Source organism: Triticum urartu, chromosome 1, assembly GCF_003073215.2.
Source record: "Triticum urartu cultivar G1812 chromosome 1, Tu2.1, whole genome shotgun sequence".
NCBI lineage: Eukaryota > Viridiplantae > Streptophyta > Magnoliopsida > Poales > Poaceae > Triticum > Triticum urartu.
Window position 1 is genome coordinate 82170931 of NC_053022.1, and position 71745 is coordinate 82242675.

The 71745-nt window shown below is 44.9% G+C and overlaps 2 protein-coding genes, 1 long non-coding RNA gene and 1 pseudogene across 7 annotated transcripts; 2 read left to right on the forward strand and 2 right to left on the reverse strand.

Annotated features, from left to right (window-relative positions):
* The first annotated feature begins 14121 nt into the window (after positions 1–14121).
* On the forward strand, positions 14122–16919 carry LOC125549319. Of its 3 annotated transcripts, none has more exons than XR_007301314.1 (4): positions 14122–14281; positions 14403–14504; positions 14570–14736; positions 15516–16919. It is a non-coding gene; the product is annotated as an uncharacterized LOC125549319 (long non-coding RNA). The 3 variants fall into 3 exon arrangements; XR_007301312.1 differs by having other exon boundaries at positions 14619–14736; XR_007301315.1 differs by having other exon boundaries at positions 14625–14736.
* A 2903-nt stretch (positions 16920–19822) lies between these two features.
* On the forward strand, positions 19823–27695 carry LOC125549334 (annotated as a pseudogene).
* A 17755-nt stretch (positions 27696–45450) lies between these two features.
* LOC125549342 lies at positions 45451–53685 on the reverse strand. 3 transcript variants are annotated; one of them, XM_048712795.1, is made up of 17 exons: positions 51025–53685; positions 50658–50785; positions 50060–50187; positions 49865–49928; positions 49598–49687; positions 49431–49502; positions 49290–49328; positions 49139–49186; positions 48900–49036; positions 48642–48794; positions 48414–48560; positions 48237–48272; positions 48000–48149; positions 47336–47758; positions 47146–47238; positions 46118–47038; positions 45451–46031 (listed from the first exon to the last, which is right to left on the reverse strand). In XM_048712795.1, exons 11-17 carry the CDS (start codon positions 48523–48525, stop codon positions 45451–45453), a joined length of 2316 nt encoding a protein of 771 aa, XP_048568752.1. In that variant the 5' UTR covers positions 48526–48560; positions 48642–48794; positions 48900–49036; positions 49139–49186; positions 49290–49328; positions 49431–49502; positions 49598–49687; positions 49865–49928; positions 50060–50187; positions 50658–50785; positions 51025–53685. The 3 variants fall into 3 exon arrangements, with proteins under 3 accessions (XP_048568752.1, XP_048568739.1, XP_048568746.1); XM_048712782.1 differs by having other exon boundaries at positions 48237–48344; XM_048712789.1 differs by lacking the exons at positions 49865–49928; positions 50060–50187 and having other exon boundaries at positions 48237–48344.
* A 188-nt stretch (positions 53686–53873) lies between these two features.
* On the reverse strand, positions 53874–56892 carry LOC125549367 (pyridoxal phosphate homeostasis protein-like). Its single transcript, XM_048712804.1, has 7 exons — positions 56543–56892; positions 55672–55738; positions 55126–55172; positions 54722–54809; positions 54353–54486; positions 54178–54276; positions 53874–54083 (listed from the first exon to the last, which is right to left on the reverse strand). The coding sequence occupies exons 1-7, from the start codon at positions 56762–56764 to the stop codon at positions 54009–54011; spliced, it is 732 nt and encodes a 243-aa protein (XP_048568761.1). The 5' UTR covers positions 56765–56892; the 3' UTR covers positions 53874–54008.
* Between the last annotated feature and the right edge of the window lie 14853 nt (positions 56893–71745).

Genomic DNA, 71745 nt, shown 5'->3' on the forward strand with positions numbered 1-71745 from the left:
ACATGCGCACTCGAGGTGAGTCATGAATTATGTCGCAAGGCAAAACTGCCTCTGCGCCGTACACCATAAAGAATGGTGTGTATCCGGTGGTGCGATTCAGCGTGGTCCGCAGGCCCCCAGAGTACGGAGTCGAGCTCCTCTACCCAGTGCGTGTTAGATTCCTTGAGGGACCGCACTAATCTGGGTTTGATGCCGCTCATGATAAGACCATTTGCACGTTCGACCTGGCCGTTAGTTTGTGGGTGATAGACGGAAGCATAATCGAGCTTGATGCCCATGTTTTTGCACCAGAGTTTTACCTCGTCGGCCGAAAGTTCGTGCCGTTATCAGTGATGATGCTGTGGGGGACGCCGTAACGGTGTACAACCCCGGATATAAAGTCTATCACCGGTCCGGATTCGGCCGTCTTAACAGGCTTGGCTTCTATCCATTTGGTGAACTTGTCCACCATGACCAGTAGGTATTTTTGCTTGTGGGTTCCGCCTTTAAGGGGTCCAACCATGTCAAGCCCCCAGACCGCGAAGGGCCAAGTGATGGGGATAGTTTGGAGGGCGGTGGGTGGCATATGGCTTTGGTTTGCAAAGAGCTAGCAACCGACACATCGTTGGACTAAGTCTTGGGCGTCTGCCCGGGCCATCGGCCAATAAAAGCCTGTACGGAAGGCCTTGCTTACAAGGGACCGAGCTGTAGTGTGATGACCACCGAGTTCGGCATGAATTTCAGCCAAGAGGTTCCGCCCTTCCTCTTCGGAGATGCACCTTTGAAGGACTCCGGTAGTGCTTTTCTTATAAAGCTCTCCCTCGTGGACTTTGTAGGCTTTAGATCGCCGCACTATGCAGCGTGCCTCGTTTTGGTCCTCGGGGAGTTCCTGCCTAGTAAGGTAGGCGAGGAATGGTTCTGTCCACAGGGCGATGACGGCCATTATTACATGGGCTAAAGGTGTTATTTCAATGGTAGAGTCTCCGATTGTGTCAGAATGTTCGGTGTCGGGCAGTGCGGCTGGGTCCGGGCTGTTATTGTTCGGCTCTCCTTCCCATACTATAGATGGCTTGAACAGCCTTTCCAAGAAGATGTTGGGGGGGACTACATCGCGTTTTGCACCGATGCGTGCCAGGACATCTGCCGCCTGATTATTTTCCCGAGCTATATGGTGAAATTCGAGCCCTTCGAACCGAGCTGACATTTTTAGGACGACGTTGCGGTAAGCTGCCATTTTTGGATCCTTGGCATCGAAGTCTCCATTTATTTGGGATATTGCGAGGTTCGAGTCCCCGCGCACCTCTAGGTGTTGAATGCCCATGGATACTGCCATCCGAAGACCATGCAAAAGGGCCTCATATTCGGCTGCATTATTGGAGTCAGTGTACATAATCTGGAGTATGTATTGAACTATGTCTCCTGTGGGGGACGTCAAAACGACGCCAGCCCCTAGTCCGGCCAACATCTTGGAGCCGTCGAAATGCATGATCCAATTTGAATATGTGTCGTACTCTTTAGGGAGTTCGGCCTCCGTCCATTCTGCGACAAAGTCGGCCAAAACTTGCGACTTGATGGCTCGCTGTGGCTTATAAGTTATGTCGAACGGGAGGAGCTCAATGGCCCATTTTGCAATCCGACCCATTGCGTCACAGTTTTTTATAATATTAAGAGGTACTTCTGAGGCTACTGTTATTGAACACTCTTGAAAGTAGTGTCGTAGCTTCCGGGATGCCATGAATACCGCGTACGCAATCTTTTGATAATGCAGGTACCGTGATTTGCACGGAGTGAGGACAGTGGACACATAATAGACCGGCTTTTGAAGGGGGAATTTGTGTCCGTCCGTTTCTCGTTCGACGACGAGCACTGCGCTTACAACCTGATGTGTTGCTGCAATGTATAATAGCATTGGTTCGCCAATGTTTGGCGCGGCCAGGACTGGGTTTGTTGCCAATATGGCTTTTATTTCGTCGAGTCCGGCCGTGGCTGCATCCGTCCATTCGAAGTGTTCGGTGCGCCGAAGGAGGCGGTAAAGGGGTAGTGCCTTTTCTCCCAAGCGGGAGATAAAGCGGCTTAGAGCCGCCACGCATCCGGTTAACTTTTGTATTTGTTTGAGGTCCTTTGGGATATCCAATTGTGACAGAGCTCGGATCTTGGCTGGATTTGCTTCAATTCCTCTACCGGATACAATGAAGCCCAAGAGCTTTCCGGCTGGAACGCCGAAAACGCATTTTTCCGGCTTGAGCTTGATGTCGTATGTTCGGAGGTTATCAAATGTGAGCCTCAAGTCGTCTACTAGAGATTCGACATGTCTTGTTTTTACGACCACATCATCTACATATGCCTCCAATGTTTTGCCGATCTGGTTTGCCAGACATGTCTGAATCATGCGCTGATATGTTGCGCCGGTGTTTTTGAGCCCGAAGGGCATTGTGTTGAAGCAGAATGGGCCGTATGGTGTGATAAATGTCGTTGCGGCTTGGTCTGATTCTGCCATCTTGATTTGATGGTAGCCGGAATATGCGTCGAGGAAACACAACGAATCATGTCCTGCGGTAGCGTCGATAATTTGATCGATGCGGGGGAGGGGGAAGGGATCCTTTGGGCAAGCCCTGTTAAGGTCTTTAAAATCAACGCACAGGCGCCAAGATTTGTCCTTCTTTGGTACCATCACCAGGTTTGCTAGCCAGTCCGGATGTTTTATATCTCTGATGAATCCGGCCTCCAATAGCTTTGCTAGCTCTTCTCCCATGGCCTGTCTCTTAGGTTCGGAAAAACGCCGAAGAGCTTGTTTGATAGGTTTGAATCCTTTTAGGATATTTAAGCTGTGCTCGGCCAGCCTGCGTGGGATTCCTGGCATGTCTGAAGGGTGTCAGGAGAAAATGTCCCAGTTCTCTCGTAGGAACTTTCGCAGTGCGGCGTCTACATCAGGGTTTAACTGTGCCCCGATGGAAGCTGTTTTATTGGGGTCCGTTGGATGGACCTGGAATTTGACTATTTCGTCCGCCGGTTTAAAGGAGGTGGACTTGGATCTTTTGTCGAGTACCACATCGTCCCTATTCACCGTGGAGCACAGCGCAGTCAGTTCCTCAGCCGCTAGGGCTTCGGATAGTGCCTCGAGGGCCAGTGCGGCTGTCTTGTTTTCGGCGCGGAGTGCTATGTCCAGATCACTAGTGAGAGTGATGATCCCGTTAGGCCCGGGCATCTTGAGCTTCATGTACCCGTAATGGGGTATTGCTTGGAAGATTGTAAACGCTTCCCTCCCTAGCAGACGTGATAACCGCTGCTGAACGGAGCCACATGGAACGTGACCTCTTCGGGCCTGTAATTATCCGGCGTGCCGAACACCACATCTAGTGTGATTTTTATTGTACAGCGCGCTTCCCGACTAGGGATTATTCCTCTAAAGGTTGTGCTGCTTCGCTCAATGCGGTTCCAGTATATTTCCATTTTTGAAGGGTTTCCTCGTAAATGAGGTTCAATCCGCTGCCGCCGTCCATGAGTACCTTGGTAAGACGAAAGCCGTCCACTATTGGACTGAGGACCAATGCGGCCGATGCTCGGGCTATTCGGAATTTAGGTTCATCACTGGCGTTGAAGGTAATAGGCGTGTCACTCCATGGGTTTATTGTTGCTACTTGGTAGACTTCGGCAAGGCTGCGGAGTGTCCTTTTTCGCATATTATTTGATGCGAAAGTCTCGAAGACTGCTAATACCGTATTAGTGTCTCTGGGGTGGCTTTTTGTGGCCTCCGGAATTAGGAGATCTTCGCCAATTTTGGCCACCTGCCGGAGTATCCAACATGCTCTAAGGCTGTGAGTTGGTGTGGCGTCCTCTGTACTGTGAATTTTACAGGGTCCATTAAGCCATCCTTCCAGTACGGTTCCATGCCCTGTAGAGGGTTTTTGCTTTTTGGTGTTTGACCCGAGTGTCTGGCGATGATGTACCCTTTTATTTCGGACTGGGTTTGTACTCATGGCCTGATCGTCCCAAAATTTTATTTCAGTTTTCGAGGCGCTTTCCATCGCACAGTACTTTCGTACAATGGACGCCAAGTCAGCAAAGCGTGTAATATCACGGCGACTTATGGCGTTGAGGATTCCCTTGTCCGTGCAATTATTGCAGAAGATTGAGATTGTGTCTTCCTCGCGGTAGTCCCTTATCCTGTTCCTAACCAGGAGGAATCTGGCCCAGTAATGATGTACTGTTTCTTCGGGCTCTTGCCTGATTTGGGATAGATCGCTTATGTTCGGGTGGGTGGGTGGAATTAAATCCGAAGCCTCACCCAATCTGAGGCTCAGAGGCTGAGGAATTTCCGAACTCAAAAATTTGGATTCCTGGATGTTGTCTAATGAATCCAGCCCGTCCCCTGACTCTAAGTTCAGGCCTTGAGTGATATCCTCCCCTCCGCGGGTATCCGGCTTGGAGGGATCGGGAATCCGGATGTAGCAAGTCCTTAAGATAGATGAGGGGTCGCGGTACTGTCCCTCTACCACAGCAACGTGATGGGTGACTTGAGGAGAGTTAATCTCTCTCAAATCGGGTTTAGGCCCAATCTGGTCGTAATCCGTAGCGACTCCCAGGGCGGCGATGCGATCCAAGAGCTCGTTTATGGAGGAGAGCTCCACTGGATCTAACTGCTCGGCGAGATCCAAGAGCTGAAGAGATCTGTTGGAAATATGCCCTAGAGGCAATAATAAAAGCATTATTATTATATTTCCTTGTTCATGATAATTGTCTTTATTCATGCTATAATTGTGTTATCCGGAAATCGTAATACATGTGTGAATAATAGACACCAACATGTCCCTAGTAAGCCTCTAGTTGACTAGCTCGATTGATCAACAGATAGTCATGGTTTCCTGACTATGGACATTGGATGTCATTGATAACGAGATCACATCATTAGGAGAATGATGTGATGGACAAGACCCAATCCTAAACATAGCACAAGATCGTATAGTTCGTTTGCTAGAGTTTTTCCAATGTCAAAGTATCTTTTCCTTAGACCATGAGATCGTGTAACTCCCGGATATCGTAGGAGTGCTTTGGGTATACCAAACGTCACAACGTAACTGGGTGACTATAAAGGTAGACTACGGGTATCTCCGAAAGTGTCTGTTGGGTTGACACGGATCAAGACTGGGATTTGTCACTCCGTATGACGGAGAGGTATCACTGGGCCCACTCGGTAATGCATCATCATAATGAGCTCAAAGTGACCAAGTGTCTGGTCACGGGATCATGCAGTACGGTACGAGTAAAGTGACTTGCCGGTAACGAGATTGAACGAGGTATTGGGATACCGACGATCGAATCTCGGGCAAGTAACATATCGATTGACAAAGGGAATTGTATACGGGGTTGCTTGAATCCTCGACATCGTGGTTCATCCGATGAGATCATCGTGGAGTATGCGGGAGCCAACATGGGTATCCAGATCCCGCTTTTGGTTATTGACCGGAGAGTCGTCTCGGTCATGTCTACATATCTCCCGAACCCGTAGGGTCTACACACTTAAGGTTCGGTGATGCTAGGGTTGTAGGGATATGTATATGCAGTAACCCGAATGTTGTTAGGAGTCCCGGATGAGATCCCGGACGTCACGAGGAGTTCCGGAATGGTCCGGAGGTAAAGATTTATATATGGGAAGTCCTGTTTCGGCCATCGGGACAAGTTTCGGGGTCATCGGTATTGTACCGGGACCACCGGAAGGGTCCCGGGGGTCCACCGGGTGGGGCCACCTGTCCTCGGGGGCCACATGGGATGTAGGGGGTGCGCCTTGGCCTACATGGGCCAAGGGCACCAGCCCCAAGAGGCCCATGCGCCTAGGGTTTCAAGGAGGAAGAGTCCTAGGAGGGGAAGGCACCTCCTAGGTGCCTTGGGGGGGAGGGAAACCTCCCTTGGCCGCCGCCCCCCTAGGAGATTGGATCTCCTAGGGCCGGCGCCCCCCCTAGGCCCTCCTATATATAGTGGGGGAAGGAGGGCTTTTCATCCATGCCTTTGGTTGCCTCCTTCTCCCTCTCCAACACCTCCTCCTCCTCCTCCATAGCGCTTGGCGAAGCCCTGACGGAGTACTGCAGCTCCATCACCACCATGCCGTCGTGCTGCTGCTGGAGCCATCTTCCTCAACCTCTCCTTCCCTCTTGCTGGATCAAGAAGAAGGAGACGTTACGCCGACCGTACGTGTGTTGAATGCGGAGGTGCCGTCCGTTCGGTGCTAGGATCTCCGGTGATTTGGATCACGTCGTGTTCGACTACCTCATCCCCGTTCTTTGAACGCTTCCGCTCGCGATCTACAAAGGTATGTAGATGCATCCGATCACTCGTTGCTAGATGAACTCATAGATGGATCTTGGTGAAACCGTAGGAAAATTTTGTTTTCTGCAACGTTCCCCAACAAGATCATCGTCGGCGTAGAAGCCGAACATGCGGTCATAAGAAAACCACCTAGCCGGAGGTTTGGCCGACAGCCAAAGCTCCCTTAGCAACGGTGCCGTCTTTAAAGACGGGGCGAGGCATCCTTCCTGATGGCGACGACACAGAGGAACTCTCAATGAAAGCACCAATGTCGGTGTCAAAACCGGCGGATCTCGGGTAGGGGGTCCCGAACTGTGCGTCTAGGCCGGATGGTAACAGGAGGCAAGGGACACGAAGTTTTACCCAGGTTCGGGCCCTCTTGATGGAGGTAAAACCCTACGTCCTGCTTGATTAATATTGATGATATGGGTAGTACAAGAGTAGATCTACCACGAGATCGGAGAGGCTAAACCCTAGAAGCTAGCCTATGGTATGATTGTTGTGTATGTTGTCCTACAGACTAAAACCCTTCGGTTTATATAGACACCGGAGAGGGTTAGGGTTACACAAAGTCGGTTACAATGGTAGGAGATCTACATATCCATATCGCCAACCTTGCCTTCCACGCCAAGGAAAGTCTCTCCCGGACACGGGACGAAGTCTTCAATCTTGTATCTTCATAGTCCTGGAGTCCGGCTGAAGGTATAGTCCGGCTATCCGGACACCCCCTAATCCAGGACTCCCTCACTCACCAACCAAGATAGATGGTGAGTGATGAAATAATTTTTGTACTTTGCAAAACAACTCAATTAATGCGCTTGTTTTCCTCAAACAATTGTGTTTACCAATACATTAATTGCAGTGCATGTATACATGAAGCACATGCATTGGTCAATTTTTTTTAATACTTGCATGTAATGATTTAATGCACCTTGAAATTTGAACATGTGATGGGAAACAACCAAATTGAGCCTTATAAAACGGAAAAACTAAAATTTTGAGATAAACCTTATAAACCGGAAAGAAGGGAGTAGACTAGTAACATAACACAATGTTACTAGTCTATGTTACTGCCCATTGTGGCTAGTCTAAGAGCGTAGCTATATGTGAATTCCTAGGTCAATACAATAAACATGAAAAAAAAATAGAGCGAAGATGAGAAAAAGTAGTACTTTTATAACCAACCATATAGTTAACCCTATTGTATTAGTGACTATAAGTGATGGCTATATATGATATGGCAACATCATGTAGCCAGCAGTTGGTTGTACTATTAACCGTGCTCTAATAAACTTGGATGAGGAGTACTCTTTTTGTGGTCACTATTCAGATTGTCCGCTACAAAAAACTACTAGTTCTATGAAGTTGTTTTTCAAAAAATTAGAATATATTTCAAAGCTTCTGAAAATTTCTACATGTTCATATGTATTTATTCTGTAAGTGTATAACGTTTCACAAGGAAATGCAGTAACATGCGGTCGACACAAAAAGGACAAATATGTGATTTTGAAAATGATGAACAGTGCACAGAAATGTCAAATTTGTGCTTTTTTGTAGTGAACAGTATGAGCATTGTTCATCTTTTTTAAAAATCACATTTATATATTTTTTAGATCTCACCTTCAGTCCTTTTTTGACACAAGATTTAAAAATTGTTATGTCAGCTTTGTGTCATCCTTGTATTAATTTTAATCAAGTCTTTAAATCAATTTAATTAGCTTGGTCGTGGGACCGGTACTACGCAAATTTGACAATTTTAACATGTGGATGAAATCATTTCACAAAATGAACTGCCTCTAAAAAAATCACCCAGCTGACCTTTTTTAGTGACGCCCGACACGAAGGCGCCACACTACACTGTGCAACGCCTCACAGATAGGCGCTACACGCCTGGCCAGCGTCGCACTCCGTGTGATCCGAAAACTACTAAGTTAGTGTGCAGCGCCCGAGAGCTAGGCGCCACACTATACAGTGTAGTGCCTAGCCTCTAGGGGTTGCACTAGTGGGTTGCGGTGTGAATGCTAGTCTTTCACATCTCGTTTTTGAGATACTAGGACACTGCATGATTTTTAGCTTTCACATCTCGTTTTTCATTTATATTTTCAAAACTTACTGATTTTCCTTTGCAGAAAGTGCCATGCAGACCTGGGTATACTTTGTACTCCAACAGATGTGAATGCTAGTCTTGTTACCGGCTTTCCGCTTAGTAAGTTACTGAACTGACAAAAACTCCCAGCACTATTAGTTGAATTTTATGATCCTAACATATTATATTCTCAGGTTTGGTTCATGCTTATCTAGCACTCCATAAGAAGCAATGAAGGTTATGGACCAGTCTGCAATGGATCTCAAGTTTGTCGACGTCTGCAAGGCAAGCTCTCTGCAAAGCACGTCTCTCATGATTTTATTTTGTATGTATTCCCTCAATAGTAGTGCCGTTTGTCAAGCTATTAATTTATTTTTCCTTATTTGCAGGCAAGTAAGCTGTATGAATCTGCCATTTGTCTTGAACCTGAAATTGTAAGAGCTGCATTGGCATTGGGTCATTGCCAGTTGGTGAATGCCAGAACAAGGATGCAATTTACTTGGAAGATATCTACCAAGATAATTTGCCACGCAGCAAATTAGCTCAACTATTTGCAGCAACAAAGCGAAGAAGCAATAAAAAGGCTTCCATTTCCAAAAAGAAGTGATTTCCAACTATCAGCCTGCCCTATGGTAATCGCTCTTTCCGTCTTGTTGATTTGAAACAGGAAAAGATTCTAGGAGAAAGTGTTAAAATAAAATTTAATGTTAGTTCCTGGAGTCAGGTCTGGGTATGATGTAAAAAATGAAAATTACTAAATCGCCAGAGATACTCATACTAAAATGCATATTATTTTGTACCAATGTAGGTTAGGAAATGACTGAAGAACAGAATGCGGAGATGAAGTTAGTGAAAGAATGCTGGGTCAAGGAATGGTACAACATTTTCTCACTTTATTCAAATGCGAGTTTACCTTGGATCGTGCATATAATATATTTGGTCACATTCTAGCCCTCACAGTTTCACTGCTTCGATGATATTTGGTGACCTAGATTGCTATTTTTCTCAGTATCTCCTAATCAAAACCCCAAGAGTTGAGTGAAGTAAGTTGGTGTCACTTAGATTGGTTTAGACTATTTTTTTGTCCCACCAGAGCCATACATAACAAAACTGAACCATCATTTGTGCAATCTAAATATTTGGTGAGCTTTGTTAACTCTGTATCCATCTAGTCAGAAGCTCTTGAAAGCCAGTCATTCTCCTTTCCTTCGATTGCTGCCCTCTCTGACACTTGTGACTGCAATTCGTACACTGCAATCTTGCATACTTTCCTTCGATTGCTGCCCTCTCTGACACTTCATCATTCACACTGCAATCCCGTGTTACTTATTTTCACCCTTGTGATGAGACAAAATGCAACACAAAGTGCGTCAGATGGAAACATCGTCTCTCGTCAATAATTTCGTTTCTACACTATCATGATTTCTGGCTGATCATAAATTATCACGAAGCTACTGATTGCCCTGCTTCATCTGTGTGACGCCCAGCATTTTGCCCAGGTTTTATGATCCTGTGAGGGCATCTCAAACATGGATGACCAAATTTTCGCCTCCAAATGTCCGCAGACATCCGGGCGCCGGCCATCCAATCCTGATCAATAAATGTCCCCCATTTCAAATGATGGAGCACAAAATACGTATCACTAAATTTCCAAGTGTGGCACATCACATGGAGTAAAAACCTGTCCTCTCGCCCTCGCTGTCCGCCCTGCGGGCGGCTCGGGCTGCGCCGCCACCCCCCATCCCTAGCCTCCTTTTTCTCCCTTCTCCCCGTCGCCGCCGGCCAGAGCCGCGGGGACAAAGCCCATGGTGGTGGCTGGCGGCGGGGGCTCCTTCCTCTTTCGCACGGTCGCGGGCGGCGCTGGGCGGCCTGCCCGTCGGAGGCTTCAGGCGTGCACGGGGCCTGGCGGCGCCGCGGTGGTAGCTCCGGCCGGCGGCGTGCGGGCGGCGGTGGCGTGGGGCTTGGCGGTGGCGTGGTTGGTTGTGTGGTTGCGGGACGTGCGCGTGGTGACGGGGGGAGTCTGCTCCGGATCTCTGTCCCGTTTCCCATGGGCGACGATGGCTGCGGCGGCGCGGGTCGTGGGCTGCTGCCCTTGCTATGGCCTACTGGTGGGGGTGGCGCGCAGCAGCGGTGGAGGTGGCGCGCGGTGATGGAGCGTGCCAGCCGGATCTGGCGCAGTTTCTCCGGCAGGCGGCGCGGGTTGGGGCACCGGCCCGGCATGGCTGCTGCTTCACGCTTGCGGTGCAGACACGCGGCCACCTCCTCCGCCTTGCGTCGCATGTTCTCGGCTTGGAGGAGGTTTGTGCGCTCGAACTCGGCTAGCCTGACGTGGGGGCGCTGGATGTTTAACTCGCGCTGGCGATGAGCACTAGCTCCAGTGTGATTTTTGACAGATCGAGGGCCCAAGCCTCTACGAGTGTGTCCGTGAGGACACAGGGTGGTGTCACCTGGGTCTTGGCGAATGACGCTGAGCGTTGTGCCCAGCACCGTCGGGGGCGGTGCGCCTCCGCCTCGATTTGGGACCATTATGTGGGGAAATACCCCCTTGGCTCTTGGGTGTATATACACCTGATATGAAAAAAGATAGTATCTTTTTTAGAAGAAAAGTCAAAAATTCCGAAACTTTGTTTAGATAAACTTGATCTTCTGCTGTACTCGTATAAAAGTTTCGCCAAGGAAATGCCAAACATCTTTGTACGAATACAACAAAAGGTTTATTCAAAAAAAAAGTTTCAGATTTTTTTATCTTTTCAATGAGCACTAATTTAGTACTCCCTCCGAGCACTTTATGTACCATATATGTTGAAGCTTTATTTTCTCTTGATGGTTTATTTTTGGGAAAAGCTTATGTTCACCCCACCGACCACGCGCGCCACGTCCGCCGGCTCCGCATCCGTTGGATCGTATGTTGATCGGACGGATGAGAGCCTTCCTGTTTGCGCGTCACGCATGTCCGTTTTCTAAAACATACCCGTTGTTTCAGAAAAACGACCCTGCAGCTGGAAGCTGTCATTCCCGCAGCAACGTGTGCTCATAGGGCTGGGAGGGCGACGACTATATCTGGGAGGGCAGCGGCGCGACCGGGGCTAACCCACTGCCGTGACAACGACGACGTCTTCGGGACCGGCGGCGGCCGGCGGCAACCCAAGCAGGTACCGAGATCTGTCCGCCGCGCACACTGGTGTGAGACGGGCCAAATCCCGGAGCCCGGCCACCGCTCTTCATGGATCCCTCGCCGAGATCCGTCCACTGCCCCAATGCACAAGTCGTTGTCGCCGAGCACCACTGCCTGTAAGCGCCACCACTTGTAGGTCGTCCTCGCCGAGCACCACCGCAGGTCGTCGTCACGAGCGCATCCATGCCGGATCTCCGCCGCCAAATGCCTCCCGGCAACCGGATCAATGGATCCGGCGAGATCCGCCACGCCGGCCTGGAGCACCATCAACCTCACCACCGTTCTGGCACCACCGGAACTAGCAGCAGCCACATCACGGCGATGTACGTTCACGTTCATTCCAAGTTTCTGCAACAACAACGTTGTTGCGGAATGACGACGACATGTTACTGCGCGGTGGCCGTAGTGTTGTTGCAATTTTTTGGTAACAAAGATGTGTTTCTAATTTTTGCAACAAGAGTTTTGTTGCAGAAAATTAGAGGTGAACAAGTTTTGCAACGAAGGACTTGTTGCAGGAAATTAGAAAAAAAAGGTTTGGCAGCGAAGGTCTGGAATTTTTACAACAAGAGTTTTGTTATAGAAAATTAGAAAAGAATAGGTTTTGCAACAAAGAACTTGTTGCAGGAAATTACAAGAAAAAAGGTTTCACAACAAAGGTCTTATTGCAGAAAAGTAGAGAATGATTAGTTTTGCAACAAAGGTATTGTTTCAGGAAATTAGAGAAGAGGGACCGGGAGCTCATATCACTTAATCAGACGGCTCGCGAGGCGGCGGATCTTTTGAAAAGATCCGCCGGCCGACGCCTAGCACTGCCCTCTTATTTTTTTTATCTCTTGCTATTAAGTACTAGTCTAAATAAACCACCTATTATCAACCTTTTGAATGGAATAATATATAATGATTTTTTATGTTGTGTTGTAGCTTATCTTGTTTGGAAAATGCCTTAGATCATTAAAAAAAATCATGTTATTTAGCTCGAACTAGGTCGAGACTGACTCAAGATCATTACAAGAGTCATTTTGTACAACTCATTTTCTATATCTTGATCTTGAGCTTTGCAGTTTAATCTTGCTTACATTTTAGTATAAGTTGAGCTATGTTGGTTCGACTCACTTGATCTTTATCTTGACTCCTTTGCAGCCATACACGCAGGTTCCCCTGTGCTTTTAACTCCACGTAGAAATTCTACGCAAAAAAAGAAAACCCTCCACGTAGAGATGCATTGATGCGATGCGAAGTGATAGGTCACGGCCTCAGCTGGAAAAGCCTATTTTTTCGCTCAAGAAAAAGGCTGGAAAAGGCTTTGCAGCGGTCGCCGCGCCGGGTCGGACGCCGGTGGCAGAGACGCTGCAGTATCCAGCGTGTTTCAGAGTTAACGCAGGCAGGCGGTGGGGGCCAAGCATTGACGCCTCCTCCTGGGTCCTCGCCGTCGTCGGCCTGGTCGCCGGTGGAGAACTTCTATATGCATCACCCCATCCGAGTGCGGGCTTATGGCGGCCGAGCACCAGGCAGGCCGGAATCATGGTCATTCGAATGGGCTTTGGGATCTGAAATCAGCCACGTCGTTGGCAGGTTGCTGTCAGCCTAGGCCCGCATATACGGTCCGGGATACAGCTAGTTGCAGCGTAGGCGTACATGTTTGGCCCATCGTTCTTCGTTCGAATCGGCATACGAAAGAGAATCTCATCCAAATCACTAATTAAGAAGTACCCGTTGCAAAGAACACTTCATTTTTTCAGGTCGTGACAAATGGTGCACATGCAGCGTGCCACTTATCGCAACCTAGGAGTTTTCCCTTTTTTCATAGATCTATTTATTCAAAACGTTTTATCTCTTAAATCATGCGTCCAAATCTCGAATCATTTTTACCATTTGATTCTTCGCGTCGAGATCTTCAAAACTAGATCACATGTTGATAGGTTTTGACGAACTTTTTTTTCACGAAAAAAACCGGGCGAAAAAACCGAACCGGGAGCACGGTTTTTTTCCCTTTCCGAAAGAGGCACGACCGTGCCTCTCGTGTAAGCAAAACCGTGACTCTCGTGTAAGTAAAAAAACAGAAAAAACGTTTTTTTCCGTTTCCGAGAGGCACGGCCGTGACTTTCACGTAAGCACAACCGTGCCTCTCGCGAAAAGCAAAACTGCGACTCTCATGAACGAAAAAAACAGAAAACGCATTTTGTTTTTCCCTTTCCGAGAGGCACGGCCGTGACTCTCGCGAAAGCAAAACCGTGACTCTCGCGAAAAAAAAAACAAAAAACGTGTTTTTTTCATTTCCGAGAGGCACGGCCGTGACTCTCGCAAAAGCACAACCGTAGCTCTCGCGGAAGAAAAACCGTGACTTTCACGAAAAAAAGAAAACGCGTTTTTTCGTGAAAAAAAATTCGAAATTTTTTATTGATCGAAAAGCTAAGAAAGACCGGGAAAAAACCAAAACGTCGAAAAAAACTGAACGCGTGCAGAAAAATAAAAAAACAAAATTCAAAGGGAGCGTCCAGAACGCGACACGTGCGAATGGCTGAAAACGCGCCAAGCTGATCATTGCGAGGCTCCCGAAGAAGCGCTCGTTAACTAGTTGCTCCCGAATCTCATCCTCCTCCCCCTGATGTTATCCTGAACCCCGTGGGAGAAGCGGCAGCCACAGAACAGCCCTGCCTCTCAACCCCATTCACTCTCCGCCGGACGACGGCGGCGCCGGTGCTGTGCCGCGAGATGTCCAACAATGGTGTTGACTGCAATGGGTATGTGTATTCCGCCGCCCCCCTTTTTCCTTCCGCCCCCCTCCTTTTCTTCAGGTCATGGCCTGCTTAATCCCCATGGCGGATTTGGATAGAGTTGACTGAGGAGCTCGATTTTGTACAGAATCCTTGGTGTTTACTGCTTCTCTCCAACCTGTGGAATCGCAGGACTCCATGAGTGTCGTCAATGGCCAGATGGGCGACGGCGGCGCGACCGCACATCCACGTATAGATCCTCGTCTCTTTCCATTGATCTGAGTTCGTTTTGCTGTGTCAAACCCTTTTCTGCAGGATGCGTGTTCATGCGGCGGTGCTGATTGGTGTTGTCCTACCGGTGAAGTCGCAGGATTCCATGGCATCTCAGATGACCAGATGGGCCGCGGTGGCGAGGGCATAGAGATGTATGGGAACACCGGCTTTGCGGCGTGATCAGAAGCTATAAGTGGCTGGACAAGGAGGTAATTATGGATTAAAAATTCTCTCATCTAGCACAGGAAATGGTTTAATTTTCGGGATAATGCTAGACTGTCATGGTTTTCTAGTCAAAGACGCTTCTTGTTCAAACCAGAAGCATCCGAATTTGCAAAACAGATAGCCTCTTTTGTGCCTTGAATTGCGAAGCTAACTGAGATTTCCTGGTTGTTTGTGTATAGCATACCTTTTTTTGGTCCTGAATTCTGAAGTCTGAACCTTACTGAATTTTAAGGTTGTGTGTTATGAGTGTAGTATACATTTTTGGCCTGATTTCTTAACCATATCCCGGTATTGATTTTCCACAATCAGTGATGCACTCATGGTCATGTGTATTTGTTTGTCTACGTTACTTAATAGATTTAGTTATTTTTATCTGTATGCACCCATCAGTTAGTTAACTGAAATTTGCTGACAGTGGTGCATTATGTTCTTTAACTGCTATACTGAAGCAGCGGATCGAAACATTTAAAAACAATCAGCTCATAAGTAATTAACTAGGACTTGGTGGTTATTTTATTATTATAGTATTACATTTTTGGGCCTGAATTATGAATGTGACTGAAATATCCTTGTTTTGTGTTATTAGTAGAATAGTTCCCCCCCCCCCCCCACTTCAACAAAAACCAGCACCCCCCCCCCCCCCCCCCCCCCTTAATTCTTAACCTAACTGAAATTTATTTGCTAGGGTCGGAAAAACACCTGTCGAGCATGAGTGGGGTTTCACTCTGATTTGGTATTGAACATTTCCTTTTCTTTTTTGCAGAGTGAAGTTTCATTGAGAGCTAACCTGCCAATCGAGAGGCATGCCAATAATGTTTACATCCGGGCGACTTTTGATCAATTTAGCTTAGTTATGTACATAGCTGGTGCATATGTGCTGGACGAACTAGAACTGAACATATGTTAGCATTTGGATTTTACAGTGTCCAATTGCTAGTAATGTACATATTTGCTGCAGGTTAATTAGTTGGTCTATAGTACGCGGTGGTAACTTGGTTATCTGCCGCTGACTAATTATCTGATTTGGTTAATTAGTTGGTCTATAGTTGGTCTATAGTGCATATCTATTTCTTTTCATCTGATTTGTTTCTATGCCCTTGGCACGACACTGAACATCTTTGGGGAGTAATTTGTTTAGTATGAGGGACACTTTAGACTGCAGATTGGTTTTTGGGGAGGCAGGCGATGATTAGCCAAACGAAGTGTGATTTGTGATGGTAGAATAAATTTTTGGGGAGACACTTGTGGTTTTGGGGATACAGTCAATGGCAATGGTGGACTGAACTTTCTGAACATATTGTTCACCAGGTTGTTATTCAATTTTCATTTAGTGTTAGTGTGATTTTAATCATGTCCCAAGGTGATACCAATTGGACTTTAGCGTAGTGCAGATGCGGAAGTTGCCATCTGGGAATGCAGATTACGAGATGAATGCTAGCCTGCATTTTGGTTTTGGGAGACAGTAAATAGTTAGCCAAACTAGTGTATTTTTCCTGTGATTTTAATTTGTCGTTTTGTCTCTCTTAAGACTGGAAATTCCCCTGTAACTTGATTAAGATCCATTGGAGGATATTTTGGGACTAGGGGATGAATTGACTTTTATATCTGTGGGAGAAAAATGTTAGCTTTGATGTGTACTGCTTAATATTAATTTGTTCAAACTGGGACACTTGGTCATGGATTTGCCTTTGCTAGGATCAGAATGTATGAGTATGACCCTTGTTGTAGGATCTGATGCATGCGATCTGGTGTTATTTAGGATTCCATATCTTGCAGCACGGTTATTTCCTTTCACTTGGATTCACACCATAGTTCTACAAATGTTGCAGGATTAGGATACGGAGGAGAGGGAGATCCCAACTGCTCTAGAGCATATCCAGAGAAGAGTGATGGGCCAGTTGTGGATCCCTGAATGTTGTTCTGTACTATTGTTGTGAACTGTCAATGGTGGTGTGTGTGGATTTGTCCTAGCTCAACAATCTCTGTCGTGTGGATTTGTTGTAGCTCAGCAAATGCTTGTTTGGTGGCTAATATAATTAGTTGCAGTCATTGTTTTCCATGTACGTAGATTGCGTGTTGTGACTCTTATTTGCATGGATTGTGTTTTATTTCTTTAGAACTTTTTTATTTTCTTAAACTTGAATTCAGAAGTGTTGCATTCCCATCAGTCTTGAATCTTGTGTGGACTTGTTGGTCCTCAACTTAATATATGCATTTGGCTTGATCTGAGTTGGCATGCGTGGAGTACTACAGTTTTGTTGTTGACAGATTTTCTTAGATTGATACCATAACTGTTGGTGTGTTTGCTTTACATGCACTGCATAGTTTGGTTTGCACAGTTTCGGGCGTGTAATGTGATGCCTAGGTTAGTGACGAGGTCTAGTGAAGTGACAGCAAATGCCCTGGAGCCTCCCCTGTGACGTGCAGGTGTTCCTGAATGATATGCAAGAAGCAGTGAGCGGCATGGGCTCAGGGAGTGCTCACGCAGTTCCCACCTTTGCAAATGTATCCCCACGGCATGGGCAAACGAGAAACTGATGAGTGGTCGGTTATGTTCTCCAGCAACAATTAATGATCATCTTGGAGGTGTGGTTGAATAATCTAACAATGATGGTTGGTTTGAGTACTTAGACAAAACACCAATACTACTGACCAGCGCTCGGCCGCGAGTAAAGCAAAACTGACTGTTGTAACGACGGTACAGTAATGTTAAACCCATGTTAATTATAGTACATATTGTCGTCTTTGAACTACTTTGTTTACGTACTTTATTATGGGCATTCACTAACATGAAGATTGGTGCATGTGAAACCTTCACTATGCATGCTGGTTAATTTGCTACTCCCTTTATCCTAAAATATAAGAACGTTTTTAACACTACACTAGTAGATAAAAAACGTTCTTATATATGGAGGGAGTAGTAATTTTAAAAACTTTGACTACGGCCGATCTCAATTTCATAAAGTGCACCGGCTTGCAATTCTGTTTTAACCGAGTGGTGTTGTTGTGCACTCGCGTAAACCGAAATGCACAACGTGCAATTAGCATGGTGCTGCCGCTGAGGCATCTTAAGTGCAAGCTACCATTTGTAAATACAAGTGTTTCTTCTGTAAACATGATTAGTTAGGCTCAAAAACACCGGTTGGCTGGATTTTCTATAGGCCTATAGCATGTCAAACTGAAAAAAAACTCATTAACAAATGAATCATAATCGTTTTAGCACAAAAAAATCTAACCATGACACGTTTTGTTAATAAAGAAGCATAGCTCACAACCATTTGGAGCTAAGTGAGGAGGGGGAGGTAGATGACAACAGGGGTGGGTGATGTGAAGGCGTAGTTAATTCCAAGACGTGACTTGAGTGTAGAAAGAGAACCACGCTGCACGGCAAAAAGCTGACACACGGCAGTGGGCGTCACGTGGAAAACCTAAACTCGCTGATGCTAATTAATGGTTAATATGCGTCAGCGTGCCAATATCGCGTGGTTGTGATGGACTTGACCTTGATGGGCCTAAACCAACACATGTTTCAGAATTATAAAAATTCTTAAGATAACAAATCACGTGCCAGTCTGGTGGTAGTGTATTGTAAACAAAGAAAAAGATGTTAATCATGTTGTAATCCATGGTGAAAGCTGGCAATAAAAACAACAATCGAAGAAGTTGAGCATGCTTAATCCTTGATAACTACTGCGAACCAACGTGCGTGTTCGCTGGACCTGGACGGGAGTGATCCACGTCGACACCTGTGAGAACTTGTGGTGGTCCCTGTGCAACGTCGCTCCACAGCATGCATGCACGACGTACAGGGCTCCGCCCGCAAGGTCCAAAGCGTCGGACGCCAGCAGCTGCTCGTACATGTCTGCTTCGAGTCAGAGCCCTATGGGCTTTTGCATGTGGGTGGGTCCTGACTGCTTCAATACGGACCTAGAAAAAATCAAATACGTGATATATACACTAAAAGCGCAGCTCCACATGAGGGTGTGACGGCCTGGATAGCGGCCTGCCTGGTGCGCGGCCGCTGTTTGCATTTTCCGCACCCCATCCTCTCTTCCCACAACTCAACGACACATCTCCGGCTCGCAACCGCAACCACCTTCGAAGACATCGCGTAGTCAGAGCATCTTTAGCCATTCAGCCCCTAGGGCGTCGAAAAAAAGCTGTCTGGGGCGAGCCGGCGCTAGATTGGCCCTTGGAGACGACCTAGCTTCCAGTCGTCGGTCCACAGGTCCGACGATGTCCGTACAAAATATATGAAAGCTCGGCATTTTTTGCACGAACTCGGCGAAACTTCATTAAAATTTGTAGCGCAGCTCGGAATGCCCCACCACTCACGCCGCCCGTCGGCGTTGTGGTGGCCCAGCAGGATGACGCCGTTGGTGGAGGCAATCTGCTCCTCGCGGCGGCGCTCGAAGTACATCGTCCAGAAGGCGTGGCTGTCGGCGGCATAGCGTGGCTCGTTCCGCTTTTCCTCCGTCAAGGAGGAGCGAATGCGGGCGATCGCGCCGTGCCGCCCCTTCGGGCACCGGTGGCACCGGGACACCGCCGGCGCTCAGCCTCCACGTCCCCGGCACACGCATGTCCGGAGGCGGCGGCCGAAGCCGTTCGCCGCCGCGCCGTCGCCTAAGTATCTCTCGGCCATCTTTCTTGTCGGCAAGAAGAGGGAAAAGTGTTGCTTTCTGCGCCGTAGAGGGGGAAAATGAAAGTTGTGGCGTCCACCGGCGGGGAGGTCGCCTTTTATAGCCGTAGCTGGGCGGCGTCGGGCTGCATGCCCGGCGACGCGTGGCTGGACGCGCCGCGATCACTGCGCCGTCTGTGAGGCATCAATGGAGGCTGAGCGACGCGGCAGCCTTCGCATTGATTCCCGCAGGAACCGAGATAATGAGGGCGACGAAGCGGCGTGTCGCTGACTCGACGGGCCCATCCGCTTTCGCGCCAAAACGTCTCGCCCCGGTGCCCCGGGTATCCCCAGCACGCCGGATTCTGCCTGGGTCGGCCAGCGATAATTTCGGCCCAAGCCGGCGAGGAGGTGCGACTGGCCGATTTTTACGCGCCGGCGCGGGAAAAACGTGTGGGCCCTAGTGGAGATGCTCCGAGCAACACAGCTCCGATGGAGGCGCTCCTGTCAGAGAGGGCGGCGCCGAGAAGCAAGAAAAGTAGCCAGCCAGCCTCCGCCGATGGAGTCCGCCGCCATCCGCGGGGTGCAATGGGTGGTGGGGAAGGCGCTGAGCCTGCTGTCCGACGGCCTGGTGGAGGCGTGGGCGGCCGCCACGGAGCTCGAGCCCAACATCGAGGCCCTCAAGACGGAGCTCCTCTACGCGCAGGCCATGCTCCACAACGCCCGGGGGAGGGAGATCCGCAACCCCGCGCTCGAGGAGCTGTTGCACAAGCTGCGCTGCCTAGCGTACGGCGCCGACGACGTGCTGGACGAGGTCGACTACTTCCGCATCCAGGACGAGTTGGAGGGCACCTTCGAGGCCATCGACGACGACCGTGGGTGCGCCCGCAACCTCGTCCGCGAGGACCGCGATGCTCGACATGCCGTCAGGCAGCTCTGGTGCGCCTCCTGCTTGTCGACTGATCGCGGTTCCGACGGCCGCGCGGACGAGGCGTCCTGCAAATGCGCGCGCCGGCTCGCTTCCCGTGCCCGCGCCACCGCTCACGCCGGCGGTGCCGCCGCCAAGCAGCTCTGTTGCGCCTCCTTCTTGTCGAATGCTCGTGGGTCCGAGTCCGACGACGAGAACTCCTGCAAGCACTGCGCGCGCCGGCTCGCTCCCCGTGCCCGTGCCACTGCTCACGCTGCCAAGCAGCTCGGTTGCGCCTCCTGCTCGTCCAGTGCCAGTGGGTCAGACGAGGAATCTGACAACGCGTCCTGTAAGTGCGTGCGCCGCCTAGCCTCCCGTGCTCGTACCACCACCCATGCCTTCGGTAAACGACTCCTCTGCTCTTCTTTTCTATCTGTTCGTGAAGATGATAGTGAGCATGCCCTAGTGAACCAAAGTTGAAATTTGATAGGGTAGACGTCTCTAGGAGAGTGAAATCTATCACAGACGAACTTAATCCCCTGTGTGCTAAGGTGTCCACCATTCTTGACATGGAACTGTCGGGCTCTGTCATTGCCGAGCTGCGGTTACTGGGTTCTGGCCGTGGCATTGGTAGTGTTACCTCTACAAGTAGGCCCATAACTACCTCGCAAGCTTTAGAGCCTACATTATATGGGAGGGAACCCCAGAAGAACACTATTGTCGAGCACATTACAAAGGAGGAATACATTCATAGTGATCTCGCCGTCATTCCTATAGTTGGCCCCGGTGGCATAGGAAAGACAACTCTCACTCAGTACATATACAACAGCCAAGAAGTGCAAGATCATTTCAAAATAAGAGTTTGGGTGTGTGTATCTACCGACTTTAGTGTGTATAAGTTGACACAAGAGATTGTGCGCTCCATCCCTAAAGCTCAAGACGAACAAAATGACATAGCAGGTAATGAGGCACAAAACTTGGACCAACTTCAGAAATTAATTGAAAAAAGACTGAAAAATAGAAGATTTTTACTTGTTTTGGATGATATATGGAAATGTGGCTGTGAAGATGAGTGGAAAAGATTTCTAGCTCCCTTTAGAAAGGAGCAAGGAAATGGTGACACAGTTCTAGTCACAACTCGATTCCTTGAAGTAGCTGAAATGGTAAAGAGAGGAAATAAATTGTTAGAACTAGAAGGTTTGGACCCAAAAGAATATTGGAGCCTTTTTTTAGCATCTGTGTTTGATGAAACTAATCAACAACGTAATGATAAAAACTTGCTTGGAATTGGGGTGAAAATAGTGGACAAATTGAAGGGTTCTCCTCTTGCAGCAAAAACCGTTGGTAAATTGCTGAGAAAAAACACATCTGTAGAACATTGGACAACAGTTCTTGAAAGCAAAGAATGGGATTCACAGACCAATGATCATGATATTATGCCCGCATTGAAGCTTAGCTATGATTACCTCCCTTTTCACCTGCAACAATGTTTTTCCTCTTGTGCATTATTTCCAGAAGATTACAAGTTTGACTGTGAGGAGTTAATTCACTTCTGGATAGGACTTGACATTCTACGCCCAGATCATAAAATCAAAAGAATTGAAGATATAGGGCGTAACAACTTGAATGACTTAGTTAATTGTGGTTTTTTCAAAAAAGAAACAGGTGATTCAGATAAACACTATGTTATGCATGACCTACTGCATGATTTAGCGTTGAAGGTTTCCTCGCAAGAATGTCTACATATAGCTTCGTCTAGTCCAAGAACTGTAGAAATCCCACCGTCTGTTTATCACTTGTCCATTAGTATGAGTGATCCGGCCAATAGTGAGGATGGAGTTGTCGAAGAAAATTTTATTAAAGAATTGAATAAAATAAGGAACATACTGAAAACTGAGAACCTGCGCACTTTGATGTTATTTGGAGATTACAATGCAAGCTTTGTTCGCATATTCAGTGATTTATTCAAAGATGCAAAATCTTTGGGTGTTGTCCATTTGTCAACCATGTTCTGCCCTGTGGAGTTTCTATTGCACAACTTCTCGAAACTTGTCCATCTTCGCTACCTACGGCTTGTGTCAGAGTATGGTAGTGAAGAACATGTACCAAAGTGTATACCAAGATTTTATCAGTTAAGGGTGCTAGACATAAGTGACTGGAAGGGTGCTCATGGTTCACTTGGAGATACCGCTAACCTTGTAAAATTGCGCCATTTCCTTGTCCCGTCTTATAAATTCCATTCGAATATTAGTAATGTGGGAAAACTACATAACTTACAAGAGCTACAGAGATTTGAAGTTAGAAAAGAACGTAATGGGTTTGAATTAATGGAGCTGGGGAAACTAGAAGAGATAGGAGGATCTCTTGACATTTGTAATCTTGAAAATGCACTAGTAAACGAAGCACATGAGGCAAAACTCTTGTGCAAAAACCGCTTGCAAAAATTAACACTAAGTTGGAACAAAGGCCAGTCTAATATGAGTCTTGAAGCAGAAGATCAATTACTTGAGAGCCTACGGCCACATAACAATCTTCATGAGCTATGCATTGATGGGCATGGAGGCTCTACTTGCCCTACATGGCTGGGTATAAATATGTCGACCAAAGGTCTGGAGGCTCTCCGCCTTCACAACGTAGCTTGGAAACTCCTTCCACCACTTGGAGAGTTATATCTGATCGGCGAGTCTGGAGAAAAGCATCTCAGTTGCATCACAGGCTCGTGCTTTCTTAACTTGAAAAGACTAGAATTCATTGGGTTGCCAAGATTTAGTAGATGGGTATCAAATGAAGGTTGCCCTCGGTACTTCTCACTTATGGAGGTACTCATTGTGAAGGATTGCCCTGAACTAACTGAGTTACCATTTTCATCTTATACTTGCTGCCCTTTGGAAAAAGATTTGAATATGACCTGGTTTCCTAGGCTAAGAGAGATTGAAATTGAGAATTGCCCAAATCTACTGTCACTGCCTCCTTTTCCTTATAGTCACACTTTGTGCTCTGTTACATTGAGACGTGCAGGAAGAGGTCTGAAGGAGTTACGTTATTCAAGCAAGTCAGACCACTCTTTGAGCATAGTAGGAAATGGTGCTCTGCATAGCCTAGATGAGATGGTCCTGGCCTTCCATAATTTAACCCAACTACAAGTATTGCGTATCCAAAATTGCCCACCTCTGTCTGAAAAACACCTTCAAATGCTAACCTCGTTGAAGACCCTTAAAATAAGGGACCATGTTAAAATTTGCCTAAAATAAGTGATTCAAGCATTATGTTTTTTTTTTCCGAAAAGGGGGCTCCCCGGCCTCTGCATCAGAGTGATGCATACGGCCATCTTATTAACCAAATAACAAAAGGTGTCAATATGGTTCCAAAGTGCCGTTAGCAAAAAGTGATGTGAAATGGCAGCTTCCGGTTAACCATCTTGAGATATGGAGATGGAGTGCTACCGGGAAGGAACTGACACGTCTACTCACTCATCTCCCTGAGCTTTCTAACTTGACTATCTGGAGCTGTCACAAGATAACAGAGTTGGGTGTGGAGGTCGAGCAGCAAGATACAGCATCATCGGTATCACTGCCAGCTTCTTCATCTGTCGAAGCTGTCGAACTGCAGGATACACATGGAACGGATCAACAGCAGGAACTAGTGCAGGAGGTGGAGGAAGAGATAGTATCAGAGGAGGTGGAAGAAGAAGAAGATGCTGCTGCTGCTGATAGGCGGCTGTTCTTACCGGCTCATCTCTGCGACTCTCTGCAGTTAGCTATCAAGTACTGTTCAGAGCTTATCCTGACTGCCCAGAATCGAGAGACAAGAGTAGGAGGTCTGCAAGCCATGGGCTTCCTCACGACAATAAACATAGATGAATGCCCCAAGTTCCTCTCCGCGCCCTTTCCCATCGTCCCTTCAATTCCTTATACTTGGAGGGTGCACGGAGGGCATGCACACGCTTGCAGGCCTCTCAAACCTCACCTCTCTCGAGACCTTACGCATTTGTGATTTTAATATGAAGCATGATCTTTTAAGGTGCGAGGGCCTGTTGCCTCTCCTTACCCAGGGCAAGCTCAAGTCATTACTCGTCCGCGACAGATCCAAATTCTTCGCCGGCCTGGTTCCCGCACAGGCGCTGCATGGTGGTGAACAAGAGCAGCTGCTCCTTTCCCATTCCTCCAAACTGCAGGACCTCTCGATGGACGACATCGCAGGAGTCCTTGCTGCGCCTGTCTGCCGCCTCCTCTCTTCCTCCCTCACCAAACTACGCATTGAATCCAACGACGAGGCCCTTTCCCTCATCGTTTCCGTCCAGGAGCTCGAAATTTTGTGTTGCGGCGAGCTGTGCTGCCTCCCAGCGTGTCTAAACAAGCTCACCAACCTCAGGAGATTAAGTTTCTGGAGAATAGGCATCCGGTCGATGCGCAATGATGTCCTCCCCAGTTCTCTGCAGTTGTTATCTCTCAGCGAGTGCATCAAGCTGCGGTGTCTCCCAGCAGGGCTGCACAAGCTTACCAACCTCAAGAGACTAGATATCATTTCGTGTCCAGCCATCCGGTCGCTGCCCAAGAATGGCTTCCCCAGCTCGCTGCAGGAGTTACATGTCAGACATTGCGAAAACGCCGAGCTAGCACAACAATGCAGACGGTTATTGGGTACCATCCCAATAATCAGACTATAGACCAATCCAAGGTAACAAGCACTTCCTTATTTTTTTTACCGTGTCTTCAATTCCCACCACAATCCATGCTTCTCCTTCACACAAGTCACTTCCTTTGTTATATTATATTTTGAACAGTGTGTGCTTCGATCTACTGTGCAGGGCTTCTTGGGGTTGTAAATTCTTCTAGCCTTGTAGGACTCTCTCCATCCATGCACTGTTTGCACGCAAGAGGGTCTCCTTTGTGGTGTCCTCTTCCAGTACATAAATCTGGTAAGTACGTTCAAAATGGAACTTTATCCCCCACAAAGAAATATTTGAGGAAATCATGTAATCCTCGGTTACTGGCATTGCAGAGTGTCTTTGTTTTGGTCATGTATTCACCATTTATTTTTCCTTTTGTGCAGGTGTTTTTATGCTTGTTCTCTTAGCCCTCTAAATACTTCATGTTTACACTTCTGTCGTGACTTCTGAAGACTTGGTGCTCTAGTTGGCAGGCTCGCATGCCGATTGCTGCTGATGTTACTGTGAGGTTCACACTCCTTAGTAAGTTCCTGAATCGACCCTAATTTTGAGATACTAGGACACAACATGGTCTTTAGCTATCACATCTCATTTTTCATTTACATTTTCAAATCGTACTGATTTTCCTAAAAAATGCCATGCAGACTGGGGTACACTTTTGTATTCCAACAGATGTGAATGCTAGTATTACCAACTTACCATTTGGTAAGTTACTGAACTCACCAAAACTTTCTGTAGTACTAGTTGACGTCACTGTTCATGATCCATTTTGAGCTATAAGTTCCATTTTTCTTCCTTCCCGTTTTGATACATATTTAGCAATTACCTTTATTAACTTTGGCATCCCCTTTCCCAGGTCCAGGAAACATTGTCAGAAATGTGTCTTGTTCCCAGTCCAAGAGGGTCATCTCCATTATCACACCTAATAAGGTTATTTCACAAATTTGCATTTCTTGTTCCCTATCGGCAAGCTCGCAATCAGAATTCACTTCTGCCTAGTCTTCTGTTTAGATGCTACCCAACTGCACGTGTGCAAACTTACCAAACTGCAATGCCTCCCAGCAGGGCTGCACAGGCATACCAACTTTGAGAGATTAAGGATCATGGGTATGTGTGGAGCCCATGTAGTCAGCTGCCCAAGGAGAGACATCCCCAGTTCACTGAAAGAGTTGTGGCAACAAGGAGTTCAAACAGCAATACAGAAAGTAAATGGAAGCCAATCTAAAGCCATATTATCGACTAATTCAAACCAAGGTAACATATACATCCTTGTTTGTTCTTGTCTCCAATACCCTTGCCATTGATTTTTCTCAACCCCATGGGAAGTCTTATGTCTTTCTTCAAGCTTCATGTTGTTTTGTTCCTTTCTGTATGTAGTAGTACTTGGTAAAGTCTAAGCATTAAGATTTTATCTGGTGTTTCCTTGTTTATATATTTCTTTAATTTTGCTTCTTTTCTGCAGTATATAGTTCATCTTCCCACTTTGCCGTGGTTGATCTAGTTACTTTTCTCCAGGTGTTCATCCTGATTTTTACGCTTTTTATCCAAGCCTGAAACCATCATGGGCAGGAGAGATGAATCTGTCAGGAACTTTGAGAAGGTAAATGAACTAGTATAGACTTGGAGCCTTGGAATTCCTGCCAAAGAAATGCATGCTAAAATCATTTGCTGCTTTGTAAATTGATCCTAACATAATATATTCTCAGGTTTGGTTCGTGCTTATCTAGCACTTCTCGGGCTGTGTGCATCAATTGACGCAGAGGCTGAGGGTACAACCTCCTTTTCGGAAAAAATCTAACACTTTTGCATTATTCCCTACTGCACACGAAGCAATGGAGATTATGGACCAGTCTGCAATGGATCTCAAATTTGTTGACATCTCGGTGATGTGCAAGGTAAGCTTTCTGCAAAGGAAGTCTCACTATTTATTTGGTATGCTTTCTACCAATACTAGCCCTTTGGAAGCTATAAATATATTTTCCTTCTTTGCAGGCAAGGAAGCTGTATGAATCTGCCATTTGTCTTGAACCTGAAATTCTCAGAGCTGCATTGCCATTGCGTGATTTGCGTGTTGGTGAATGCCCGATCAATGATGCAATTTTGCTACTTGAAAGATATCAGCACAATGGCCAAATGATTCTCAACGCAATGTGCTTCCCCCTTTGGTGCTTTGTATAACTAGATACTTCGTGAAGAGTCAATAGAAAGGCTTCCATTTCCCCCCCCCCCCCCCCAAAAAAAACTTTCCCACTCAATCTCCCCAAAGGTAATTGCTCTTTTCTAGTATCGTTTTTTTAGGAATATCTTGTTGATTTGAAACCAGAGGACTCTAGGATAAACTGTAAAAATAAATTTTAATGCTAGTTCCTGAAGTCAGAGTCAGGTCTGGGTATCATGTACAAAATGCAGATTACTAGATTGTCCGAGGCCCTCATACTAAAACATAAATTATGTTGTACCAACGCAGGTTACGAAATAACTGAAGACCAGAACGTGGACATGTAGTTGCTGAAAGGATGCTGGGGCAAGGAAAGTACAAAATTTTCTCGGTTTATGCAAATGCTAGTTTACCTTGGATCGTGCATATAATTTATTTGGTCACATTCTAGCCCTCACAGTTTTTTTTTTGAGAAAATGCAAAAGGCTTGCGTTTCTTTGTATTGAAAAGAAAGAGAGTTCGTTACAGCCTCCTAGGAGGAATCATTATAGGCATGAATCAGTGTACGTCCCAGGTTTGAGGGAGAATGGCATGCAGGCCACGGGCTCCAGCCGTTGCCCAGAGTTTGGCTTCGTCTTTGATCCGGGCGGTCAGGGTATTGGTCGACGGGGTTGCGCCGTTGAACACGCAGTCGTTGCGATGCTTCCAGGTCATCCAAGGGATCAGCAGGGTTGCGGTGGCAAGGCCTTTCTTCATGGGTTGCGGTGTGTTTCGCCGCGCCGAGCTCCACCATTCTGATAGAGATCCCTCGGTGGAGGGCACGCTGCATGTCAAGCGCAGCCAGGACAATATCTCTTGCCATACTTGCTTGGAGAAGGGGCATTCTAGCATTAGGCGTTGGATTGATTCAGGCGCTTGGTCGCGAAGCGGGCAGCGAGGGGGGTGCGGCAGTCCGCGACGAGCAAAGCGGTCGGCCGTCCAGCAACGTCCTAACTGGGCAAGCCAGTGGAAGAATCTCACACGCGGGAGCGCCCAGCTCTTCCAGGTAAGCTTCCAAGCAGGGCAAGAGGTCGAGCCATGGAAGGTGGCGAGGTAGGCGGACTGGGCTGTGTAGGTACCTGCCGCGCTCCACTTCTAGAGCAGGCGATCCGGCTCGGCAGTGAGAGTGGTGTGCTCGATCGCCTGCCAAGTGAGCAGGTATTGGCCAATCTCGTGGATGCCAAGGGTGCCCTGAATGTCCGAAGCCCATTGGTGTGCATGCAGTCCGTCCGCCACCGTCCTGCTCTTGCGGCGATGTTTGGGGATGAGGGCATGCAGCTGTGGCGCAAGCTCCGAGATGGCGCGCCTGTTGAGCCAACGGTCCTCCCAGAACAGCGCGCGCTGGCTGTCGCCGAGGAGCATGGTGGTGGATGCGAAGAAGAAGGTGGGCTCCACAGCAGTGAATTGGAGGTCGAGATCAGACCCATGCCCTGGTGTCGTCCGTGCGGGCGAACCACAGCCATCTAGTGCGCAAGGCCAAGCCCGTGCGCTCCAGGTCATGCACCCCGAGTCCTCCGAGCCGGGTCGGGCGGCAGACGCGCTGCCAGTTGACGTGACAGTTGCCGCCGTTCGCCTCGGCGCGGCCAGCCCAAAGGAATCCTCGCTGGATTTTTTCGAGGAGCTTGAGGATCTTTTTCGGCGGCGCGAGCACCAGAAGTTGGTGAATGGGGATCGCAATTTTTTCGAGGAGCTTGAGGATCTTTTTCGGCGGCGGCGTGCCATTTTTAACCTAGAGTTTGCATACTGCTCTCCATAAAGTTCTTTGAGAGATTTCATTTATGCCGCTCAGCATGCATTGAATACTCCCCACTGTCCTTATAAACAGAGCCATCCATCCAGATCTTGTCGGCAACTCTAAGAAAATACTTATTAAAAAGAGGAAAAAGGAGTATTGGCAATCTAGAGCCAAAAGAGAAAAAAGAAAAGGAAAAAAAGAGTGAGCTGGTAAGAAAAAAAAGGAGTGCTGACAATAAAATTTTAAGAGGTTCTGATATTTTGTTAAGTGGGAGGAGTCAACTAGCGCATACTTCCATATCCTTGCCCACTTCTCCTGATATATCCGTATCCAATAACGATGGGACATCACTATTTCTAGAGATCATCTTGTGCTGTGCCTCTCAGATAGGGATGAAAACAGAGTGGAAACGGACGGAACTGAGTGCTATCATATTTGTTTTCATATTTTTTTGTAGAAGTGGAAACGAATACAGAAACTCCGGAAATGAATACGAAAACAGATACTACCGGAAACGGACACGGAGCAAATACAAAGCGGATACGGAAACAGAAATAGGCATTGACCGGAACTTTAAAACCCCTTGAATCATAGAGAAATACACACAAAAACAAACAAATTTAATGAGTTGTTAACATGGCTACAAAATAATCTCATTATGTTAGCAACTTTGCGTAGTATTGTAGTAGTACCGAACAATTGTGTATAGGGTCAAGCTGAGTACATGTGTGGTAGTAGAAGTTGGGCCTTAGATCCATTCTACTAATTGTGTCATTGTGTTCTCTTTGGTGTTTGGGCTACAAAGCAGCTATAAGTTTACTAGTAGAGTGCCCGTGCGTTGCCACGGGCTCTTGAAATAGTTTATTAGAGTTACATGTTAAAATGCACACATACAAACAATATAACACAAACTGAAGTCCATTATTGCAATGTAACAAGCTGAGTGATGTTACAACTTAACATCTATTACAAAAAAAAATAATATCTAGATGATGCGCTTAAGAAATTCTTTCACAATATCAGGAAAGTTTCCTCTAGCTTCATTCCCGCGATGTTTTAGCAAGTATAATAAAAATTGTTTCCTCAATTCATACCCATCCTGCAGAAAAAATAAATGTAGTTAGTATGAAAAAATCACAGAGAAGGTCTTAAAAAATGTAACCCACAATACTCACCGCGCAAACCGGCTTGACCAATTCTTTACCATTCCACCAGAGCATAAAATGAAAAACAAAATAGCCAGACACATTCCTGGAAAACTTTCAATTAATATTATAAATAATATAATGATACGAAAAGTAAATATTCTTATTATGAATTCATTACCCGTCTATACTCGTTGGAACACCGGCCGGAAACAAACGATGCCATTTAGATATATCAGAATTCCACCCAGGCAGCTTTATTTCGAGTGCTTCTTTGAAATCTCTTGAAAAACTTTTTAATTTCAGTGAATGCCTCAAGTTTTTATCCTCTGACAATTGTGATGATTGAATAGGATCCATAATATGTAGACGACGTGCCTCTTTGTCGATGATGTACAGGATGTATCGGCCGATGGATGCATAGGGAAGATAAATCTACAAGTGGAGCTATTAGAAACAAAAACAAACCATGATAACAATGGTCAAAATATTTTATTTACCTTATTGCAAGATGAGATGTCGGTCTCCATCCCAGACCAGCTATCAAATAATGTTGCCAACGTCTGGATAGTTTCCTTCTCACAAAACTTCTGACCTCGTGTTGAATCTAGCAGCATGGACTAAGTAGAAGAAAAAAAATATTGTTTCAACATGTTGATACTAATGGCACCTAGAATGAAGAGTTATGGTAACTTACACAAAATCGTAGATCCATGTAGTGTATAGGAGGGTCTGTGAACAATACTCCCTCGTCACATGCCAGCATAAGCACGGCGGTGTTGAAGCAATCATTGTCCATGGGCTGCTCCATGTTAAGTATGCACTGAAGTTTCTTAAGACTTAAACTCATTGGATCGGGTGTGGAGCTCCGGACCCACACCTTCCTGTAATTTGGATGGTAAGAAGAACAATAATATACATCCGCATATTAAATATTGATACATGATACTTACTCCAAACATCCAGCATCATTGATCGACATGATGTAGCTACAGAGGCCGGCAAGTATTTCGCGTTGGTCCGTGGGAATGATAGTGATTGGGGCGGGACGTTTCTCTTCGACAACGTCAGATGGATTATCCAGGATCTCAAGATCAGAATTAGCATGGAGCAGACAAGTTTCTTCGTTAAGAGGTTGATGGTACACGGGACATCCTTTTAACTTATTAAGCTCTGAATCGAGCAAAATAATTGCTAATTTTTGTCGAAAATGTTTCATATCCTCCTACAAAAAAAATTTGAAAACAATTTATAAGATATTTTGATAAAACATTATGAGATAATGTATAAAACCTAAATACCTGCGTAAACTGGTCTGACAGTCCATGTGGTGTCCAGTATTCCATATAATTTAGCATAAACAATCCACATGATACGCTATAATATTATTATAAAATAATGCTTTAGAATATCACACAGATGAATCTAAAAACAAAGTATTGAAACAACTGCTTACCCATCGGTTTGTATTGCCTCCTGAATTTGCTCTACAACCGTCCATTTTGTAACATTGAGATCAGGCCACTTATGACCTTTGATAAACTCCGGACTATGCTCTGCAAGTTTCAGCCATTTCTCGAGCCCTAATAACTTTTATGTATATACGAGAAATGTTAAGGATAAAGTCAAACAAAATAAATGCTAAGATGAGAAAAGAAATAGATAGTTACCGTAGTAGAAAGGTCATTGCGTTTGACATTCTCATCAAGTGAGTCCAATACTTGGATCTCTCGTTGTTTGGCGTTGGCAACTGCTAGATACCAATGGTAGCCCGGCATGTTAATCGGAATGAACAACTGGTGTAAATAAGATACAAGTCACAGTCACAATTAGATATAGTTATTAATAAATCATTAAACATATGAACTAAATAAAAACAATCCATAATTATATGCATGGATTACGAGACAAAAACTAACCATATCTTGTTGTAGATAACTATTAACATGACGCACGATGCGACGATATTTTGATGGGTCTATGTCTCTTTCCCCGTCTTCTTTTATCTGGCCAGATACAAACGTGCTAATAATGTGTACCTTTTCACCCGCCCTGTCTTGTAAATTCTCATGAGCAAGCATGCAATATATGTAAGCATTTATCACCTGCAAACAATATTTAAATTATATTTATACATTATGATATTATATATAATCAACTAATTACAAAGATTGTGCAATTGGTCTTACACCATCATGTAAGAACATGTCATTTTTAATAAGGCATTCCAAATCGTCAGTTGCTAACATGGCATCTCCAATGTCCACAAACTGGGTACTCTTAGGGGCAGACTTGATTGATTCGATAACTGTAATATCTCTAGGGGTACAAACATAGTCTATGAAATTCATAAAAAAGTGAGCTAGCTTATTAAACAATAAAAGCCAAATTAGTTGAATACAAAAGACAATATCACAAATAAATGTTGATAATAATATAAAAAATACCTTGTGGGATAACATGTAAATTAGCATCCTTTTTTGGTTTATTATGAGATATAACCTCTTTAACGTGATTATGTTGTGAATTTCCGGCCCCTTGCAGCGACATTGCATCTGAACCCTCAATGGATTCTTTCCGTGCATCTCCAGAGTCCATATCCATGTATACTATATCCTGAAAAAACAAAAATATAAATACACCATTCATTTTATCGTATATAACATAGATACAGAGTAAGGTTAGCTATATGCACCTCTTCTCGCGGTGTTTCAGTGCGGTCTGTCATCGTTGCATCCGTGCGTATGTCGGAACCCATCAATTTATATCTATGCTAAAATATATTTAATATTTTTTACTACATCATAAAACTATATATAATATATAATACAAAACAACTGTTTTATCTGATAATAAGAAAAGCATTTGGTTATATTAGAAAAAAATGCTTGTTAAATCATTTTACAAGCAGAACAATTCGGGGAAAACAACAATCTATAATGTTCATATAAGTTAGTAGGCGTTTAAAATTGCTTAAACTATTTTAAATTAAATGATAGGCTATGGAAAATTGACAAACAGAAACTAAAACAAACAACCCAACATTAACAAAGTTTATTTGTTTCATCTATATTTTTTTGTGATACCCTTAATATATGTAACAAGCATAAAAATATTTATTTTCATGAACCAGGTTTATATATATAGAATTTTGTTTATTTACAAATCAATAATTACGATTTTTTGTTTAATATCATTTTGTGAGGTACAAAAAAAATTACAAACAAAATCATCCCAGCATTAATAACAAGAATACCATGATGAATTATATATGATGAAATATAAATGATATTTCCTACTGCATCATATTATTATATGTAGTATATAATAAACCATTTTGATATTATTATAATTATATGTAACACAACTTATTCGTATGCAAAAATGTTGTTTAAATAAATATTATGAGAAGCCAAATTTATTTTATATTATATTTCCTAATAAAAAATATTTGTAACACAACTTATTGGTATGCAAAAAATAAAACCAATTTCATATTATTAGAAATATATGTTGTTTAAATAGATGTCATACGCCATGTTCCTAATTTTTTTTTCATAGTTTTCAAAAAATGTTCATGATATTTGAAAAATATTTTTGCTTTTTACATAAATGTTCTTGATATTTTGATTATTCATAATGTTTTTTTCAAATTATGCAGGTGTTATTGTTTTTTAAATAAAACTGATGTATATTATCAAAAAATGTTAGGTATTTTCAAAAATTCTTCCTCAAATTCGAAAAAATTTAATTGCTTTTTAGAAATTTTTTATGGATTTACCTATAAAGGTTCTGACTTTTCAAAAATTGACTTGGATTTTTAAAAATAGTTATTTTTTATTGAAATTAGTTCTCAAATTCAATACAATGTTAATATCTTAAAAACTTGTTCACGTTTATGAAAATATTATGGACTTTTTAAAATGGTTACGATTTTCAAAGTTTGTTCTTAATATTCAAAAAATGTTTGTGCTTCTAAAGAACTGTTCACACTTCCGAAATTGTTCATTTTAAAAAATAAGGATGTCATTTTCCAATGTTTTTGAAATATTTATAAACTGTTTGTGGTCAAAAAACCTTTCAAATTTATAATTTTTTTTATTTGTTAAAAAGTTTTTTCTCAAAATTCATAAAAAAATAGGTTTGGAAAATTTGTTTGCTTTTTCATTTTTGCTATCTACTTTCAAAAGCATTCATGTTTTCCAGAGAGAAATAAGGTGATGAAGCAGAAAAGAAAGAAAAATAAAATAAAAAGGAAAATATTTTGGGCCGGCCGAGTCGGGACGAAGCCTTTGCGTGCCCAGCCGCCCGCCGCGCGACGGCCCACCTCCCCCGCTGCGGCCGCGCTTGGCGTTCCACCTACCCGCCCGTCGGCTCACCTCCCCGCCTCTCCACCTACCCCGCCGCCCACCTTATCCAATCCCTCCGCTCCACTCCCCTCCACTCGCTCCTCTCCCCTCCACTCACTCCCCCGTCGCCCCAGTTTCCCCTCCGCCGCCGCGTCGCCGCGTGCGTCCACGGGCTGGCATCCGCGCGGCTCCGCCTGGCGACCGCCGCATCAGGCCCTCTCCTCTCCAATCAGTGGCAACCTATCGCCCTCTCACCTCACCCCCGACGCATCACCGCGCACCTCGCCGAGAACGCAACCACCAAGACTCCGCCCGGCGACAGCTGCGTCTCCGGCGAGCCGTGTGTGGCTAAGGGGACGCACGCATAGAGCTTCATCGCGCATGCGCGGGTGCTGGATCCGGTGGCGGTCCGTTCAGATCCGCCACGTTGCTGGTCTCCGGCGATGTCAAGGTCGAACCGAGGCGGGGTGCATCGATCTGCAACGACATTAGCTACGGTACGCGCGTCCGAACCATTTCCTCCTCTACTTCTTCCATTTGTGGAATCCCTGGCCTGATCTCCTCCTCGCCTTCTGTTTCGAGGCGGCTCCCCGACGGCCAAGCCATGGCCAAAGTGGTGCATCCTGTCGTCTTCATCGCCGGCAAGAAGCAACACCACGAGGTGCAGTCACGGTGGTCTACCACTCCGCCGTCTTCCGCAACCCATCCCCACTTCCGTGGCAAGGTGAGACAAACGGCCCCTCCCCCATCCTCCGTCCCCACTAATGGCCGTAGGTCCGCGGTTTGTTGTAGTTTAGGGCTAGCTACGTGATCGTGTACTGCTAGAAAGTTAGCTTTAGGAGAAGAGAGAGGGATTTGAGACAACAGATCGAGCGTTGCCGTGTGGAGTGTTGGGTATCTTTTGCACTTGCTCCATCAGCATAGTGCTACTATTTCATATCATTGATTGATGATTTGTTTTTTCATAATTGAATTGGCGAATGATGAAAAGGTGTAATGTTCAGGGATTTTTGCTGGATGATTTGTTGATCCAGTTTAATTTTAGTAGGCATCTGGGTACTGTTTATGAATTGATAGTGCACCTTGCTTAAATCCTACAGTATTATTTATACTTTTCTGAAACAATCTTCTCTGGATTTCATACAAACAAGTGGATTGGTTCGAGTCCACAACAATGTGCCTTGCTTAAATCCTACAGTATTATTTATATATTGCTTTTGGTTTTAGTTAAGCTAACATCACCAATCTTTTAATGATAGCTGGGCTTGGGCTAGTGCACAAGTTATGGCCCAGTTTTTTTACTTAGTATTTTTGGTTTCTTAATGTTATTAGGAGACCCATTTATTCCAGCTGCACTTTATGGAAATATAATAAACTAAATAGCAGACAGTGCTATGATGTCAATAGTCATCTGGTTATGAAGCTGTCATTTTAATCATGAAATAGTCACTATTAGATCTTTCTTTCAATTACTGGAAAGAATTTTGTGTCTTACCACCCCATATTGAATTTGTGCTAACTATACACAAATTGGGCTGAACTGGGATCATGGTATTTAACCATGATAAGCTAAAGGTAGTTTAAACATGTTTAATAAAGTCACTTTTGCTTCTTCTTGTTGTGATATATTGTACTATTATATGGTCAGCTAGAATATGAAAACTATATTTGTTGGAGTTGAGCTTAAACTAATTTCTTCATGTTGTTGATGTTTTTTGTGGTTTCATGCACTTTTGTTCGTGAACTTGGAGACAACTTGGAGACTATGCTTATTGGACATGCTGCTTCTTGGCAGTGCAAAGTAAGCAGAACAACCCACACAACCAAGCAATCAAAGTAAGTAAAAGCAGCACAATATGTATGCATTTTATGTACATAGGTATGATACGCTCATTTACTCACATTGATTTTGACTAAACTTTATTGTGCAGTAGGAGTAGTTGCTAGAAGAAAACTTTGTTGAAAGCTCATCGATGTGCCAACTTTTGATAGTCAAGGTATTGTTTCTGAAAATAGTTTGCTTAGCTTCAGTGTTGTTGGATTCAATATATATTGAGCTATGTTTTTGGTGCTACAAGGAAATCCTGGACACTTACAATCAAGTTGGGCATACATGTCAACTCATTTTTGAGGAACCACATATATATATATCAATTATGTGAGGTGAGGGGATAGAGTTGTCAAGGCAAATTATAAGTAAAACTACTTGACCTAAAAACTTCTTATCTACTGCTTGCTATCAAAACTCAGTGTCTACTGTTTGCCATAAAAACTTCTTGTCTACTGCTTTGTCATGTTTCGTTTTTTAGTACATATGTACATGTGTGTGGTGAGCTTCATGTCTGAAATTTGCATTGTGCTTACAAGTCAATAAGGCATCTAATGCCAAATAATATTATTTATCTTCACTTGTACATTAGAGTCATCTAATAACAGAGGTCAATGATGTGACCATATCTTCATGAGTTAGAGACACTACAAGTTCTTAGAGTCATCTAATGACAATAATTATTTTGGTAATCTTTGCCAAAGGATGGGTTTTTCTGGTGGAAGTTTGCTTGGCTATGAAAATAGTTTGCTTGCCTATGCAGTCCAGAATATATGATGAATCTATTTTTCTTCAGTTGTAGCTCACCTAATAGGACATGATCATAATAAAATAACTATTATACTTTTTGAGAAGATACAGATCAAGAAATCTTCATACCTAGATGAACTCGCCTTCTTGATCCTCCTCTGGAATTTTTCCTCTAGGACTGGCTAATTTGATCTTTTGCTATCTGTGATGGGCGAAGGGAGAGAAAGGAGGGGGAGGAGGGATGGCATAGGTTAACATATATAGATAGGCCATGCGCCGGATAACTGGGTAGGAAATCATGGCTTGTTATAGTCCCACCATATATTACTGTATGGTGCAGATCTATTTCCTTTCGAGATCAAATGCCAACCTGTTAATATATTAGAAAAGATGTCAATAATTATAACTTTCTAAATAGGTAAATTGTTATTGTATTCATTAATTAATCAACTTATCATTGATTTGCATGCCAAGATTACCTTTAACTGGCCACACATTTTACATTGTATCTACTTAAATAATAACAAAATTAATATATATCCCTGCCAGTGGCATCAAAACATATAAATTCCCAATTTTCGTATGAGTAAAATAATATTGTAACATGTATATACCGTTGCAGGAAGTGTTTAAGCACTTTGGGGCTGGTGGCTAGTTAAATTCTGATAATGCATTCAAAGACGAGTAAGAAGTTAAACTACATCAGAGATTGGAAAAACTTTACTTATCCACTCGTGCTGCCAAAGTATGAGTAACACAATTTCATCGTCTCTTTTCTTTCTACATTGTTTCCTTTGGATTTAAAACATTGACATCTTTTGCCAGCATTTTTCAAAGGGAAGTTGTTCGGGGTGTGGAGGGCTACATAGTGACAGTACCTAAGCAAGTGGAAATAGGTATGTTGCTCCACTTGTATATTAGCTCCAATTTTACTTACCACATATGTCTATTCTGTTTAAATATAGTTCATACATAGAACACATTATATTTTGAATTATATCATATTCGAATGAGATGTGACTCCCTTAGGGTAACTTTATAATAATTTTCTTCCTCACCAAATATAATTGGAAAATGTTGGTAAAGAATAATAATTGTCGGAACATCCTGGGACAGACTTGTACTCTATGTATTCAATCCATAACAAAACTGTAGAAGAAATTTATTCGCGACATTTGATTATGCATCAGTACATAGTCAGTCGTCCAAAACCCTCAAGGATGATCTAATTGCAGCTATGATACTTCTGACGTCCATTGTTCCTACCTTGAACAACACGATTGACGTACGCACGTGTTTCATCAAGTGTCGTCAGACTGGCTTCATGGATATCTACGAAAACAATAAGTGTTATATATAGTGACATAGTATTACAGAAAAATTCTATTGAAAATAACTTAAAAATAGAACGCATACCCTACCTTGTAGATAATGATGATCATAATTAATGTTGGGAGAGAAGAAGAATGTGCTCTCCATCATAGTTTGCAAGCAACGATGCCTCTGATTTACCTGTATATAAGTTATAGCAAACTTCTCGAACAGGTTGTCAGTGCATTGCAAATGCCAGAAGTTAGGCCCAACGTGTTCTTCACGTACACGTAAGAAAATTATCTGTCGTCTGTAAACAAATACAAATGTGAGTATCATTGCAGAAATAGAATTGCATAAATAAGCACATGATAAACTCATATTATAATTGGCGCTTACTGAAAGTTCATGAGGCCAATCTCGAGAGAAGGGACGCGGCGCCTATATATTGCATCCCACTTAAATTCTATCTGACCAACATAGGCAAGGATAGCAACCACATCTGCAAAATTTAAATCACAATGAGACTCTGAGTTGTACGGACTAATATGCACAATCAACAAACTAAATGATGCACCCGTGATGGTTTTGTCCCGTAGCTCAAATATTTTTGCGAACTGTGGAAAGCACGGTGGGCAAATTGTCGACGTTATCTGCTGCGCCGACATCGTAACCTCGGTCGTAGAACTTAGCGTGGCGACAAAGTCCATGGCTAGGTACCAGAAATGACCATCTGGCATTTCTGTGGGGTTAAAACCGACGCGATTGAAATCATAGGTCCTACCGGTTTCTAGAACGATGTTGAAACGGATTGCCTGGTTGTTGTATGCAATCGCTTCCATCTTTGTTCCCTAGCATATTATCATGACACATAACAACAATGAGCAAATAAACATGTATATCAAAATTGTATTTACAATATATGGGCTATAAAGTATTCTTACATGCCGATCGAGTAGTATGCACTGAAGGTACAAGTTTCCCATTCCATTCTCTTTGATGTGAGCCTTCCACACGACCCTAGCTTGAATAATTCAGCAATTATGATAAATGTGTTCCATTTGGACGTGATGAAAATTGATGTTCCTGTGCGTATAAAAAAACAAAAGGATCAGGTAAAATGCATTTCCATGTGGATCACAAAATTTAGCAGACAAGCAGCATAACATTCTAGTGGCCAAACACTAATCATGTGAAATTTATATATATTATTCATGTTCTGTCCAGGTGCATTCTTTGCAATCAGTACTATTGCACATGGGATAAATATGGATTTGAAAACATGCAGTACCCAGTGGTTATAAGAAACAACCCCAATGAGATTACAGCCACACCATCAATCTAATAACTTATGGAACTATATAAATGAATGCTAATAAAATAGTAATATACTCAGGTGATTGTGTTATTGCTTGCTACATCTGGTTTTAACAAATATACAAGATGAAAACAAGCCGACAATAGATGTTTTGATGGCCAAGCCTATTAGTATGTTATAGTGTATCCCATGTGATCCATCTTTTTAGATAAAAGAACAAGTTGCAAAACAATGGTGATGATTTAAATAGAAAAAACTGTTATATAGTGATGGCAAATAGACGTACGAAAAGATTATTATATCTTGCCTGTTCATCGGAGGGGAGATGAGTGTACTGGTGACAGGAGCTGGCGCCGGCGCCACCACCCTCTTAGATGTGATCGATCCGTATGAGATCACCATGGTCGTCGTGGAGGAGATGACTTTTGCTGTACAGACAATTAGTGGGCAGCGGGGGTTATTTATATAAGCATGGTGGGCGGCGGGAAAATGAAAAAGTGATGAAAATCCGATTTTGGCTGGCTAGGCCCCCATGGGTGAAATATCTATATTCAGATATGTTATATTCGGCAACCTATTAAATCGGGATGTATTAATCAAGGAAACGTACATAACAAAATCGGTCCATGATATTCGGTACGATTAAAATTATGATCACTTGCCTATGAAAACGCATGTGATTTATCACTTGCCTTTGATAAACATACTTTCATTTTTATGGATATTTATTAACCTTTCTTATATTCACATAAATATATTAATTAAATATAATATATTAATTTTTTTCATTAACTTGATGATATATAAAATTTTGATATAGGTATCTGCCCGTGCGTAGCTATGGGACAAATGATATATCGTGCCTAACACATAACTTTACAATCATCATCTATATCAAATAATATAATTGCACAACGGGAGAAACCAGTTTATTATTTTTCATCACGACTGTCTAAATGACAAATGAAGGTACAAATGAAGGTGCCGATAGAGAGACGAGAGAGATAGTGTGCATGCCTACGATTATGACTTTCGGCTAAGAGTTAGCGTGACAAATTATATTATGAAATTAAGCTGTTTTTTTGGTCAGGCTATCGTCGTGTATAATTAGTTTAAGAAATTAGAGCGTAATCAGGGAATTATAAATAAGAATTAAGGGAAAATCAGATTGTCATTGAGCATAGTTAGGACACACGTAGCATCCATAAATGAACTGAAAAGCAAACTTTATTATTGTTCAAGTCCGAAGGGTTACACGGGATGATAAAAGAAACAATCTATCATGTCAACATTACTGTAAATTTGCTTATGCTTCGTCCTTGTCAGCTGGTCCTGGCTTCTTGTCCCTCTCTTGAATAAGCTTCTCGACCAACTTCGTCAGAAGATTTATGTGTTCAATCAAAACCTGCACCAACATGCTAGTATGCTTCTGTGCCTGTAGAATCTCATAGTTGTTGGATCCCCAAACGTCTTTCCTCGCTGCACTTGACCCTGTGTTACGCTGGATATCCCAGCCTGAGGGGAGATGTGCATGAGGGATGTGATGCACCTCACGACGTCGGATTAGGTTAGAAAAATGGTTCGACGAAAGCATGGATGGGAATTGCACAGGCAGGATATGCTCATTCTTCTTTAGTTTCTTACATCTCGGTGCAGATCCCTCACCAACATTCCCATCTCTGCTCGGTTCTTCATCAGGGTGCAGCTCCTTCTTATCTTCTTGTTCTTGTTGATGATCATCAGCACCATCGATGCTGTTGGATGATGACATGTCAAAGATAGGTGTAGTGGCAAGGGTGCAAGAGCGGTATGGTTTGGGTTTGGCTGTTTAAAGGGTGAAGGATTTTATAGATGTTTATAAGGAAACAATAACTACATAATCAAAAAATGAATCAACTAATATGATTACAATTACTATATATTCACTGGAATCATGTTTGTGATTCTGCATGATCAACCAAGTATTAGATTACAATGAAAAATTTTAAACATGCCATTTTGTAAAGACCGGATATGATCACATGCCGTAATTAATACTAAGTATGCCGATAATATATTATTTGTTTCCGGAAATTATATCTAGACATCGACATCTTATATTTTGGATATATATTAATAAGTCCGCGTCTTGTAAAATTAATTTATTTCTAATTTTGGTTTGAGGCTATGTTTTAAACATGCCAATAAAAAATAACCTGCATGCTAAATAACAGGTCACAAAGTATTAGCAACATAAAAAATCCATCAAAAAGTCCTCCAATGTTATCCTTTAGGCTTTATATAAATAACTATAGTAATTTCTTTCATAGTTTCATGTTGCTGTGGTTTAATTATTTATCATGGACTTGGAGCTCCATATAAATCTAGTGCATGCTCTCATCAAAAGCTATAAAGAGATTCCTAAAGGATAATATGTAACTTGAATTGAAATGTTAGTTAATTAGTATAGCTGGGTGAAAGTACTGGTAACATAACTTTTGACGAAAATTGCACACTTCAGCAAACAGACATTTGCATTGCCACAAACTACAGAGTCTAATGGGTATTTAAACTTATTAGAAAATGGGATTACACGCACTTTATTAATTATTAAAAGTACATATGCAAAATATAATTTCAAAAGTTGGACAAACTTCCCTTATTCGTGTGTTGGTCTTATAATTCAAACCGTTCTGAATCTTTTAGTTGTGACATATCAGAATAATATGTAAATTTACAGTCAAGCATAGTATCAAATAACCAAAATAAATAAGAACAGGTACGATAACTTGCCTTAATTAAAAAAGACCCTTTGCATGTGCAATGAATTTAGCAGGCCAATCATTAAATCTGGATTACAGCTAACACACTAAATAGTACGCTGTGTGACATGTACACTGACATAAAAACAACAATAGTAGAAAAAACATAACAGCGATGATGGTGACAATATGACGGCTGATTATTGAACTGCAGTGCGTATCTTGCGATGATCGAATATACCTCCGGCTATCAAAATAACATATTAAAAAATACATGTAGAAAAACGAATTACATCATGTCTAGACAATCGCATGAGTAATTGCTCTGTCATTACAAAACCTGCCTTGATATTAACGGGTCTTCAACCTGTAAGGACTTCCTTGTAGACGATGTTCTTCATCGAGGTCAGTAAGGACACGCTAGTTCTTTTACGCTTTTTTGGATTGTCCTTATGCTTGTTGGTCTTCTCCTTCGGCTTCTCCTTCTGAATGAGTATCTTTATGTTTCTCTTCGCGGTGGCTCGAGACAAAGCAACATAGAGCTGACCATGTGAGAACACGGGATTGGGTAGGTAGACACCAACAATCGGGATGGTCTGCCCTTGAGCCTTGTTAATGGTCATAGCAAAGCTAAGCCTTATAGGAAATTGTTTTCTCTTAAACTTGAACGGAAACATATCATTTTCAGATGGGCAGAGAGGTATTCGAGGAAGGAAGACCCTCCTGCCAGCGTGTTGTCCAATCACGATTTCTGCATCAATGGTGTTCCTCTCAAAACCTCTAACAACAAGCCTAGTGCCATTACAAAGCCCATTAGCTGGATCAATGTTCCTTAGAAGTATCACAGGGCAGTTCAGCTTTAGTTTTAGAGCATGCGGAGGAAGCCCGTTAGGAGTCAATCCATTAAGAAACTCCTGAGCATAGTACCCATATGGGTCATCCTCCGCACTATCAAAACTATGGTAGATTACTTCATCTCCATGAAAACGCTCTATCATGCGGATGTTTATTTTGTCTACATTGTCGTTAGTTGTGGAAAGGATTGCTCGAGATGTCATGTAACTCGAATCAGCCATGTTGTCCTCTAGACTCGGAAATACATGCTCAATAAGCTTATCCAGGTCGTCAACCTCGCCTGTAGACAGCAGACAAATATCTTCAGGGAGTACTATGTTGCCTTGATCATCAACTTCCTCAGTGCCATTGCCGACCCTTAGCAAGTAATCGGCAAACCACGTGTCATTATGAGCCCTCATGTTGGTGATGAGCCGAAGCTGACGCATGCCCTTCCATAGATGAGAGCTTCGGAGGGTTGCATCAATTATCTGGCCCCGCGACCCCCTTCTGACGACCGGAAGAACCTGCCTAAAGTCCCCGCCAAAAACAACAGTCTTTCCTCCAAAGGGTCGGTCGCGTATTCCCATTATGTCGCGCATGCTATTATCCAATGCCTCAACCGCTTGTCGCTTTGTCATGCTGGCCTCGTCCCATATGATCAAGGAGGCCATCCGTAGCAGCTTGGCGGTCCCACTCTGCTTGGTGAAGCTGCACGAGGCTCCATCCTCGCAACTCAATGGGATCTTGAACCTGGAGTGGGCAGTCCTGCCGCCAGGCATGATAGAAGCGGCGATGCCGGACGTCGCGGTAGCAATACCAATCTTGCCCTGACTTCTCACCTTGGCAAGCATCGCCCTATATAGGAAGGTCTTACCTGTACCTCCAGGGCCATCAACAAAGAAAACACCCCCATCACCGCGTTCAACAGCCCCTAGTATCTCATCGTATGCGGCCCTCTGCTCCATGTTGAGTGAAGATGCCAATTTTGTGTCATCCATGTCAAACTCAACGGTTGATTCCTCGATAACCTCTCTTGCCTCGCCCTCTGTAGGGTCAAACGCATCATCTATGTTTGGAAGAGCGAAATCAACAATGTCTTTACCCATTGACTGCAACATTCCCCTAATGTCAAGCAACACCATCTGCTCCACCTCGTCAGTGGACGTGCGTGATCGACGATAGTCATCTGACATAGCCTCGAAGTGCCGATCCCATAATCCACGCACATCGCCTGGCTCGCAGTGAACCAAGATGGTTGCGAAGAGCCTCCTAAGTGAACATGGCACCGCCCACTGCTCAGCCTCATTAAGACAGTCGTCGAGCGTGTTGTCTGCCTCGATGAGTCCCAACCTTTCAGCAGCCTCTCTAAAGCTCCCACATAGCACGCCATCCACGGTGAGCAAGTCGTCGAAGGATGTTTTGCCCGTAACATGGTTAAGCAACACCCGCAGGTAGTATCGCTCCCCCTCGGCAGGATTGGCTGACACTATGCGCCCAATTTGAAAACGCTCGACCCGCGGCTTCCAATACTTATTTTTCTTCTGCCACGTAAAGCTTCCGGGAAAATCCTTGTACAATATATGCCTAGCCCAAGGGTGTTCCAGGTTAGCCTTGAAATACTCCGTTAACATGGATTTTGAAGCATTTTCGGAGGCTACAACATTCTTCAAGTCAGCCTGCGCATTGAACGCAACCCTGTGCATATTAGGGAGATGAAGGGGCAACTGCAAGACAGGCGGGTAATTGGCGCAAAGTGGGAAGCCAAATATCCTCCACATAGCCTCCGGAGGTGTGACCCACCTAGCGTCAACGTACCTCTTGATCTCATCAATGTTACCATCAGCGTCGGGCTGATCGATGCTGAAAGAAGCCTTATCATGGCCCTTGTAAATGTACTTGTAAAGATATTTCACAGCCTTAATGCTAGAGCAGACCTCAACGTTGATGTGGCAATTGAACATCCGCAGTAGGTATGGGTTATAAGGCACAACCCATCTGTTGTCCAGCATCTTCCCTCTGACCTTAGCACGTCTTCCATCGTCTCTCCGTCGATACACTGGGTATGAGTCCTTCCCCTGTGCTGTGTTCTCATTGAATGCCCGTGGATATCTGCACTTGCAACCGTTTTCTTGCATGCAAACATTCTTCGGGTTGAGAGCACCACATGGTCCGTGCATCATATGCTTTACCACCATTGCATACAATTCCGGATACTTATACTTGTCTGGGAGCTCCGCGGAAATGAGTCGGTCATACTGTTCCGGGACGATAAGCTTATATGTTGAGTCCATGATCAACAAAAAATGTGCGTGGGGAGGCCCCTTTTTTGGAACTCGACTACGTATACGTAAGCAACTACAACACCCAGGATATGCTTCTTGAACAACATGTACTTCATGTGCTCTAGTTTGCCATAGAACACACGAGCCACAATATCAGGTCGGTCTTGCGCCGTCTGACCAGGCAGCAACTCGTTTGTTATCTCGTCCCATTTAGGATTGCAAGTCATGGTGAGGAAGATGTCTGGCTTCCCGTATGTATGGACAATTGCCATGGCATCCATATGTCTCTTCTTCATGTCGCGGTCGCCACCAGGGTATGTACCAGGGAGCACTATTCTAACCCCAACAGCGCTTGCCCGTGTCTCCCCTGAAGTGATGGCATCAACCACACCTTTATACAAGTCAGCACGAATCTGCGTCTGGTTCTTCCTGTACCACCTCAATCGACAGCTCTCAATCTTAACGTACATGTCAACAGCCCATTGTTGCAGCAGTCGTGCTCCACAGAGTATGGGATTGAAGATTGCAGGCCGTGTCTGCAGCATATAACAGTAGTAGTCTCTGACGGAGACGCACAACCTGTTATTTCCCTCTGCACACGATAGTATATGATCAAAACAATGCTTACCTTTAGAAATAATTCATGTATTGAAACAAAAAGGTACACAGATGTCATACCTGCATCCTCATCATCATCTTGGACAAGTTGAGGATGTAGTACAGCCTCCCAAGGAACATTACGTTTAGGTAGTTTCGGATGCCAACCTAGTTCGCCCCTTGGATAGAATAGGGGATAAGACAACGGGTCATATGCTCCGGATGACACGCGTATGCTATGCCTTTCGTTGTTGTTACCATAAAGTGTTATCCTACGGTCAAACCTTTTTGCCAGTTCGCTGCCCTCAACCCAAATTGCAGCAACCTCAGATGACAAAGGTCTATTATATTTTCTTTGATCAAGCCTCTTATCGGTGTTTAGGTCTATCCTATAATCATCAAGGTTCCCCTTGTGTGCACCCAAACTCCTAAATTGCTGGGAGTAAGGGTTCTCTTTAAGTATGTCTACTAACTTCTTCACGACCTCTTGATCTAATTGATTTGTGGCCGCCTTACGATGGGTTATGGTTGGGTCGTCATCATAGAAGTACAACTGCAGATGTTCTGGACGTGAGCTAGGCCCGAACGAATGCACATTGTGATAGATGGTTCCGTGTACCCGGAATGTGTATACCCCAGACTTCATGTTCGTGTAGTTCTCATCAAGGCTGACGCCAAGGGTTGTGAAGGCGAAATGCCCATTGAAGAACCGTATGTTCTCACGAAAATGTCTGGAATCAGCATCCATGCTGGACCATAGCCTCATAAGCTCTGGGATTGGTTCCGGTTGTTTAAGCTTGATCTGTCCATTGCGACAGCAGAATCCGTCAGTCTCAGAAACAAACTTTATGGCCTTGCAGTGTTTGCAGTTTGTGTCGAGCTTCAGGATGTGGGTGTGGTCTGGTATGTTTGTGTACACACAGTCTAATGGATCAACCTCGCCAGATATAAAAGACGTCATGCTAGCTTCCTCGTCATCCTCGAATGCATCATTATCGGATCCTATAGGCATTCGTTGAAACATGATCATGAAAATAATATTGACATATATATATATATATACAACTACAATGAAGATCCTAGCCTTCCTAAAACAGACTTGACCATACCTTGGTCACGATACAAGTAGTACTCCTCATCCATCATTTCGGCTGGTGTCGGCTCATCGCCCATGATGGGCTCTGGGAACACATTGATGTCGTCTGCATTATAGTTGAACAGTCAGGGACAAAGACCTGATCCGGTCAGTATAAGGTTGCTGAGAAGTTGCATCAGAATAGAAGAAAATCGATTACATACCAGGGGTGCAAACACCGTAATTCGGCATGACCGGGGGAGGGTCGCCATCCGATGAACCATCGTCGGCAGCCCGAGAGAGGGGGATTGCGAGACTATCAGCTGTTGAGTTAGTAATGTCTGGACGAGGGAGTGCGAGAGATTCTTTGCACGGGGTATTTTTCCTTTTAGCATAACAGGCCTTCCTTTGAGCACTTGACTGCCCCTTCTCAATATCCGACCTGCTTTTGCGGCGCTGCACGCGCTTCCCTCGTATCTTTTCATTCAAATCATCTCTATCATCAACCGTTAGTTCCTCATTTTTCTTGTGATAAAATGCTCGGCTACGAGAGTTTCTCTGTATCCTCTTAGATCCCTCGTTGTCATGGGTAACACCGGAGGCGTCTAATGACGGAGGGGGTAATGTTGCATCATCGTGGAATGTGTCTGCATATTTAGGGATATCAGCTGTGGAATTTTTAAAATAATGTGTGCAAGCATCATTAGTGAGGCGGTAATATTGTAATTGGAAAATATTGTTTTAGTGAGAAATGAATACCAGAACATTCTTCTCGGACCCAACAATGATAAATTTGCATTAAGATCAAGCATATGACGCTAGGGTATTTGCATCGACTACATTAAGTTATGTTCTTAAACGCCGTGAATTAATAACATAAATATTTACCTGAATTATATAGCATCCGTAGATTTTCACTTGATTCTAACTTATCCTTTCTCCTCCGATAAGCTGCCCTCCTAAGTGCATTTATATGATCTCTTTTGCGATCTTCCTCGGTTACCAGACATGTTTCTTCAAGTATATTCTCGTCAATGTCTGGTGTCATTGAAACCATACTTTAAATGTAGAAAGTAAAATATAATATTCCCACATTGATGAATCCATTATTAACAAGTCAATTACCATTTTGATCATTGTCGTTAACCAGACCATATGTCTCTGTCGATGTAGCAGTATATGCTGAATCAGGATGCGATAATAATGTTGTATAGGCAGAGCTAGTTGCGTTGTCTGGTTGAACATGGTTAATAAATGTTACACAAAAATTAATTGGTAATGGTTAGAACACTTGATTCTTACCAGACAAATTAATGGCGTGGAGTTTATCTTCTTCAAGAGCAAGTTCTTTTTTCCTACGATAAGAAGCTCTCCTCAGGGCGTTTCTATGGGCTCTTTTGCGTTCTTCTTCCATTAGTGCAGCATTATCTTTTGTGACATTGAAGTCATCTGATTCAGAACGATGGGTTAGTATTATACGATGGTATACCAAGGGGAAGCCATGCATACAAATAGATAAACAATGACTACCTGATGTCACAAGCTTAGGTTGACGAACATTCGTGATATCACCTAGGGCACGACGTTGAACGATGTGGCCATCGACTTGTTGTATTTTCAAACCCTGTTTTTTGCTAATGCGATAAGTTTCCCGCCTCAAGGCTTTGTTAAGTTCCTTAGGGTCTACAACGCATATTAAACATACGGTAGTTAGTGAATAAAAACAGCCATTGCATATAGCAAAATACCTGAAAACATGTCCACAAGTTAAATGCCTTCACAAATTACCAGATTTCGACAAGCAGCGCTGTTGATCCTCTATTTGTAACACGACATCTTGGATTTTTTTATATCCTTAGCTGAAAGCATTTGTGTGTTGTCAGGTTCCTTTGATATATGACTTTGATTCCCGCATCTGATTTCGTCTGCAGCATGTCAAAAATATCAAACAGAAAGATGGTAATGCTTTTTCACAACATCTGTACATAAGGTCATATTCGATGTTAGACAAGCATCCGTGGGAGTACCTGATAGATTTGTCCCACCGTTGATATATTCGTCTGGAGGTTCACCCTCTGTAGAACACCAATATATGCAGCATAGGCACATGTTGTTAATGAAAATGACCAATAGTAGGGTGACTATCAAGAATTAGATGGTTGGAACCCAACAACGAACCATCATGAAGGTCTTTAATCCGTGGTGAACTTGTTCCACCTGTATAGTGATACCCAGTAAATAACAAAAAATCAATGAAATATACACTACAAAAATATGGTTATAACAATCTTGACATTTGTAATGAGGCTGAGAGAGTACCATATTCATCTAAACTAAAATCCAAAGCATTGGTATTCGGAGCTGTGAATGAATCCTCTTTATGCTCTCCATCTGTAGGATGACAACCAACATGAATATAAGGACAATGTTATAAACGTCGTACCTACATGGCAACATTCCCAACAATAGTCACACAAGCTCTATACCTGTAACAGTAGCTGAATTGTCCACACCAGTCTCCGCTATGGGTAAGATGCTTGCATTGTTATCTTCAACTATTGTACATCTTGTAAGGACTGAAAAGCATTATGCATTAATTATGTGAATACGAAAAGTGCACATAACTCATGCGTAGCAGATTATGATAGGTTAAAGCATGCCCGTAGATTTAACTTCAACAGTTATCACGCTATGAAAGCTTGCGAATGTTCGTTAACACATGTGTAGTAATTTCTCATAGAAATGCTGCACACCTGTAGAAACGTCCTCTTCTGGTAGCTGATCAACCGCCCTGCTTCTTGAATTACCCATGTGTACCTATGAAATTAATTGCTATACATCAATTAAATGCTGTATTGGCATAAGACCGTTGACTTTTTTCAGATGGCATAGACTGCTAGATTGTTTACTATTGCATGGAACCTATTAGATTAAAGTGTTATAACTACCTTATGTTTGTGTCACTTTTTGCATGTGATGCTGTTTCGAGGATGGAAAATGGAGATCCTCTGAACCTGTGAGATGCAAACTCGATGACACCGTCCCCGATGCCTGTTGCCACTTGATGATTCACCACCTGTGTGCACATACTGTCAAATAGTGATAAACAGGTATGGCTGTCAAATAGTGACAAACATTTCCCATTCAAAACGGTGGTTCATATGGGAGGATGACATTATTTCCCACTCTGAACGATTTTATTCATCCAGCCTGTACCTATTCATGCCAGCTTACAGTATATTCTCATTGCCTATACAGCAGTTAACTGATGTATAGCAATTAATTTCATAGGTACACATGGGTAATTCAAGAAGCAGGGCGGTTGATCAGCTACCAGAAGAGGACGTTTCTACAGGTATGCAGCATTTCCATGAGAAAGTACTACACATGTGTTAACGAACATTCGCAAGCTTTCATAGCGTGATAACTGTTGAAGTTAATTCTACGGGCATGCTTTAACCTATCATAATCTGCTACGCATGAGTTATGTGCACTTTTCGTATTCACATAATTATGTGCACTATTAGATTAAAGTGTTATAACTACCTTATGTTTGTGACACTTTTTGCATGTGATGCTGTTTCGAGGATGGAAAATGGAGATCCTCTGCAGTTGTGAGATGCAAACTCGATGACACCGTCACCGATGCCTGTTGCCACTTGATGATTCACCACCTGCAAGCATTTGGGGCTGTCAAATAGTGATAAACAGGTATGGCTGTCAATTAGTGACAAACATTTCCCATTCAAAACGGTGGTTCATATGGAAGGATGACATTATTTCCCACTCTGAACGATTTTGTTCATCCAGCATCTACCTGCACTCAATCATTTTCAACCATCTGACTATTTCCTGTTGGCATAGAAACCTTAACTTTTGCATGTCACCAATTAGAGTCAAGCCTCTTACCTACCTTATGTTTGTGTCAACTAACCTCCAGATGCTGCTGCTGATGACACCCCACCCTGGGGCCGGCACCAGGCCCAAACTCCTGTCAGTTATGTGCACGAAAACTGAGTTCCTTGCAATGAGATGATTCAATTTAGGGCTGATAAAATGAGAGCAAGAGGTATGGCACAGTTGAGGATGTTGAACCGAGATCACAATGCCAGTACGACCACGGAACCGATCAGAGATGCAGATTTGTAAGAGTAGTAGTTGTAAAGGTAGGAATATGTAAACGCCACACCTGACACCTGATTTTGCAATCGCCACTCCGGCGGCGACTGGATCCACGGAACCGATCAGAGATGCAGATTTGTAAGAGTAGTAATTGTAAAGGTAGGAATATGTATGCCACACCTGACACCTGATTTTGCAATCGCCACTCCGGCGGCGACTGGATCGCACGCATGTCCGCTGAAGAGCGACGGATCGGGGACGTGAGCCTGTCTTTGCACCCGGACGGCGTCGTCGCCGGGATAAGACTGCACGCTGTGAAAGAGACCTACGGTATGAGCGCTTGTGGCGGCGGACAAGGGTTTCAGGGTTTGTGACGGCGGCCAAGGGTTTGAGGGGCGGGGACGAATGACCGCGGCTCGCAATGGGATCGAGGTCAAGACGATCAGATCGATCAGCCCGTCATTTCGTAGGTTAACCGTGATTGATCGTTGTAGGGGTTTTTTCTAGCTGTGAACCGGCGCGGTTCAGAATGGGCGTAGTTGTATCTTGACGTTTTTTTTATTGGTTGGGAGGTAAGATGCGGGGGAACGGTGGAAAGCCGGAGGTGGGACGAAGTACCAAAAAAAACCAGGGAAGGTGGGACGAAAATTGACCGGCAGAGACTACCAACTGCTCCATTAGGAGTAGAGATAGTAAAAACAGAAATTCCATATTCACGGAAACGGAAAGTTCCATTTCCATGCATGTTCCACTGGAAAACATCGTTCCGTTTTTGTTTCCGTTTCCGCATAAAAAAATTCCATTTCCACTTTCGTTTTGCAAATTTCCGTTTCCGTTTTCATATTTCCTCTCCGTTTCCATTTTTCCTCCGGAAAAACGGAAAGTTTCCGCTCCATTTTCATCCCTACTCTCAGATAATTCTTTTCCTTTTTGCACACTTTCCCATCAATCTTCCTGTGACTGGAATGACAAGGCTTCATTGTACTACCTCCGTTTCAGTTTACAAGTCTTGCGCGTATATCTAGATTGCCAATTTTATCACCCTAATATAAACTATATAACATAAAAATTATACCTTTTGAAAGTAAAAACTCCAAAGTTTATGTTAGTATATTTTTTGTAATATATGACTTGTATTAGGTTGGTCAAATTATACCTTTTGTAATATATGAGAATTCCTCCTAAACTGATGAGAATTCCTCCTAAACCGCCAGTCAGCCGCAGGTTAAGATAGGGGTTTTATTTGATGAGCTTGTTCCCTACTGCAAGTCAGCAGCAGGCCCTGTAGTTTTAGTCGATAAATTTGAGCCGTACAATCTTTCATCTCGCGTCAATTAGAGATCTGTCAAACTAATATTTGTAATCGAAGAGTGAATTTCACTATTTATCATATCTGTCTTCATATCCATAATGTGTTGCTAGTCTGCAAAGATGATTCAGTGTCATTTTCCCCCCTTGTGATGAGACAAAAATCTGCCCAAGCAACACCAGCTACGGCAGAGGGGGAACATCGACTCTCGTCAACAGTTTCGTTTCTAAGCATAGAAGATTTCACTTAGTGGTGGGCCCGTCAACAAACATTTCACTTAGTGGTGGGCCCGTCAACAAACACTGCGGGCACCCTCTCCATCCCTAGCCCTGGCCTTGGGTTCAGAAAGTACAGGGTTGGGGCTTCAGGAAGTGTAACACTCGAGAGATCAAAGAGACCTCATGTGCACCTGCACCTGATGACCTTGTAGCACGTCGAACCTTATACACCTCCCGACTATTATGAAAGGGAAGGAATGGGATATTAGAAAATGGAAGGGAAGGAATGGGATATTAGAAAATGGAAGGGAAGGAATGGGATATTAGAAAATGGCTGTGAGAAAATGCTTTTCTCCCAAGTGTATGAATTCTCCGGGAACCATGAAATGCCAGTGACCATAGAGAAATAATAACAGATGTACATGATTTGCTAGACGAATTGCTACGCTAAAGCAAGCACGGGTAACAGTTGACTAAAAGATACGTCAAACGTTGCTAATCATAAAACTATTGTTGCTCTGGCAACTGCCACCTCCCGACTATTGTTGCCTTGGACTTGAGCGTCGGCGAGGCTCCCTCTACGCCTCCCCCCGCGGTGTCCATGGCCGGTGTCGCAGGGTGTTCGGCGAAATGGCCAAAGGTTACTTTTATCTCTTTTTCCTTGTCCTTTTCTTTTTTCTACAATGATATGAAAATATAGTTGAGATTCATATTTCATGCAAAAGGGGGTGTGAACTAGCAAAAGAAATTAAGTTTAGATGATCCGCTAGTTCACAGCCTCCTAATAAACAGAATTTTCTTGGGAGCCTCCCAATAAGTTGTTTTTGGGGGGTAAGTATTGGGAATGTGATAGAGATGCTCTGAAGTGGTTTGGTACCTTATGCAAAAGATGCGTTACAAAAAGAAGTTATATAATGATGGAAATCAAAGGATTTGTTCATTACTTTTAGGCTACCAAGAAACATCACGGACAAATACAATATCAGGATTTCTGGCTGATCACAAACGTCGACTGACATAAGGGATTTTAATGTGGACATTATTGGGAAGCTACTGATGAATCGGGAAGTTGGAATTCCAGTGCTCTCTGAATGTCTAATAATAGGAGACACATGACAAAACAATATCCTTATTTATGGCACTTGCGTAAAACATCGAAGTGTAAATATCGGTGGAAATAGATATTTATTTACCACCAATACTGCAGCTGTTAGATGCACGGTCTCACAATAAAACCCTGTAATTATCCTAGTTCTTCTTTGGGTATTCTCTTGCACCAAATATGGTTGATCCAACCCTGACATTTGTGCTGCCCATTTCAATCTGCATAAACGCACACAAAATAAAAGTACATGTCATTAGACATTATATTCAGTTTGTATATCTCTGAGTTATCTTCTTGTAACATGTTCCTTACCGCCTGCTCAAAATCAGCAGACATGCCCATTGACAGCTCGCACTGCTCTTCTGGTATTCCAAGTTCATCGCATACCTCCTTCCGGCAACTAGTCAATGCCTAAGCATTCAGCAAGCAGCACAAATTAGCCCTATGAAGCATATCAGTCCAATTAAGTTTGTGCTTCAGAATATACCTTGAAATTCTCTGGAGTTGAGGAGTAATCAAGCATTCCAATTGTCATCAAACCAGAAAATACAAGATTTGGGCAGCTTGACTTGACATGTTTTGCTAATCCCACACACCCTGAGGGATCTACTCCAAATTTTGCTGCAAAATAGTAACAGGGTCTGAGGACCACATATCTTCAGCCTAGCAATCCTCGGACAGGTATAATATGCCGTCATCTAGCAAAGCTCATTACTAACAAACACCTAACAGTAGCTACAAACAATGTGCTGCGTACCAGTGCTCAGAACTAAAGACACAGGTTCTCATATTGAGAAATTGCGTATCAAGCCAGCATGTTCACAACTGTATTAAAGAAGAGAACTAGAGTACCCACATTCTTCTCCACTTGTGTTAACTTGGACCAAGACCTTAAGAGGTTTTCTCCCCAAATCAGCTACCACCCGATCAAGACGATTTGCGATCTGAAAAAAGAAACAAATATTAGATTCAACCTCGTTGCAGATGCACAATCGAGAATCTGGTCTAGCAACAAGATGAATGGAGAGAGACAAGCTTTGCATTTTTATTGAGAGAAAAAAAACCCAGAAAGATGCCAACACATTTCAAGGCCTAGTGGCGCAATAAAATATTATTATGGAAAATACAATAAGAATAAAGCTAAGCCTGGAAAACATACTTTTTCTTGACTAGGCAAAAATATACCCTTAAGAAGGCAACATAAACTAGAACAAAATTGCAGTCGAATAAACCACAAGACAACATAAACTGTTCATATACCTTCTCGTCGTCTACGCTCTCAACCATGTCAAGACTTGGTACACCAGCTGTAGGTTAAGAAGAATAAAATTAGCTCAATAGTGAGCAATAAAGTAGAGAAGATATCAGGTATGAACTTGTGTACAGAAGTGAACACATATATTAAGTAAAATAGGAATATCTCTAACTTTTTATAGATGAAACATGAGCTCTGTCATTCATTAATGAAGAAACAGTTTACAAACAGAGATCGCACACCGCAATACGAAACGAAACCAGCCAATTATTCTAGAATAAAGTAACTAGTACTTAACCATCTCTTGAGCCAAGACACCAGACTCAAGCATTTGTCAACACCAAGCCACATTATTCTGTAAATACTCCTAATTTATTGCATTTGTTACCTATCTAAAACCTTATTTAGGACAAATCATACAGGGCAAGATAAAAATAAGTGGTGTGAGTAATATATAACTATTTAAGAGCGGCAAACCTAAGCAACTGAAAATCGAAAGTTAAGAAGACTTGTATCTGCCAGAATATCCAAACAAGAATGAAGACACTAACCTAGCAGGGCTTTGGCTTTGTTGCTCTGCAGGTTCCCAATGAAGTGCCACTCAATATCCTCTGGAAGCTGCAACAAGAAGAACACTTGCTCAGACAACTCAATGACTGAAAAGAATTAGGTCACTGATTTTACGGACTATGAAACATAGTTCTCAAGCCCTGCACTACCATGCAAGTATAGCAATTTAACTGTTTGGAATATTTCCGAAATCATTAAGAGTGGAAAACTTTCAATTGCTGGGAAAATATGGCCAAATCTTCGAATATTGGTTGGTTATATGAAGTAATGTCTGATGTTCGGCATACACCTCTATACGGGATATGTTTGTACCCTCTGGTGCGAACCAAGCTTCCTGCATAACATTGCCAGAAGATAGCGGGTGCGAACCAAGCTTCCTGCGTAACATTGACAGAGGATAGCAAACAAAGCGAACATGGACATTCGGATGGTCTTTATATATTTGGGGCCTATTTGAATCACAGGAATTTTGTAGGATTTCAATCCTTATAAATTCTCCTCCAAAGGTGGTTATTTGTTTTTTAGGACCATAAACCTTAGAATTTCTCCCACGGATCACATAGTACAGGATTCCAATAGAATATCTACATTGAATTTAACCAGTTGGCAAAATTCCTATTGCTCATCAATTCATATGTTTTCTGGCATGGCCTAATTCATCTGTGGTGTACAGGGCGTACGAATAATGAGCACCTATTGAAACCCCAGCTCAAATGCTAACTGAACATAGGTGATAACTCTGGAATGAAATCACTAAGCGACTTGTTCTCCATTCACGTTCCAAATCAGCAGTTCATTCACGCGGCCAGAAAGGGGGATAAAAATTTCGAGCTTCTCAGCTGGGGGTACAACCTGGGGGGCCTTGTCGATGAGCTCCTGGACGTAGTTCTCGCCGAAGCAGCGGTGGCCGGCGTCGTACACGCCGCGGATGACGCCCACGGGCTTCGTCTTGCTCACGGCCACCACGCGCACCGACTCCGGCGCGCGCCCCGCCCGCGCCGCCGCCTGCTGCGCGCGCGACAGCACCGACCGGAGCGCCGCGGCCGCGCCCTCCACCGCCGCCACGGACGCCATCGCCGGCGCCGCTGATCCGCCGCCCTCCTCCGTGGCCGCTGCCGCCGTCGCCGTGGTTGGTGGGAGCCGCCTATATGTGTTACAGTCGTGTGTGGCTCCTCGTGTGGTTAACCTTTTTTCCCCTGATCTATTTTTGAGGAAATGAGAGCTCCAGGTTGGAATTCTGGACGGTTCGCTCATTTCTTTTTCTTTTTCGTTTTGAAATAAATACCTACCAATTTAATATACAAGTGTCTCGTATTTTTCCACCGTTGCATGTATCACTGGATTGTCCGTAAGAAAATGGTGTAACTCTAGGTGCTTAGCAGATGCTGGGCTAAGCTTAAAAGTCAATTTTAATTAGTTCATTTAAACTGTACCCATTTGTACTGCGAATGATACAGTTTGAGATGCGAGGACACAGAAAACTGATTTGCCCATCAGCAGTTCATGTTTTTGACACGAATATTCATTGAACAAATTCTATAAACTAACACCCATAGTTCCAAAACTCAAAATTATTATTCATCACAAAAGACTCCCAGATTCGTAACAAATACTTCCAAACGTCTTACATTATAGGACGGAGGGAGTAGTATTCACGGGCATAAATCTTTATTTGAATACTTCGATATCTAACAACCACATTATGTTCTACTAGTTCTTTTCAGCAGTAGATTATGAGAATGTGTACACGGAATCACTTGTGTGCAGAATCCCCGAGAAGCTACAGTCCGATTCTTTCGACAAACCTTCCATTCCATACAACACGGAGATGCGCACTGATCATGCATTCATGCTTACTCATATACAACATCCGAACATGAGCTCATGTTAACCCCAGGGTGAAAACAAGTTAGATATTCCCACACTAATCAGAAAAAAACCAGGAAACTCACACATCAATTTAGCAGAAGAAAAGTACTACCTTCGTCTCAAATTATAAGACGTTTTGTTAGGCTATTTTAGCCTACCAAAACATCTGATAATTTGGAACAAAGGAAGTAATTATTTAAGAATCAAGGCACTGGAGATAATGGTGGACTAATTACTGCGCATAACATACTACATGACCATATGATTACATATATCTATGGTCGCTTTGTTAAAAGGAATAAAAGATCATCATCTACCATATCAACAAAAGTATTCTCTCTATTCCAGAACATAAGGTTTTTTTAAGTCAAACTTTTCTATATTTGACCAAGTTTTTCGAATAAAATGTCGATATCCCAAATTAACATCATTAGACCCATCATTAAATATTTTCTCATATTTTATTTATTTGGTATTGTAGGTTCTGTAAACTTGGTCAGACATAGACAGGTTTGACTTCTAAAAAACTTAACACACATTATCTTTTGGAACAGAGGAGTAATAAAAAAACAAAAATGCCCTAGAATAAAATCATATCAATGATGTAATTTCAAAATATCACGGTTATTGACCACACCCAGGCATGCATGAGCATGATACTAGATGACAAGCCAATATGGCCAGTTCTTGAGGAGGTCGTTTGCAACTCTAACTGGCAAAGTAATAGTATGATCGATCTTCAGGTCACAAATGGCAGATGGTACGGAGAGATGGAGATAGTTTATTTTCTTTGGGACTAAAAGTGGACATAGATAAATCCGAATCCCATAGTCAATTTACGCCCAGTGCTTACTTGGGATTTACATAAGACTCGACAGTAAGGACGGTCTGTGCAATGGTGCATAAAAGCACAATAACACCAGCCAACGCTGCGACAACCAACCATGGATTGCTCAAATGGTTGTGCCTCAGCCACGCAACCCACCTGTGCAGACGGTTTTGATAATATGCCTCCAGGGCTAAACACATGTGATTTAGGTAATAGTTCCCATAGAAATCGAAGACAACACCTTTTGTCAGCCTGGTAAAGAGCTGCGATACATCTCTGTCGCTGCGCATATGATGTGCGATGACCCCCTTTCGAGCCAGCAGTGCTACATCATCTGGCATGCTCATCAGCTTAGCCAGGAAGATAATGTAAGCAGTCACATCATTTCCGACTTGCGGACATGTTTGCTCTAGTGCAATGAAGTTTCTGAAAAGGACACTGGTTTGGTCATCCACAAACAAGAAGGGGAATTCCAGGATACCATTTCTGAGTTTTATATCCAGGAGTGAATGGGGATTATGCTCAGAATATGTTCTCCTCTTAAACTCAATGCCAGCTTCATGATACTGTGTTGCTCGGCGCCATCGATTAGGAAAATGGTCATCCTACGACGAACCTAAATGGCTGAGATAACCCTGTCCCAGCTGAAGGAACTGATGAATGTAGTGTTGCGCTGTGAGCTCCTTGTGCTCTTGCTCGTTAGAACTGGGTCTGAAATACATATGACACAGGTGAAGCAAATGATCAAAATCTATTGGGCGACTGGATTCTCGTATTGCTGTTGGATAGAATGGCAGGGTCATTTATATAAATCTAGCAACACCTGATTTACACGTTGGTGTCATCTTGTTTGAACTTACTACCTCATATATTGCCTCAACTATGAAAAAGGGAATTTGGTTCTCCAGCAAGAGTAGATCATGTATAACAAAGATATCATACCACTGTCCGATCTGTCTAGTGTTATCCTGATATACACATTGCTCTGTTTGATGGTCACTGATTTCCAAACATAACTCGATCTCAGGCACTGTATTTTCTTCTACTACAGTGTTTATTATGTCATTCTGGTTCCTGGTGTTTATTTGTTGAATATCAATTCTCTCTGTTAAGTTTGGCTGTCCAGAAGTCATTTCTTCCTCAACTATTTCGGCATGTGATGAACTAGCCGTGGCTCTTTGGGGTCCAGCACTTATAAATTCATTGAGTCCTCCGAGTGAAACAAGGACAAAACATCCATCAAGCAAGAGAGTCTGCAAGAACTTCCTCTTATTCATTTTAATATCCCCAGAATAACACATCCTTGCTCTTTTCTCTAGTCTGTTTATGATGGTCAAGTAATCTTTCAGACCCTTCTCACAGTTCAACTTAAGGATGTAGTCCAAGCGGTTCCATTTTTCACTCTCCATAGAAGAAAGTGCTGAAGATCCATTGTTATAAGGGCCAATTGACAACATTATTGGGTCATAAGAATTTCTATCTATCATACGAATGTGCGGATGTATTCTTGGTATCAAGCAGAATTCAGAACCACTGTCATAATCAATATGTGATGAAATACAGCTTATCAGCTCACTCTTCATTGAATTACCCAGTTCCTCTATCTCTACGTCAGGCATAATGTGCTCCACTTCGGCCATTTCTTGTCTTCAGCTACTGGGTCACATACGAAAGAAAAAGAACATCAGTGATGACACTTGTGGCCCAATAAAAAACTCTAGCACAGGGGTTTGTGTGCTGATAATCATAATTGAAAGGCTCTCAACTCCATTATCTGAAACAAGAGTAGTTTGAAGGAAAAATTGACTAAAATAACGTCTATGACAACTGTGGCCCCAGTGCCAGATACTACTAGATACCAGATACCCGTTATTATATATTGGTGTAACTAGAAAATACTATATTTGAATTCTAACTTGTTCTTTAAGAGTGTACTCCTTTCTATATTGCCATTTAGTACTTAACATTAAACTCAAGAGTTCACTTTTACCTTATATAGATGTTAAGAAACTCCAACACACATCCCGTTTTATGTATATTAACTCTAACACAGTTCAAAAACCATCCTCCCCGATCATGGAAGGGCGGCAAGTTGCAAGCCCTTCCCAAACTCACTTCTCATGGCCCATGGCTGGTGAAGAAAGATGAATCAGGAAAAAGGAGGGTATGAAAGGAAGAGTACGATCATTTCATAAGGGTAACAAAATAATATCAATTGAATTTTTTGGCTGCCGTCACCATTGGTGGCATCGTAATAGTGGCACCAACTTGACGTTCTCCTCTTCTAATACAAAATATATGCACTTAGGTGTGGAGTTTGAAGAAAAAATAGTAATTGATATTTGCAAATAATCAATGGAATGTTCAGCGTCTTCACACTCTGTTGATCCTAATAATGAAGAAAACGCTGGTGGGTACAACAGGACAGCCAATGTACATTGCAAATAGTTAAAGGAACAAAATTCCAGGATTGTGATACTAATTCTTTCGAAAGGTATGATGATAAAGATACTGTGTCATTGATGAGGATTACACTGGTCCTGACGCCTCTTGTACAAGTGTGTCCAAGAGTTTGTGTGTGTGGTGGTGGGTAGCATTATATTAAGCCATCGGATGTATCAGCGAAGGTGAACAGCAATGAAATTAGCCAAAGGATGTTCACCATTTTTATGTCAGCCAGCTTCTTCCTAACCCCACATTTCCCTCCCTCCCTCCCATTCCCAAATTCCCTTCTTCGCAATTTCAATCACTTCATCGCAGAATAACAACAAATGGTACCCTGGGAACTTTGCTGAAGGTAGGAAAGAATGACGTACCGGGGACAAGAGTTCCGTTGGCCGCAGCAGGAAATGCGAATGCTGCGTGGGCGCCTATATCCGACAGGAAAGTTTATCGGGAAGAGGGAGGTGGCAGAGATCATCAGGATTTGACCAGATATGTGATCCTGAGATGGAGACCGGTGACGCCGCCTCTCTAGAACGGGTTCGCCGCCCCTCACCACTACTTCTTGTAGACAGAGGCTGGGGGCGACGGTGGCCCCGCGCTGTGCAGCGGTGGAGGAGGATAATTGCCGACTGAAGCGGATCGGGACTGGGGACAAGGAGGCGGGACGGCCAAGCCGCTGCGGAGAAGCACTCTGAGGCTGCGTGTTAACAAATGACAGTTCGGACTATAGACATTGAGAGCATGGATACTGTTAGATGTCTATAGCCCTTTTCGGTTCATCCCCATTGTATAAGGGGTCTCTTACACTTTGCCATACACATGTATATGTACTGGCCTTTGGCCCTTCTGTGAAGTCAGTTGCTCACTTATCCAACATGGTATCAGTTGCCAGGTTCCTCTTTCTCTCCCGCACGCTGCAGCTCCGTGCCTAGCTTCCCCGTCGCCGGCCATCTCCTTCCTCGCTGCCGGCCACCTTCTCCACGCCCGGCCGCCCCTGCCCGTGCCCGCCGAGCTCACCCGCTCCCAGGCCATGACCTCCCTGCCCGGCTGCGCCCAGGCCTCGCCCTGGCCGCGCCCCTCGCCCCTGCCGCGTCCTGGCCCCACCCCAGCCGCGCTTTAGGCCGCGCCCCGGCCGCGTCCAGGCCTCACCCTGGCCGTGCCCCGGCCGCGTCCAGGCCTTGCCCTGGCCGTAACCTCCCCAGGCTGCGCCCCAACTGTTGGGTAACGTAGCATAAATTCAAAATTTTCCTACGTGTCACCAAGATCTATCTATGGAGTCATCTAGCAACGAGGGAGGAGTGGATCTACATACCCTTGTAGATCGCGCGCGGAAGCGTTCAAGGGAACGGGGTTGATGGAGTCGTACTCGTCGTGATCCAAATCACCGATGATCCTAGCGCCGAACGGACGGCACCTCCGCGTTCAACACACGTACGGAGCAGTGACGTCTCCTCCTTCTTGATCCAGCAAGGGGGAAGGAGAGGTTGATGGAGATCCAGCAGCACGACGACGTGGTGGTGGAAGTAGCGGGATTCCAACAGGGCTTCGCCAAGCGCTGCGGGAGGAGGGAGATGTGTCATGGGAGGGAGAGGGAGGCGCCAGGGCTTAGGTATGGTTGCCCTTCCTTCCCCCCCACTATATATAGGGCCAAGGGAGAGGGGGGGGGGCGCAGCCTTGGTCCTTCCTCCAAGGAAGGGTGCGGCCAAGGGAGGAGTCCATCCCCCCCAAGGCACCTAGGAGGTGCCTTCCCCCTTTAGGACTCTTCCTTTCTTGCTCTCTTGGCGCATGGGCCTCTTGGGGCTGGTGCCCTTGGCCCATGTAGGCCAAGGCGCACACCCCTACAGCCCATGTGGCCCCCCGAGGCAGGTGGCCCCACCCGATGGACCCCGGGACCCTTCCGGTGGTCCCGGTACAATACCGGTGACCCCGAAACTTGTCCCGATGGCCGAAATAGCACTTCCTATATATAATTCTTTACCTCCGGACTATTCCGGAACTCCTCGTGACATCCGGGATCTCATCCGGGACTCCGAACAACTTCCGGGTTACCGCATACTAATATCTCTATAACCCTAGCGTCAGCGAACCTTAAGTGTGTAGACCCTACGGGTTCGGGAGACATGCAGACATGACCGAGACGTTCTCCGGTCAATAACCAACAGCGGGATCTGGATACCCATATTGGCTCCCACATGTTCCACGATGATCTCATCGGATGAACCACGATGTTGAGGATTCAATCAATCCCGTATACAATTCCCTTTGTCTAGCGGTACGATACTTGCCCGAGATTCGATCGTCGGTATCCCGATACCTTGTTCAATCTCGTTACTGGCAAGTCTCTTTACTCGTTCCGTAACACATCATCCCGTGATCAACTCCTTGATCACATTGTCCACATTATGATGATGTCCTACCGAGTGGGCCCAGAGATACCTCTCTGTCACACGGAGTGACAAATCCCAGTCTCGATTCGTGCCAACCCAACAGACACTTTCGGAGATACCTGTAGTGTACCTTTATAGCCACCCAGTTACGTTGTGACGTTTGGCACACCCAAAGCACTCCTACGGTATCCGGGAGTTGCACAATCTCATGGTCTAAGGAAATGATACTTGACATTAGAAAAGCTTTAGCATACGAACTACACGATCTTTGAGCTAAGCTTAGGATTGGGTCTTGTCCATCACATCATTCTCCTAATGATGTGATCCCGTTATCAATGACATCCAATGTCCATGGTTAGGAAATCGTAACCATCTATTGATCAACGAGCTAGTCAACTAGAGGCTTACTAGGGACATGGTGTTGTCTATGTATCCACACATGTATCTGAGTTTCCTATCAATACAATTCTAGCATGGATAATAAACGATTTATCATGAACAAGGAAATATAATAATAACTATTTATTGTTGCCTCTAGGGCATATTTCCAACACCAACCACGTCTCTGGTTGCCCAGGCCGCCTCCTTTGCATCTAGCTGCAGCTGCCGCTGCTTCCTCTACTGCTGCGCGTCTCTGGTTGCCCAGGCCGCCTCCTTTGCATCTAGCTGCAGCTGCCGCTGCTTCCTCTGCTATTGCAGGTGCGGCCCAGGGCCGGCGCTCCTCCAGGCCTCCCGATTCCCCACTCGGGGCTACCGTGAGTTTCTCCGCCCCGATCCAGATCGGGAAGCGTTGACCAAAAAAAATAGAGAGGAGAAAAACAGAGTTCCCTCATGTCTTCTTCGGGCTATGTTGCAGTTCCTAGGTGCTTCGTGATCTTCGATGGCACCAACTATGCTGAGTTTGTGGGGTTCATGCGTATCCATATGCGTGGCCTTCTTCTGTGGGGTGTTCTTTCTAGCGAGGTCCCCTGCCCGCCATGCCCTGTTGCGCCCGTGGCCCCAATCCCACCGGTGCCGCCGGTACTTGCTGCTGAGGCCTCTCAGGCTGACCGGGATGCCGCCAAGGCCCTTGATGATGCTGCAGTTGATACTTATGATCAGCAGGTATCTTCTTAATCCGATGCTCTTTCGGTGTACCGCGATGACCTCTGTGCTTACACTCAGTGGTGCAATGATGATGCTCGTGCTGCTGCTGTTCTCACTGCCAGTGTCCTCCCTCAGTTTGCTTCAGAGTTCATGGGACTTGGCACAGTTGTAGCGATGTGGGCTTATCTTTGTCAGCGCTATCAGCCCTCTGGTGATGCTCTCTACCTATCTGTGGTGCGTCAGGAGCACGCCCTTCAGCAAGGTGATTCCTCTGTCGATGAGTTCTATTCACAGTGCTCTGCCATCTGGCGTTAGCTTGACTCTCTTCGGACAGTTGTTTGTGGCACCTATCGTTGCTGTCAGACTACTCGGTCTGATCTGGAGTTTCAGCGGGTCCATGAGTTCTTATCTCGTCTCCGCTCTGAGTTTGAGCCGCGACGTGCTCACTTGCTTGCTCGTGGCCGTGTTCCTATCTCGGAGGTGCTTGTTGAGCTTTGTGCTGAAGAGACCCGCCTTCACTCCGCTGGTTTGCTGGTGGTCCCGTCTATGTTGGCTGCTCGGGCTCTTGTGTCATCAGCTCGGCTCACCGCTCCTTCCCACACCTTCCGGGGGGGGGGGGGTCGGTCGCCCTGCTTATACTGAGAGGGGCACGTCGCGCCGTGACACCGTCTGTGGTTACTGCTCCCGGCCAGGTCACCCAGAGTTTGATTGTCGCCAGAAGAAGCGAGATCAGAGGCGCTCCAGCGGGACTCCTGTGTCTTCCTCGACTCCGTCACTCACTGACCAGGACATTGTTCGCCTCAAGCGTCTTCTTGCTTCCTCGGGCTCCTCGTCGACTAACTATCACCGGCATCTACACAGTCAGGTACATCCTCGTGGGTTCTGGATTCTGGAGCCTCTTTTCATATGTCTTCTGATTCTTCCGCGTTGTCTTCTCTCCGACCTCTTGATTCGCCTGATAATGTTCGTACTGCCGATGGCACATCTCTTCCTGTTGCTAGTCGTGGTATTCTTTCCACTCCCTCCTTTTCTGTTCCGAGTGTTTCACATGTTCTTCATCTTACCATGAATCTTTTTTCCGCTGCCCAACTTACTGATTCTGGTTGTCATGTCATTCTTGACACCGACTCTTGCTCCATTCAGGATCGTCGCACCAAGGCTTTGGTTGGTGCTGGCCCTCGGCGCCGTGAGTCAGAGGGCCTTTGGGAGGTTGACTGGCTTTGTGTTCCTTCCGCTGCCACCAATTCTGCCAGCTCTCATGCTCTTGCTGCCTCTTCGTCTGCGTCCTTCCAGCAGTGGCATCATCGCCTTGGTCACATCTGTGGCTCTCGCTTATCTTCTTTAGTTCGTCAGGGCCTCTTAGGGTCTATATCTGGAGATGTCTCCTTACATTGTAATGGTTGCAGACTTGGCAAACAGACTCAGTTACCTTATCCTACCAGTGAGTCTGTATCTCAGCGTCCTTTTGACTTAGTTCATTCTGATGTCTGGGGTCCTGCTCCCTTTGATTCGAAAGGTGGTCATCGCTATTATGTTTTGTTTATTGATGATTTCTCTCGCTACACTTGGCTCTACTTCATAAAATCTCATACCGAGGTTCTCCCTATATACAAACGTTTTGCTGCAATGGTTCACACCCAGTTTGCCACGCCCATTCGCACTTTTCGTGCTAACTCCGCTGGAGAGTATATCTCTCAGCTATTGCGCGGTTTTCTCGCGAAACAGGGTACTCTTGCCCAGTTCTCGTGTCTTGGTGCTCATACTCAGAATGGCGTTGCCGAACGAAAGCATCGTCATTTGCTTGAGACGGCTCGTGCGCTGATGATTGCTGCTTCCCTTCCACCCCATTTTTGGGCTGATGCTGTTTCCGCATCCACCTATCTCATCAACATTCAGCCCTCGTCTGCTCTGCAGGGTGATATTCCTATGGAGTGTCTCACTGGTCGCTCTCCTGACTATTCTGCTCTTCGTATGTTTGGCTGCGTGTGCTATGTTCTTCTTGCCCCCCGAGAATGCACCAAACTGACTGCTCAGTCGGTTGAGTGTGTTTTCCTTGGCTATAGTGATGAGCACAAGGGATATCGATGTTGGGATCATGTGGGTCGTCGCTTGCGCATCTCGCGTGATGTGACTTTTGACGAGTCTCGTTCTTACTACCCACGTTCTTGTTCCTCGATTTTCTCGGTGGCCGACCTCTCTTTCCTTCTCCTTCCTGATACACCCTGCTATGTGCCTCATGTTGGGGAACGTAGCAGAAATTCAAAATTTTCCTACGTGTCACCAAGATCTATCTATGGAGAAACCAGCAACGAGGGGAAGGAGAGTGCATCTACATACCCTTGTAGATCGCTACACGGAAGCGTTCAAGTGAACGGGGTTGAAGGAGTCGTACTCGTCGTGATTCAAATCACCGATGATCCTAGTGCCGAACGGACGGCACCTCCGTGTTCAACACACGTACAGCCCGGTGACGTCTCCTACGCCTTGATCCAGTAAGGGGAGAAGGAGAGGTTGGGGAAGACTCCATCCAGCAGCAGCACGACGGTGTGGTGGTGGTGGAGGAGCGTGGTACTCCAGCAAGGCTTCGCCAAGCACCGCGAGATATGAGGAGAAAGAGAGGTAGGGCTGCGCCAGGGAGAGGTCAAGAACTCATGTGTGTTGGGCAGCCCAAACCTCAAGTATATATAGGGGGAGGGGAGGGCCTGCGCCCCCACCTAGGGTTCCCTCCCTAGGGGTGGAGGCAGCCCCCAGATCCCATCTGGGTGGCGGCCACAAGGGGGAGAGGGGGAGGCGCACCTGGGGTGGGCCTTAGGGCCCATCTGCCCTAGGGTTTGCCCCCCTTCCCTCTTGGAGGCGCCTTGGGCCCTTGTGGGGGGGCGCACCAGCCCACCTGGGGCTGGTCCCCTCCCACACTTGGCCCATGTAGCCCTCCGGGGCTTGTGGCCCCACTTGGTGGACCCCCGGGACCCTCCCGGTGGTCCCGGTACGTTACCGATAAACCCCGAAACTTTTTCGGCGACCAAAACAGGACTTCCCATATATAAATCTTTACCTCCGGACCATTCCGGAACTCCTCGTGACGTCCGGGATCTCATGCGGGACTCCGAACAATATTCGGTAACCACGTATATCTATTCCCTATAACCCTAGCGTCATCGAACCTTAAGTGTGTAGACCCTACGGGTTCGGGAAACATGCAGACATGACCGAGATAACTCTCTGGTCAATAATCAACAGCGGGATCTGGATACCCATGTTGGCTCCCACATGCTCCACGATGATCTCATCGGATGAACCACGATGTCATGGACTTAATCAATCCCGTATACAATTCCCTTTGTCTAGCGGTACGATACTTGCCCGAGATTCGATCGTCGGTATCCCGATACCTTGTTCAATCTCGTTACTGGCAAGTCTATTTACTCGTTCCGTAACACATCATCCTGTGATCAACTCCTTGATCACATTGTGCACATTATGATGATGTCCTACCGAGTGGGCCCAGAGATACCTCTCCGTTTACACGGAGTGACAAATCCCAGTCTCGATTCGTGCCAACCCAACAGACACTTTCGGAGATACCTGTAGTGTACCTTTATAGCCACCCAGTTACGTTGTGACGTTTGGCACACCCAAAGCACTCCTACGGTATCCGGGAGTTGCACAATCTCATGGTCTAAGGAAATGATACTTGACATTAGAAAAGCTTTAGCATACGAACTACATGATCTTGTGCTAGGCTTAGGATTGGGTCTTGTCCATCACATCATTCTCCTAATGATGTGATCCCGTTATCAATGACATCCAATGTCCATGGTCAGGAAACCATAACCATCTATTGATCAACGAGCTAGTCAACTAGAGGCTTACTAGGGACATGGTGTTGTCTATGTATCCACACATGTATCTGAGTTTCCCATCACAATTCTAGCATGGATAATAAACGATTATCATGAACAAGTAAATATAATAATAATCAATTTATTATTGCCTCTAGGGCATATTTCATCATCCTTTTGACTTAGTTCATTCTGATGTCTGGGGTCCTGCTCCCTTTGATCCAAAAGGTGGTCATCGCTATTATGTTTTGTTTATTGATGATTTCTCTCGCTACACTTGGCTCTACTTCATAAAATCTCGTAGCGAGGTTCTCCCTATATACAAACGTTTTGCTGCAATGGTTCACACCCAGTTTGCCACACCCATTCGCACTTTTCGTGCTAACTCCGCTGGAGAGTATATCTCTCAACTATTGCGCGGTTTTCTCGCGGAACAGGGTACTCTTGCCCAGTTCTCGTGTCTTGGTGCTCATACTCAGAATGGCGTTGCCGAACGAAAGCATCGTCATTTGCTTGAGACGGCTCGTGCGCTAATGATTGCTGCTCCCCTTCCACCCCATTTTTGGGCTGAGGCTGTTTCCGCATCCACCTATCTCATCAACATTCAGCCCTCGTCTGCTCTGCAGGGTGGTATTGCTATGGAGTGTCTCACTGGTCGCTCTCCTGACTATTTTGCTCTTCGTATGTTTGGCTGCGTGTGCTATGTTCTTCTTGCCCCCCGAGAACGCACCAGACTTACTGCTCAGTCGGTTGAGTGTGTTTTCCTTGGCTATAGTGATGAGCACAAGGGATATCGATGTTGGGATCATGTGGGTCGTCGCTTGCGCATCTCGCGTGATGTGACTTTTGACGAGTCTCGTTCTTACTACCCACGTTCTTGTTCCTCGATTTTCTCGGTGGCCGACCTCTCTTTCCTTCTCCTTCCCGATACACCCTGCTATGTGCCTCATGTGTCACCTCTTTCTCTAGCACCTCCCATTCTTTCTCCTTCACCACCGATCCCGTTTTCTCCATCCTCCTCCTCCACCTATCCTCCATCATCTCTAGTCCGTCACCCTCTCTCTCCGTTTCCTCTCCACTATACTCGCCGCTCTCGTCCTGTGGATGTCTCCTCTGACGAGCCTTCCACCTCTAGTGCGCCTCCTCTCACACCTCCCCCGGTTCACAACCTCCGTGCTCGGCCTCGCCCCCCGCCTGATCGCTACTCCCCTGATCGGTACAGTCTCTCTGTTATTGCTGAGCCCACTTCCTACCGAACTGCCATGACTCAGCCTGAATGGCAGCTTACGATGGCCGAAGAGCTTGTTGCTCTTGAGTGCTCTGGCACATGGGATCTGGTTCCCCTTCCTTCTGGTGTTCGTCCCATCACCTGCAAGTGGGTTTACAAGATTAAGACTCGCTCCGATGGTTCTCTTGAGTGCTACAAAGCTCGTCTTGTGGCCCGTGGTTTTCAGCAGGAGCAAGGGCGCGATTATGATGAGACATTCTCCCCTGTGGCCCACATGACCACGGTCCGCACTCTTCTTGCTGTGTCCTTTGTTCGTCAGTGGTCTATCTCTCAACTTGATGTTCAGAACGCTTTTCTCAATGGTGAGTTGCGTGAGGAGGTTTATATGCAGCCACCACCGGGGTACTATGCTCCTGATAATATGGTCTGTAGGCTTCGCCGCTCCCTCTATGGTCTCAAATAGGCCCCTCGCGCCTGGTTTGAGCACTTCGCCTTTGTGGTGACTGCCGCTGGTTTCTTGCCCAGTGATCATGATCCCGCGTTGTTTGTTCACACGTCTCCTCGTGGTCAGACTCTTCTCCTTCTCTATTTTGATGACATGATCATCACTGGCGATGACTCTGATTACATTGCCTTTGTTAAGGCTCGCCTTCGCGACCAGTTTCTCATGACTGATCTTGGTCCACTTTGCTATTTTCTTGGGATTGAGATACCCTCCACCTCTGATGGCTTCTACATCTCCCAAGAAAAATATATTCAGGATCTTCTTGCTCGCGCTGCTCTCGGTGATGAGCGCACTGTTGTGACTCCCATGGAGCTCAACGTTCAGCTTCGTGCATCTGATGGTGACCCTCTTCCTAATCCCACTCGCTATCGTCACCTTGTCGGCAGTCTTGTCTACCTTGCTGTTACACGTCCTGACATCTCCTATCCTGTCCACATTTTGAGTCAGTTCGTTTCAGCCCCCACCTCTGTTCACTATAGTCATCTCCTCCGTGTCCTACGATATCTTCGTGGCACGATCTCTCAGTGCCTTTTCTTTCCCCGCTCCAGCTCTCTTGAGCTCCAGGCCTACTTTGATGCTACCTGGGCTAGTGATCCCTCTGATCGACGGTCGCTGTCTGCTTATTGTGTCTTTCTTGGTGGCTCTCTTATTGCCTATAAGACAAAGAAACAGACTGCGGTTTCTCGCTCGAGTACAGAGGCTGAGTTGCGAGCCATGGCCATGCTGACGGCTGAGGTGATCTGGTTACGGTGGCTGCTTGAGGATTTTGGTGTGTCTACTACTACCTCGACTCCCTTATTGTCAGATAGTACTAGTGCTATCAGTATTGTGCGTGACCCGGTGAAGCATGAGCTCACCAAGCACATCGGTGTGGATGCCCACTTTGTGCGTGTTGCTGTGCAGTATCAGACTCTCGCTCTTCACTATGTGCCCTCTGAGCTCCAGTTGGCGGACTTCTTCATGAAGGCACAGACTCGAGCGCAACACCGTTTTCTTCTCTCCAAACTCAGTGTTGTCAATCCACCCTGAGTTTGAGGGGGGGTGTTAGATGTGTATAGCCCTTTTTGGTTCATCCCCATTGTATAAGGGGTCTCTTGCACTTTACCATACACATGTATATGTACTGGCCTTTGGCCCTCCAGTGAAGTCAGTTGCTCACTTATCCAACAGATACAACCGGAATTGACAAATCCGACCCCTCAAAACCAATCACGCCTTAAATAATACCACAGTCGGATACCTCAAATTCATATTATTAGATACAACGTGAAACCTAATCTAAGCGAAGCTCGTTCGGCTCCGCCGTGCCTATGTCCGGCGGCCGACTGTGCTCCCCAGAGTGTTGGTCTGGTCACCGACAAGGTAGAGTAGGGCATGAGACACGAGCCAGCTCACAAGACTCAAGGCACCGTCATCTTTCATGTCCTACTCTTTTTCATCGGAGCCCGGAACCCTAACGATGCCGGTGGACACTAGATCGGTGATGGATATCGTGATCTGTCCTGGGACGAGCCGGCGACATCCACGACGACGCGGTTATGGCGCCCGCACTGGTGCATACAGGGCGCCGGAGAATGCGACTCCGCCTCGCCGACGTCCATCGCCTAGAGGGCTGCCGCTGCCTCCCGCGCCCGCTGCCTTGCACAGTGGCCACGCCGCATCATGTTTGCGTTGGATGACGCCCATGGTGTGTCCTACTGCTCCGCACGCCAACGGACGGGTTGCGCGTCCGCCACCGTGTTCAGAAGCCAAACAGACCCCACCGCCTCTGGTGAGGCAACAACGACACACCTAGCGTCGGATCCATGTGCCATTTGGGCACACACAATTGATTCCCGACGGAAGGAGTTTGCACGCTGCCTTGCAC

What these genes read in the sequence shown, in the direction of transcription:
- LOC125549342 (XM_048712789.1), bottom strand. Translation starts at nt 48,525, where the DNA reads ATGGAAGAAGAACGCAAAAGAGCCCATAGAAACGCCCTGAGGAGAGCT. An exon ending in CCACGCCATTAATTTGTCTG is followed by an intron (nt 48,345 to 48,413) that starts GTAAGAATCAAG and finishes ATGTTCAACCAG; the next exon opens with ACAACGCAACTAGCTCTGCC. An exon ending in TAACGACAATGATCAAAATG is followed by an intron (nt 48,150 to 48,236) that starts GTAATTGACTTG and finishes CAATGACACCAG; the next exon opens with ACATTGACGAGAATATACTT.
- LOC125549367 (XM_048712804.1), bottom strand. Translation starts at nt 56,764, where the DNA reads ATGGCGTCCGTGGCGGCGGTGGAGGGCGCGGCCGCGGCGCTCCGGTCG. An exon ending in AGAGCGTAGACGACGAGAAG is followed by an intron (nt 54,810 to 55,125) that starts GTATATGAACAG and finishes TTCTTTTTTCAG; the next exon opens with ATCGCAAATCGTCTTGATCG. An exon ending in TAACACAAGTGGAGAAGAAT is followed by an intron (nt 54,487 to 54,721) that starts GTGGGTACTCTA and finishes ACTATTTTGCAG; the next exon opens with CAAAATTTGGAGTAGATCCC.